The following is a 70,283-nucleotide window of genomic DNA, read 5'->3' on the forward strand; positions in this document are numbered from 1 at the left end:
ATATTACTTCATAGTAATGTCTGTCCTATTTTGGCACTCTTTAAAATTATATGTATCAAGGGGCCAAAGGATTGCATTTTCAGCATAGAGTCGAGTCTTCCCTGCCCCAATATTGCTTCACCTCTGCTTGTAATCATCCACCTGATATCCCACACAAAGTCAGGATTCGGGGAGATAACGTACAGACCATACCCGAACCCCACCATCACACGTTATATACAAAACAAGATAATGATAGGGAAAGTCGCAAATGAAACCAAACAATAAAGGAAAGGACAAAAGATAAATGTATAATAGCAAAGAAAACAACACTACCCAGTAACCAAATTCCAAGCTTTTTATTCAAATACTTCAATTTTCTGTTATCAAACAAAACAAATATGTCTGTCATTTTACCCAAGAAAATCGGTGAACTTAAATCACTAGCAAAGAATAGTTGGAAGCTTTCATTCATGTTTCAAAAATCAATTGAAAATAAAAATCTATTCCTATTGTTTATTACACCCAAAAAGATATAAAAATAGAAATTGAAGTTACTAATTATGAAAACAACGCTACCCAGGAATTAAGTTCGTAGATTTTAACTCGAATGCTTCAAATTATAACAGAATAATTCAACCAAAAGAGAGAATACCTGATGATGGGAGATGATCTGAGAGCAGAGGAGTGATTTTTGTTATTTGCGATTCCATAATTTTACTCTTTTGCCGTTTTCTCATCAATAAACCTAGAATTTGAATGGAGTAGTTACTAAAGATTTTCAATAAAGACCTTTATTTACCTTTTTCTACTTTTTGATACCTAATCAAAAATTAGATTTTTTATACTTATCATTTATCATTCACTTTAATTTATATTTTTATTTTAATTTATACGTTAAAACATAATCAAGCTATAAATTAATATTTTATAATTTTTAAGTAAACACAATTTGAGATATTTTCGATTAAATATGTTTATTGACAAATGTGTATAAACTAAAAGAAACAATAACAATGGATAGGAAGTAGTATTATTATAGAAAATCAGTGAAAACTTTATATTATTTTTTCAATTATTATTCATCAATTAATATTATTTTGTTTATTATTCTTTATATGTAAAAAATATAGTAATTTTTTTTTGTTTTGATGCCTATTTTTATCTATCTATATCTTAATCTTAATATCAACTCATAATTTTTTAAAATATACTTAATTAAATACGAGGTATATTAAAGATTAAAACAATGTATTGTATAGCGTAAAAACAAAAAGCGTAGTAATATAATTATTTTGTAATATAATTATTTTGGAGGTAGTATATGTAAATAACGGTTATTTGTAATATTAACAAACAAATCAACCTTATGTGGAAGAATTTGAACGGGTGAGACTTTTAAGATTTCAATTTATCTTTTTTTATTCTCTTTATGTTATTAGTATTTATTTTGTCTTTTTATGGTGATTTATAAATCACAGTGATTGGTTATAAATTTTTGATTATTTTGAACAACACAAGAGTAATATTAATTTGTTTATTTTTTCTTAATGAAGTAGTAGTATTTGACTAAAATTATGATTCAATCAATCTAATACATTTAAGGAACCAATTCCATCAAAATATTATGTCGATAAGGCTAAATGTTCCATTGAAATTTGAAATAGTGAAACTTTTGGTTGTGTTGGCTTTGAAATCATGTATAAAAATCAACTCAACTAAAAATTTAAGCTGATGATTATAACTCATGATAAAATTGTAGTTATATAATAGTATACAAGGAGAGAGCTAAGAGCCTCTTAAAAAGAAGAATTCGATCAATAAGAAAAGATTATTTAGGACTTCCAATGAAAACAACAACAAATAATAATAATACAAATAGCATAATTCAACAATCTTTATAATTGATGATTACAAATGTATTATCATAACTCTCACACTAACTGCATCTTAGTAGCAAAACGAAGGAGCAATAAAATTGAGACCTCAATGGATAATTAGCTAGCAAACTAATATTGATTTGTCGCAGTATGATTTTTATATTTGATTCTAAAAACTCTCCTATTAAAAGGTGAAATATAGAAAATGTTATGTGAATTAAGGTTTTTTTCAGCTACAATTGAACAGATGATATAGATGGTGGTGATCAAGGAGTGTTGTAGACTGACAATACAAACCAACATAAATCTTTTTCAAAATATTTTTTCCTTACTCATGTACACACCTTAGGAACCGATATGGTTATCTTTTCTAACATAGTGAGTATGTGCAAGTATTAAAATTGTAAGAATATAAAAAATGAGAGAAAAATTTATATATGGGTAAAAAGTTAAAGAAACTGATATAAATATTACAAAAATATAAAAATGTTGTAAAGTAAAAGAAATATAACTCTAACTAAATAATTCTGCTCACATATTTAAGAGAGTTTATAACCAAACACTAAATTGTAAATTGCTTACAAGTAAAATTGTAACAACAATATTATTATTTAATAAAATCCACAATAACAGTGACAAACAATAATAGAAATAGCTTAAATTTCAAGCCATCTAACTTGTGCATGCCTAATTTTACAACCTTTATAATAGTGAATAGATGATTACACTTGAAAAAGAGCACCCAAAAACTAGAAAACAAGAAGGAAATTAAAGGCCCATATGTATCATCATCATCATTAATTCATGATCATAATAAATTAGGTATTAGAATCAATGGCCAAGATTGTGCTAAGGTTCATGGGGCTCATATGATCAATAGAACCAACCATCATTTGTTGCACAATGTATCTGTTAGCCCTCTCAGTTGGGTGGTATGGATCCCAAAAGGAATAAACATTCCTATCTGGACATAGATTTGATGCCAATGTGCAAAAACCAAGCCCATTGTAGGGCCCTTGCCCACAACATGCTATCCTTGACACTTCAAATCCTGCCATTTTAACATCACCATTTCATTTAATGCATTTTTTGGTTTCACCTACTCTTTGGAGGCTATTCATTATCAAACAAATTAAACACTTTCTGCCATACTTATAAGGTGTAAACTTGTACTAGATTAGATAGAAATTAATATATAGCTGCCTTTATTAGAAAATATATACCTTTTTCATAAAAATAATTGGTTTTGTACGAGATCGTCTAATCATGAGGCAAGCCCATATAATCAACTGTTTTCCTAATTGATCACTTTTTGATTGTAATTTAGAAGTGATCACTTTAAAGATATAAGTGATTACAAATTCTTACTTGAGACCGTTTTTATAAAAGACGCTTCTCAAATGGGCTGACCCATTATTAATAAAAAAATAACTACCGGAAAAGCGCGCTGTGTAATCCTATTTGAAGTTGGTGTTATAACCTATTGAAGTTGATATTATAATCTATTAGAGTCGGTATTATAACCTATTAAAGTTGGTATCTCCAAATAGGCTATAATACCAACTTTAATAGGTTATAACACCAACTTCAAATACCAATTTTAATAGGTTATAATACCAACTTTAATAGGTTATAACATCAACTCCAACTAGGATCAAACGCACGCGTCAGTTTTTAGATTTTTCTATTTTTTTTTTACTTGTTGAGCCTAGGCTTGGAGAGCCGTCTTTAATAAAAACAGTCTCTCAGGAGAGGCGTTGATGAGTGATAGTTTTAACTTCTAGGTCTATAAATCGTGATTAATATTTAAGATTATAAGTGATCACTTTAAGGTTGTAAACGATCACTTTAATGTTTTAAATGATTAATTTAAGACCAAAAGTGTATATTGGTTCAATGATCTTATCATATGAGACTATCTCATTTAAAAATTTGTTTTTGACATAGGAATACCACTTTAGGATTTGAACAATTTGATAATTATTTTAAATAATAAACCGTAAACATAATTCATTGTTACCAATAACTTTTGAAACATTTTTTTGGTCATTAAAATGATAATTATAAGAATCACTTTATATATATGTTTGACTACTCTTTTATATATATATATATATATATATATATATATATATATATATATATATATATATATATATATATATATATATATATATATATATATATATATATATATATATATATATATATATATATATATATATATATATATATATATATATATAAAGGACAATATTCAAGTAAATATGATAAGTGAGAGTTAAAAAAGTCAATCAAAATAAGAAAATTAAATTTTATTTTATTTTATACACTCAATGAAATAATTCTTAACTAACATTAGTTCAAAATTTAATAGATATGCCCTCTTTCTATCTAACTATTAGATTGTCCACAACTAACCCGTTTCGCTTTTAATTGTTTAGCCCTACATAGTAAAACATTATTAACAACTTTTATCATAGCAAGAAATTGATGTCGAGTTGATTAGTTGTTCAAGACTTTTCCCAAATTAGAAAATTGGCAACCTAATAAAATGAAAACATGTACGGATTGAGCAAATGAAACACTTGTAGATGATGAGAATCAACTTAAAGGAAAAGCCCTTAATTATTAAATTAATCCGTAATTCTCAATTTAGTTGTATTCGTATATGTATATAGACTTTTTAATGGTGAAATAAGGAATTTTCAAGTCATTAACATTATTAAAAGTAATCCCTTAACATTATAAAATTATAGAAAAATTGACATTAATAATTCAACCTTTCACCCAGCCGTTATGAATAATTCTATTTTTGGATTATTTTCGAATAATCTAAACTTTGTCATACATTTGCCCATAATATATCATATTATTAAATAGGTAATGATAGGGTATACTATCAGCAAATTGAAACAAAATTTGGATTATTCATAATGAAGTTAAGGCAAATCTTAGAATATTAGAAAATAATTTAAAGTCAAATTATTCACAGTGAATGAGTAAAATGTTGGATTATTAATATTAATTTTTGCTAAAATTATTTCTTTCAAAACTTTCAAATAAAAGAGAAAAATAAGGGAAATTTAATAAATTATAATATTATTTTAATTTCCATATTATTTAAATAAATATATAAACTTTGAAAAAAAAAAAACTATAATTATAACAACGTACCATATCTTTGAGGGTATTCAAGGAACTCGTTCAACATCCCTTGAGTATTAGAGGCAATAAAAACATCGGCGCCAATTCTAGAGTTAAGATCTTGTAACATTGCATTCAACCTTGGGTTGTAAATGGCACCGGCTTGTTGCGGCTCCGGCGCACATTCGCCGTTTGCACTTCCCTGTGTTGCCAACACTCCGGGAACGCAACCAATAGGTCCAGTTCCGGTTACCAATACTCTTCTAGCTCCGAGCTCATATAATCTCTGTGTGTTTGTCACAATATATAATTGTGTTGATTGTGAGTCGTGACATTTAAAACATTAAGAAAAATTGAACTTTAATAATTAAGATATTATATTGCTCATTTGTTGAAAATAAATGCATCTTTATTTTGATTATTTTTATATAATCGCGACTATTATATGGGTTAACTCAAAATATATATACCTTAATTAATTAAATAAATCAACCTTCATTTAATGTCTATTCAGCTTTTAAAAGTATCTTAAAGCTTCATCCTTTTTTAAAAAAATCGTCCTTTTCAAATAAAGTTTCTCAATCATTAAAACATTAGTTTTCATTTAGATTGGATATATTCTTTTCAGCATATAGAGCTTAATTAATTAGAGTCTTATTGATCACATTCTTTTTATCTTTTTTGATACGGGGTATCATCTGTCGTGATTCAAACATCCCAAATCCTAATCATAGTTTATATAAACAAAATAACTGGGTATATGATAGTGATGCCAATGATGAGATTTTCAGCAAAGTGAGATAAATAGTTTTTAAAATACAATATATTTAAAGATGAATTTATTAATACTAAGTTTTGATTAACATATTAATTTTTGCTCAACCATTAATTTACCTTTGTATTTTGACAAAAAAATTACCTTAAACAAAACTTGATATTATTCTAACTACTCGTGATTAATCAAAAATTAATATTATTATAGAAAAATCAGCGGATACGATAATTTTTTTTTTCATTTACTTTTTGCAAATGAGCAATATATTATTCATTATTAGATTATTAAACATTGGAAAAAAAAAACTTACATATAGAATACTCTCGTATTCAGAGATGACAAAATTAACGTAGTCAGATAGATTTGGGAATTGGATACGTCTAGCGGTAACTGGGAGGACGAAGTAATTGTTGATAAAGTCATTGCCACCAAGTGTGATTAAAAATAATGCTCCATTAATTCGGTTTATTGCTTCTTCTTCTCCAATTAATTCTGCTAATTTTTGTTGGTATTGCTCAAAATACTGATACTGCTGCGCCATCCTTATTATGTTTACCTACATCATAATTAATTATTTTTAATGCAGTTGTATAAATATATTTCACAAAGATAAAGAAATTTTATGACCATTTGTAGGGGCTTATCTAGACTCGGGCTGGCATGGGCCATGGTCCGGATCATGAAAAATAAAGTAGTGAGTTAAATTGATGTAGGGGCAATGCAAAAGCTGGAAAATTCTACGTAGACCCTGTGCAATTTCAAAAATTATAATATTTTTTCTAACAATTTTCTATTTTTAAATATTTAACATGTACTACATAATTTAATATTAAGGCCTCCAATTTTCAGAAGTGTTGTGCGGTTGAACATGCTCAAAATCTCCTTGCTGATATTTAGTGTTTGAACACAGAACCTTCTACATGTTTTGACATAGGTTTTTCAAGCAAGCTGATTACACTACATTTATTTTCTTTGATACTTATTGTACAATACTTTTCTTAATTAGTTACATGATGATTAATGGGTTATATAATATTAGTCCAGGTAATAAAGTTTTTTTGGATTCACCTTTGAGTTCCATTTGAACCATATGGAGAATATTAAAGAATAGTTAAACTATGTGGATCGGATTTTAATAAAAAAAAGTGGTGCATTTTTATAAAAGGATATTATTGGTAAAGTAAAAGGGACAGGGTAAAGTAAAAGGGAAAGTATATCAATATTTAAAGAACAGAGAGAATAATTTATCATTTCATATTGGCATAATCGGAGTATATAATTTATCTTTATAATTTCAAACATTAAAATGAAATGTTTCGATCTCAATAAAATGAGACAATATTTATATTCCTATATATGAATATGAAGCGAAAAAATTTAAGTTTTGAACTTGAAATTAAAAATATATATTTGTATCAATTTATAATTAAGATTAAAATGTTAGCCGTGTAACATCATCATTTAAGGATTTCATGGAAGAAAGAAACTTAAGAAAATATGGGGAAAAATTGTCTATCACGGTAATTAACTAAGAATACACTACTAATTAAACATAATAATAATAATAATAATAATAATAATAATAATAATAATTAATAATACTCCTAATGAATTTGGGAGTTATGGTAGTCTCCTTTATGTTAGGATGTACAGTAAATTGCCATAACTAATACATTTAATGGCTTGGCAATAAAGAACCAGCAAATAAAGTAATGCATGATAGTTACATTTACTAATCTTACGTACCCCTCACATGCATATAAACTTGGTCCATTCATTGATATTGAGGCATGGAATTTGTGAATCATTTCAAGATATGTACTACTAGTTATCCTATTTAAAGAAAGTATAAATATTATATATATATATATATATATATATATATATATATATATATATATATATATATATATATATAATATAAAATTACGTGAAAATCATTTAAATTGGTGAAAACTGAAAATAAGGGTAAATATTTAGATTTAGGAATACATACTTTTATGGCATATTTGGTAAATATCTGCAACTTTGAAATCAGATGTACATACACATATTTTCAATGGTGCTTTTGTAAATATTTTAAAAATCAAGAACCCGTAGAATATGTGTACATCTTATATCTAATATGTATCCCATTTAATGAGATATATATGCACCTTTTTGTCTGTTTTCACCCTATCATGCCCTTATATATACTGCATGAAATGGGAAAATGAGAGATTTACTATACTTAATATAATGATTATGGGTATAAAAAATACGATAATAAATACTTTAATAGACCGAGTGATAAAGAATAATGCTAATTTTAATGGAAAATCTGGATAAAAAATGAGTTTTTCAACAAGCATTAGTTATGATGTCGGAACCAAAAAGATCACTACTACATGAAAATTCAAAAACAAAATATATACAAAATTATCATAAAAACTTTTACTTATTTTTATTCAATGCTCTCATATGCGAACGTAGGAGGACATTAGGACATTTTGGTCCGCTTATGGCATCAACGGTTCATTAGAAATAATAATAATAAACATAATAATAATAATAATAATAATAATAATAATAATAATAATAATAATAAAAGGAGGGAGAAAAATATTAGTACTTACAAACTGAACACCAGTGTCATTAAGAATCCCAATACCAGCAGAAGCAAAGTTTGCGCCAACCAGAAGATTTTCTCCTTGCAGCTCGGGACTTAAGTTGGGCAATAGGGGCTCTATTCCAAGTTGATCACCTTTTAATTTATTTAACATAAGTCAACCCCAAAAAACTATAATCAGAATTCGGCATAAATCAGAATTCGCGATAAACAAGATACATTCCAGACTTTCAGTTCATTAACTGTTTGATTTACTTCTATATGTTAAATAATGCTATATAGTACAATAAAAGTACTTTTTTCACTATATAATAGTATAGCGTAATGGAAAAATTATTAGGAATAATACAATTTTTTGCTTATTTTCCTATAACAATGCTAATTTTTAATTAGCCATGAATAATATCAGTTTAGAGGGGATGTTTTCCTAAAATACCCCTAACATGTCAAAAAGCAAACTATAGAAAATTATATGACAATAAAAATTAATAAATTAGTCAATAAACTAAAGGATATATTATTCCTAATGTAAATTGCATTTGTCCTAAGCTATAAGAGTACTACTAATACTTAACATTCTTCATTATTTATTTTTAATAAATAACAATAGGGTGAAAGAAGAGAACGATCAGAAAATAAGACAGTTAGAATCAAATTCAGATTTCACCCCAACAATAAACTAAGTAGATAATGCTATAAATAAGATAAGATATGATTTTCTTTTAATTTCATGTGTAATAATATGTTTTTAAATTATCCACCAATAAGATTGAAAAATGTAGTTTTATTATGCTTGATGATTAGTATGATGGTGACCATTTAACAAAAATATGTTTGAAAAAGATTTAATCTTTCCTACCCTAGTTTTTATTATACGTTTGTTTCAAATCATCATACTTCTTTTTTCTTAGATTATATTACTAATTAAGGCATTATATTATGTCTTTTCAATTAGTTCCAATTGAGGGACTTTTTAGTGGAATTAAGACTTATAATGACATCTTCTCAATAAAGTCTTTAAAATTTTGAGGACTCATTTAGATTTAAGTGTCCCATATGTCACTTTTAACGAATTTTCTATTTATAAATATAAATTAAGTTATATAAATGTGACTTACAAATAAGATCTACGAGGTTCTTGCCATTGGAGAAGCGACCAGTGGGGCCATTGGGTGAGTCAATACCATACGGTGGTCTATCAGCCCTCGCGGTGGTGGCTAAGTAGTTGTTGTTGCCATTATCGACTAGCGAATCTCCAAATACAAAGAAGGCTCTTTGAGCTTCAACCTTGATAGAAACCAAGGCTAACAACAATGCTACAATATACAAAACAATATTCATGGAAGTCATCTTAGAGAATGAAGCACAATGCATTATAATGTATATTTTATAATATATAATATAAAATAATATATAATATAATAGTATATATTGTATAAAAGCAAAAGAAATGTAGGGAGATTATATATTTATTATTTTTGTATTTTCTCCCACTTGAAAAATGCTTTAATGGAATAAATGAGTGAGGGATGGATATCACATTGAGCTAGGTGAGATTTATAGATGACAAAAGAGAAGTATATATAAAGAAAAAAAGTAGAAAATAAACGAAGGATGGAGGCCTAATTAATAGCCTTCTTCAGTGCCACGCACCAACAAGTATATTGTGTAGTAACGCTTCCAACAACTTCCTAGCGTGGAGGAATTGAAATTTAAAACGAAATTTTATTGATCAATTTTTGTATGAGATTATTTAATGGCATGGCGAGACATGTCTATTTAAGGAGTCTGAAAAAAGCTAGTAAATATGTTAGTTACGAAATGGATGTTAGGATTAATTTAGCTGGAGAATTTAGAGGTAACTCGCTTACAAGTTTGAACTAAAGAAGGTTCAGTGTTAAAATCAGTTGATAGTATGTTATACGAATTGTTTCTCAAGTTATAAGGTGGTATGTGGGACAGCTCACATATGAATAACAATAAACACTTCATCGATATATTATTGATATAGGAGGCCAACTAGCTAGTGAGCTAGAAATATAATTATAAAAAAAATAGGCAGCTAGAAAATTTTGGACATTTTTTTGTGGCAATTTTAAGTGATCTAATCCTATCAATTTGGTGTTTGTGGCGTAATTTTGGGTGAAATTTTTTAACAAATTAAAGGTTTAAATTTTTGGTATTTAATTAGTTAAAAATATATTAAATTTACTACTAAGTCAATCAATATAATTTTATGAATTTTAAAAGTGTAATAATTTATATATATATATATATATATATATATATATATATATATATATATATATATATATATATATGTTATTATTAAGAAAAAAAATTGAGAAGGGGACGCCTCTTAAATTTTGGTGCTTTTGCACTTTTTTCTTGTCATTTATTTCTGGATTTTATTAAAAATTTAAAGCAATTGGCCCATTTAATTATATATGTGGGAATTATATATATATATAAATATGATTATTATTATGTATACATGTTAAGATTAGCCAACTAGCTTAATGAAAATATAATTTTAACGAGATTATATAATACTCTTTTTATTTTAACGAGATTATATTATTATTATGTATACATGTTAAAATTTCCATCAAAGTGTAACCAATAAATTATAACAGAAGGAGAATTAATAATGTAAAGTGAGAAATTATTTGCATTAGTATTCAAAAAGTGACAAACATACTTGAAAGTTGGAAGAAATAGTGACATTAAAAAGGGTAAGATATTAATGAAGGGAGTAACTACAATGTAAACTTGATGAGTTGTTAATTGCTATATTAAGCTAAGTCGTTTTTTTTTTTTAAATGATATTAAGCTAAGTCTACTTACTATTTATTTTAGGAAACTTGGTTAAATTTAATTTATAACCTAGTGAGTCATTTCCCTTATTCTATTTCTCCATGGAGGTGGTCCATATATAATACTCCCTCCTATTCACCTTAGGAGTCCCATTTGACTTTTCACGGATTTTAAGGAGAGTCAAAAGTGGGACCCTAAGGGTAGGAAAGAGAGTGGTATTATGGGTTTTTAATGTAAGGGAGGTAAATTAGTATGGGTAATGGAGAGTATAATTGAAAATAGGATAAAGTTACTAAGGGCATAAAGTCAAAAACCCATATCAAAAATAGAAAATGGGACAATTAAGGTGACTTGACCATAAAAAAAAATAAGACACATAAGCTGAATAGGAGGGAGTATACATTAACTCTTGAGTTTTTACATCCACACAATTTAAATAAGTTTATTAATTTTTAATTTTTATATAATATACAATTGTGATAATTTTATAATAAGAAAGTGATTAACTCATAAGCAACGAAGTATTGTGTAACATATGCAGTTTACATACCTAGAAATTAATTTGTATCTAATTCTTGTGGCTATTTAAAATTGTACTCATTTTTGGTGATTTGGCCTATGAACAACCCATTACACATGGGGACCTAGCTAGCTACACACATTATTGACATCATGAATGACCAAGAGTAGTTAACAAATGTCTTCCTAGCCATCACTATATACACCTCTTTTAAGACAAAATGAAATTAACTTTAAGGGTATATTTGCAATCAATATATAATTTATTTGAAAATTAAAATTATAATTGGTTGAATATATACTTACTAAATAAGGGGGTCATGTGAAGAATTTTAGATAATTTTCTGTTGGGTTTTATGCTATTTAATTATTAAAGATATCTTAAATAAAGAAAGTGATTGAGATATATATATATAAGTTCATGAAAGTTTAGTCAATTTTCAATTTAGCATAATTCATATGACAATTATTTTCCTTAAATGGATCTATAAGAAAACTTTTTGTTTGAAATTCTATCTTTGATCACATTTGTTTTTATTTATACAAAGACATGTGCTAACGAACATGACGAGGAGAAAATTGATCATTTTTGAGGATGGTGAGAATCAAAATTTTGATACAAGTTATCATCATCATTCCGACGAGTCCCGCCCAAAAGCAGAGTCTATAGAAGGTGGGAAAGAAGGAAGATGGCCTCATCACGAAGAGGTTGCAAACTTGCAATCGAAAGGAGCCCCTCGTCTCAAGTATCCTTGTCATATGAGTTTCCTGCAAGGAAAAGCTTAAAAAAAAAAAGACACAAAACACATAAATATATTCATAGATTATATTCTTTGACACAAGTATTCAATTATTAGATTAACTCAATATTCTCTATATATTCCGATTAAATTAAAGTATTATAAGGCAAAATGCCTACCTCTCATCTTTGGAGTAGTACATCAGTACATCATGTTTTTTATTGCAAAAAAGAGTATTGAATTAAATACTTTCCCTATGTAGTTTACAAATATATATTTACTGCTTTGATAATCAAAAATAATAAAAGTTGCACTATTAAACTTTTTATATTCTAAAGCCTATTATTAACAATCATTATCTTCAGTTACCATTACAAAAATATATCAAATAATTGATAAAAAATCAAATAGTTTACAACTACATTTCACTAATTTTCTATTAATTATTTTCTTCTTTGTAATTATTTATTAAACCTTTTTATAATTTTATCGTACTAATTTTGACTTAAATAAACTAAATTTTTGCATTTCCTAAAAATTCATGTGTTGAAATGAAGCACCTTGATATTAGTAGTTAAAAGAAAAGTTTTAGCATTGATATAGGCCTTGTTCTCTCAAGTCTCATCATATAATTTTTTTACTAACTTAATTTTTACCAATGTGAATTTGTTGTTACTCAAGTAAATATGTTATTTTTTTTTTTACGAACTTAATTGTTTAAACTAATAATAATTTAGCAAAAAATTATTTTATTGTCAAAATTTTTAAAAATTTCAATTAAAAAAACAAGTTTAATTCATAAAAAATAAGTTCAATTTAACATAGTAGAAAATCAGTAAAAATGAACTATACTCTAAAATTTAGTTGAATAAGCAAAAAATAAAGTGGTCAAAAGAGGAGAATCATTGATTAGCCTAATTGTTAAGAGTTTTGACCTTTTACTAGTTTATGATATGAATTTAATTCTCGCCACTCATTACTTATAGAAAAATTAATTTTATCTCTACTTTTACCCGTAAAAAACTAGAAATCACCTAACCTAACCAGTACAAATTTATTAATTTAACAAATTTGCATGGTGAGTCATATATATTAGGAAAGTTTTTTTTTTTTTTTTTTTTATCAATAATGTTTATTGACCTAAAAGTTTACATGCTAAATTTTTATCAATTTTGACCGGTACAAATTTATTAATTTAACAATTTTGCATGGTGAGTCATATATATTAGGAAAGTTTTTTTTTTTATCAATAATGTTTATTGACCTAAAAGTTTACATGCTAATTCTTTACGTTTAACTTTGTACGTGATGGATATGATAATGTGAAACTTGAAATTCATATAGTTAAACTTGACGAAACAGACTTAATAGTTGTGTCTAATTCCGACTTAAAATTGACCTATATCTAAATTGAAATTGATAGGCCAAATCCATTAAACTCATACTTATTTCAAGATTGGCTTATCTGAAGATAACATGATCGACTCGACTAATAATAGCAATTAAACAGTCAACAATTAAAAAAATGAAAAGAAAACTCTTATTTTTTGGTGATCTATTTCTAAAACTTTCACAATTATGTTATATTTTGAACTCATACTTTTAAATAGACATTTGCTTATAAGAAGCCTTTTTGATAATCTAGAGTTACCATTTCTTCTTAAAAAAATAAAAGAAAAATTAAAAAATTAAAACCATTATGTATATTAATAGAAAAATCGGTATCCATAGAAATTTTATTATTATTGATACAACCTCGTATAAGCTAACATCTATAAATAATTTTTAATATAGATTTAACATTTATTATTATCATCATTATATCGGATTAATCCAAGTATATATTCTCCAATATGCACCATTATGAATTTCCAATATGATCTATAATTCTACAATTTGACTGGTTAGGATCATAATTCATGTATTTGTTTCACCATTCACCAAACACCAATAAATAATAATCATCACCATTGATGTAGTTAAAAAGTTAGGCAAAAGGATTGGTATAAATGTCTACATAGTTAGTTAAGGAGCATGTACTAACTACTAGTACTAGACGACTAGAATACCTTCATGTGTCGCACTTCTTTACAATAGTACTCTCTAAAGTCTCAAATTGAGCTTGTTTGATAATAGGTTTTTTTTTAGCTGGTTAGTTGACTTTTTACTTTTAACACAATTTTATTTAATGATTGACTTTAAAATAGTTAAAGTTAGCTTTTATGTTAGACAACAAATTGATTTTAAGTCAAAATAAAAAGAAATTGCTCTAACCATCGACCAATAACTTAGTTGATTAAATATTTCAATTAACAGCTAAAATAACAAATGTTATCAGCTATATAGTAAAGTCAATCGTACTGATTAACATCCAACATTCAACAATTATTGTCATACACCCTAGCAATATTAGTTGATCTAGCTGGTGGTTAGATCTTATCAATAGGGTTTCTCATCTCTAAAACCATTCTCCACATGAAAAGATCTCGTCTTAAGAGAAATCTCAACTCAAGATGAAATACGTGTCTAATGGAGTTTCTTTTATGACAAGTCAAAGAGATTTTCTATGTACACAATTTTATAACAGTGGGTAACGGGCTCTTCTCATAAGATCTAGACTGTTGAGGCAAATGTAACAATATAACACTAATTTATAACTTAGTTCTTTCAATTTTGATTCTAAAAATATAGGAGAGAAAAAGCTCAAATTGTGTAAAAAAAGGAAAGCATTTACATAAAAAGGAAGCGAGAAAAATCAAATAGGAAAAAAAAATTAAATTGCATAAAAACGAAGGTGAGATAAAGTTGGGTTAAATTAGTTAAGGATCAAAGATAATTAGGACAGTTAATAATTATAATTAGACATAATGGGTCATTTAAAAATTCAGTGATCAAAATATGATGGGATACTTACCTTGTACTTTTTAATTTGTCGTGACTATAACTTGTAAATATTAGCTATAAATTACAAATGAACTAAATTTCATGACTAATTTTACATTAATAATACAAGTTATGTATGAGAGTATGTGATTACCTATAATTAGTTTAGTGTTTTAATTGATAACTTTATAATTTTACAATTATAAGTGATTTTTTAAGATTATAAATAATTAATCATTTTAAAATTATATTTACTAATTAATTTGCTATTAAAAGTGATCACTTTAACGCATTAATATATACATCGAGTAAGACTTTGATCGAGATGTCCGGTAAATAATAAGACACTTTACTTCCGTTGAGCAGAAAATACGACGCGTACAGTTCACCACCAAAACCATCACCAGAAAGTTCAAAAAAAATCTCCATTAACAATGGCAGGAAGCAGTCAAGTAACAAAGGGTGTCTATTCTCTTTCATTCTCTTCCCCTCGCACATCTCTTCTCTCTCAATCTCCTGTCTTTTTCCTTAATTTCTTAAACTCCACTCCTCGATTCTACACAAAAAACCTTACGCTTAATCTCAATTACACATCTACTCTTAACTTCAATGGCGATGTCAGAGATAAAGCCCCATTGATTCGTGCTATGTCATCATCATCTTCTTCTTCTTCTTCTTCTTCTTCTTCTTCTTCATCTTCGTCTTCTTTTGGGTCTCGTCTTGAAGACAGTGTGAAGAAAACTGTCACCGAAAACCCAGTTGTTATTTACTCTAAAACTTGGTGCTCGTATGTCCCAAACTTAAAAGCTTTGTTGTTTATTTAATTTTGTGAATTTGGTTGCTTTCGGAATTGCTGATTTTGAGGGATTGAAGTAGATTTCTGTATTTTTAATCGAACTTTTTTTTTGTGTGTGTGTGTGTGTGGGGAAGGTATTCATCTGAGGTCAAATCATTGTTCAAAAAACTTGGGGTGGATCCATATGTTATTGAATTGGATGAGTTAGGTATGTTTTCATGTTTTGATTATGCTTTTTTATGATTCCAATGTTTCATCTACATATTGTTATTGAAATGTTAATAGCGTTGGTTATTTATGCTGATGATAGATAATAGTACCATTTCATTGTTCAAATTGTAATTGGATGAAGGCTTTGTCATTATTGTTGTTGTTGGTTTGAATTGTGGTTCCATCCTCATAATGATGAAATTCTGCTGTAAAAGGACTTGTGTATAGACTTATTTAGAATAGAAATCATTATTATAAGGGTATAGGATGGGTATACATACTCAAGAAACAACCTACTGTAACATACTCCTACGTTTTTGCTGAGCTAAATACTGAACAATACATTCCCTAGTATTGCCTTGATTCACAGCATGTGTACGGTGTACACCCTTAATCAAACCCTTGAACATCAAAGTAAGCTGCTGTAGACTTGAGTGCACCAAAAGTTTTGCCACCAGCTTCAATCCTGCTGCCTACTGTTCTTATGGAGTGTCCTTAGACCTTGCACGCCTAGCTGAATCACTGATACCGTCAATACTCCCCCTCTCCCCTCAAACTAGGAGGAGCAGAAACAGTAACTCCTAGTTTGTAAATAAGTTGTTTAAATTGAGAAGGCAAATTTTTAGTCAGAATATCAGCTAATTACTGAGTAGCAAGTTTAAGTTATCCTTCAACAACTTTTTCTCTTGTATAACGACATGCAATCTCAAGATGTTTTGTACAATGATGAGACCGGTTTTTTTCCATGTACATGGCGGATTGATTGTCACAATACAAGGTGTCAAGGTTTCAAATCATTTACACTAAGACCATAAAACAATCTAGTCAGCCAAACCACTTCAAAAGCAACATTAGGCATAGCTGTATACTATACTTCTGAACTTGACTTTGAAACAATGTTTAGCTTCTTGGATTTCCAACTTATTGGAGATTTATCAAAAAGAAGCACATAGCCTGTTACAACTTATTTTCACCTTTAAGGACAAGCCCTTGTCCACATGTAGAAAAAACATAATTCAAGCTGTGTGTTAATGCTTGCCAATGAGATGTCCTAGGCTTAAGGTTTGAATTGTGTTAGCCTGGTGTTAGTAAGTGAGGTTAAGTTTCCAATGGTACATCTATACTCCTTCCGTCCATTTGATTTTGCCTCACCAGCTATTTATTCCGTCCCATTGAATTTGCCCCATTACAATTTTTAGACATGACTCTACTTATAATATCACACTAATACCTACAATTTACTTCTCTTTCCCACATTAAACCTTATCATCACCCCACTAAAGAACATGGTTCCTCCTATAATACTGCACTAATATACTCATCTATCCACTTTTCTTAATTCGTGTGCCATCCCCCCAAGGAACAATCTGAAGATGATAGAGTATTACAATTTAGAATCTTCAAGAAACTCACCTTCTGATAACCTTAGGTGCATTGGCAAAGGTTTAACCTTTTTGAACTGATTAATGCCACAACCCTTGAGTAAATCTTTGATGAATTTAGATGAATCATACCCCCAGGCTCATGATTGACCTTAATCCCTAAGAAATAATGATGTTTTCCCAAATCCTTTACGGTGAAAGCTTTGTGTAAATGAGCTTTTAGTTTAAGGTTTTCTTTATGATCTCTTCCTTTGACCAACACATCATCCACATTAACTAAGAAGGGTGTGATTATTTTTGAATTGTATATAACTCAAGATTTTAATTCTTCAAGCAACTTGGCATGTTATTGTCTAGATGCTTGTATAAGTCGATTCAAGGAGCTTTTAATTATGAGGATTAGGAATACCTTTAGGCATTAATAAATAAACTTTTACTTTTAAGTCTCCATGCAAGAAAGCACCATTTACATCTAATTAATGTACATGCCAATGATTACTCGCTGCAACAACCAACAAACACCTTTTGGGGAAAAAGTTTCTTTATAGTTAATCCCATACTTTTGATTGTACCCTTTAGCAACTATTCTTGCCTTTAACCTTTCTAGACTTCCATCATCTTTTAATTTCACCTTGTAAACCCCTTACTACCTATGGCCTTTTTTCCTTTTAAGTAAAGGAACATCCTTCCAAGTTTGATTAAGGCTTCATACGCAAGAGTCATTGCTTCTATCTACCTAGGATCTTTGTTTGATTCTTCATAAGAAGATGGTTCAACAAATTGTAAATGTGTTTCTGCTATTATATGTTGTACTGAAGATAAGGTATAATAATGCACAAGATTACACAACTGTGTTTGAGCAGAATAGCATTCATAATCAAGCAAATAAGAAGGTTTCTTAGTTAATCTAGATGTCCTTTTAGACTGATCATTATAATTAAGAACCCTTTTTTCTTCATCTTTTATTTTACTTGTATCAAAACTAGATATTTGACCTGAATTAAGACTTTGATCATAATGTAGCTGATCAATATCTTAACTAAGGTCAGAGTACTGACTAGAAGGAATATCCTCTTCTGCACTCTGATCAACAGAAAACTTTTCTGATGATATAGGAGCAGATTTATCTTTAATACCTTCTGTTCGTTCAAAATTTTGATTCATCTGTTGTGTAGTGAGATCAGATATACTATTAAAAGGCAATAAGAACTGATGTACAGCCTGAGGATCAGTTTGATATGGAAAGGATCTTTCCTGAAAAACGACATCGCTTGAGATAAAGAATCTTAAAAGTAAAAAGTCCTCAATGAAATTCCCTTTCAACAACCAAGTACCCTCCTCTCCAGGTAGCTATAGAGCCTGAACCTCAATCATGAAATGGAAATCCTCTATTTCTGTTTCTCACTGGTGCATTATGCAGAGAAGGCAAATTGAATAATTAAAGTGAAAGGATGTCAAAAAGGTTAGCATCCTCTCCAATCTCCAAGCATCCTTTAAGCCTTGCCGAAATGGAGAGAAAGTTAAAACTTGTGAACAAATATCTCAAATGAGTCATTCTTGTAGAAACAGACATCACAAACAGACTACATTTTCTCTTGATGACCCTGTACCATAAAGCTCTGATTCTAGGGGGAATCACCACATCCAGTTTCTCTTGAGAGCTTTTATATTGAAAAGCACAATGGTTTGTGGGAATTACAACTTTTCAATACTGACTCACACCTAGGTGGGGTTTCATTACCCTTAGTAGTGATAACCTGAAACAACACCCCATTGTTTCTTGGTAACATATATTATTTGCAATTTCACGTAAGAAATACAATCTTTTCTAATGAGTTGTTCTTATATTGTCCATTATAATTTAAAATCAAAGACCTATTAATTTTTGGCCCTGTCAAGAATGGGCGTAAAGGATATTAACGTCATCCTTTCCTAGTTCTGAATATTTCATTCTGTGAATGATAACTTGTTTGTATTTTGAAATTGCAGGTGCTCAAGGGCCTCAACTGCAGAAGGTATTGGAGAGGCTTACTGGTCAACATACTGTTCCAAATGTTTTCATTGGTGAGTGATGTTGAAAGATTATTATGTGTTGTTTATGATTCCCTATCTAGATTTTGAAATCATCAGCTTCTGAATAAGATTCTACCGAGTAAGGTTCTGAGTAAAGCAAAAATCAGTTTTATTTATAAAATATTTGTTATCCCTTCTCAGGAAAAATTAGTTTCAGATTTCAATTAGCGAATAAGTAACAATTAGTAAAAATCAGTAAACGGCATCAACGAAATACACTAGATAATCAACACAAAATCAATTTTGAGTGTCAATGTTTCAATTGGTAACAATAGCTTCAATGGGCAAGACCGATTGTGAAGTGAACAGAGCTAAACCCTATTTTCAGTGATTTGTACATGATGTACAGGAAAGAGTGTATTTTCTTCAATCTTAATTATGGAGCAAAACTAAAAGTTAGCGAAGCTAATGCAACTTGTATAGGAGTTGTTTATTAAAATTTCTAAACATGATTTGCATCCATGCCTTCAATTGTTGAAAATTAGTCATCTAAGATTTCAGAATCTGAAACGGTAGCTTAAGTTAAGAGTTATGTTTGTCTGCTGTCAGGATCGTGCACCATTCTAAGCAGACATCAGGTAGGGAAAATAGTTATGTTTGATGGCTTGTACTTGAGAATTTGGTTTCGATATTGTCTGCGTTTGCCATCTTTTTTGCCTCATCAAACCTCATAATGCTCCATTTCTTGCAATATTCTAATAACCAAATCTTTTTTTCTGTTGTGCTCAAACCAGGTGGTAAGCACATTGGCGGTTGTACAGGTGATCATTTGTTTTCAATTTTAGTTTCTGTACCAATTTGTGCTTCAAACTTTCCTGTTTTGTAATTGCTTGGATCTTTGAGCTTGACAAACCTAATTTATACCTTCCATATGATAGCTGCGTACAGCAGTTCTGCAATGTTTTAGATTTTGTTTTATTCATCTATTACTTTGGCCTACTTTTACCATACTTCAGGTGTTGTTGCTTGTGTTATGTGATAGATTGACATTTAGTTTGCTTCTCAGTTTGAGTTTTTAATTTCTTTTGAAGATAGCAAGCATAATTTTGGAAACAAGTACTTTTACCGCCAGTTCGTAAGATTGTTTTGTTTAGATTAAGTATGACCAAATTGAGTGTATGATACGACTCACATTGAAAGTGATCAAGAAACAAAACAGGTCCATAAATCTGAGTCTGAGTTGCTATTGTTTTGGGATTTGTAAATTTCTTTCATGTAACCTTGTTATGTCAACTCAAAAATCTTTGGGCTGGTTTTTGGGTACGATTAGGTCAGATGGCATTTTTAAGTATCCGCGTGCACAACATCATTGTGAAGTAATTGAAATGACTACGATTAGATGTTGTATTTATTTCTACTCAATGATTTGATGCAGATACTGTGAAGCTTTACCATAAAGGAGAACTTGAACCATTGCTTGCTGAAGCAACTGCCAAGAGTGCATAGGGCTAGGAACTTCAAATTCATTAAATCTATTCTGTTGGTTCTTCTTTGCAAGTTATGCTCATCTTTTCCCTCTCAGAATTGCATTTTATTTTTTATGTTAAAACATACTTACCGGTACTATAGGCTCTTATTAAACTCGCATACTGTATCGCTTCAAATCTTATAATGAAATTAAGTTAACTTGGGTGGTCAATTCTATTCATTTATGCTAGCATAAAAGGTGGAGTGACATTTCAAAGATCCATAAGGGATGAAATTTTGATCATCAATTACGTTGTCGGTTCTCCATCATAAACGAAAACTGGTATCCTTCAGAAGATTGGGTTATATTGGGAAAGATCATTGTTGTTATTTGCTAAATCCTCTTTTGCTTTGTCAAAGCTAACAGCCTTGAGTTTCAAAACCCGGAAGTGGAGGTAAACACGAGACAAAACTCATTACTCGGACTTCCTCCATTTTAATTCTATGAAAGAAAGAAGAATGATCTGAATAATATAAATGGTACTTGGTTTAGATTTTCTAATGATATGACATTCTAAAGATAGTTGAAGTATCTGATGTACAGGGCTACAGGCTTCCTTCTGTAGTTCTTCTGCTGGTAGGGGACACGCCTTTTTCAGTAAAAAGGGACTATTATTGAAGTCGTGTTGATCAGTGCGCCGGAGGTGTAGTGAATCTCTCGCGTAACCCTTTGAAGTAGTTCAACATCTTATCATTGTATTGTAATCTGTCTTTAATCTCCGGAACTTCCTTAAATCTTCTGCTCCAAGCCTGTAACCTGGGAAGATTATTGGATTCCAGTAGTTTGATTTCTGCTGCTTCCTGCATCAATGGCAGCCAGCAAGCAATCCATCCCAAACATATATCAGTGAATCCGATTCGATTCCCACCAAAAAAATCCTTCTCTCCTAATCCTTTCTCTTCTATTATATGCAGCAATTCTTTAGCTTCTTTTGCTAGGTTCTCTTGTTCTTCCCCGACAGCTCGCAAGTAAGCGTAAAAGGTTGGGCTCTGCATATGGAGATGAGTTAGAAGAAAAATCAGAAAGAAAAAGAAGTATTAAAAATCTGGAAGTTACCGTATCTTCTAGAAACTTTGCCCAGAATCGAGCCATCGCTTTTTCATAAGGATCAGTGGGAAGCAAGGGATTTTGAGGCCACATATCATCAATATACTCAAGAATAATAATCGATTCCGCTATCGGTTTTCCATTATGAATGAAAACCGGTATCCGTTGGTAGACTGGGTTATAGTGTATAAGTTCATCGCTCTTATTCGCTAAATCCTCTTCGGTATAATCAAAGTCGATACCTTTGAGGTTCAAAGCCCAGATAACTCTGTGACAGTAAATACTAGACCAGACTCCCAGTACTCTCACCTCTTCCATTTCTTTTCACATTCTGAATTCTGATCGTATAGTATATATTATCAGTAGCATTTTTATTTAAATTATATAAAAAATTATGCATTATTGTTGTTTCTTTTTGACTAATGATGTGGGGTTAGCATGCTTTTGAGGCTATGAAACTGACATTTATGATATTAAACTTTGAATACAGCTAAGATTAGTTATCTTTCTGATGTAATATTGGACCACTTATAAGGTATCAGAGATTGATTTTGAAACTTCCTGTCTCTTGTCCTAATAAACCCGGGTCTGTCGAGTATCAGGAAATTTTCTATGTTCCACTTGACTCGAGTTTATTTTGAACTTCCTATGTCTCTTGTCCTGAACCTCTTGTTGTGTAGAAAGAGGGTAAGCGGAAACTCGATGGGACGAAGGGTACTCATGTTTCTTGAAGTTTATCTCTATTGATCTGTGTTCTGTATGCGCCTGTTCTTCTGTTTCGTTCAAATATTACTGGAAGGTTCCGTAGCTAGTTTGCAGCAAGTTAGTGTCGTTTTTTTCTGTTATAGTTGTAAGTAGATCGAGACTGCTTCACTGAGAATGGACTGTATCTCGAGGCTCTAGCTTCCCAGACATGTTCATGGGTAGCGACTATTGTTCGATTGCAGTCGTGCCAACTGGTGTGTGCTGGAGGTGAAGTGAATGTCTCTCGTAGCCCTATGAAGTACGTCAAATCTCCTGCTCTAAGTTTTTAACCTGCTAAGTTGTTTGCTTTTTGATTCTCGTAGTTTGATTTTAGATGAATAGAGAGAGTAATTCATGTGGACGACCATTGGAATTGTTATATTGGTTCATATAGTCGATTCAAATCTTTTGAGATTATTGCTCTGACATTGCTGTTATTGCTGTTAATAATGTTTATGTTAGATTAAGCATGTAGTTTAGAGTTCCAATTAGATTTGCGTTATATATATACATTTGATTTTTTTTTTATATTGATAGGGTTTTATCATAAAAAATTTGGAAATTATTATTGAAAATTGTAGTTCTCAATAAAAGCTAATTAACCAACCTTAAAATTAATAAGAAAAAACAGTTGAAATAATTAAGGAGATGTTTAATTAACCTCCTCCGCAACAAAGTTATACCAAAACCTAGCTTGAGCTCTTTCATGAGCATCTAACGGGAGGTGATGTTGATGGTGAGGCCAAGTCTCTTCAATGTACTCAAGAATTACATTGGATTCCGAGATCGATTTTCTGGCATGAACTCCTCACTTTTCATTGGAAGATCGTCAATGTATTCATATTCAAAACTCTCGAGTTTGAGAATCAGGTCATATCTTAGTTGGAAAGTAAATATCATACGTTTGATCCTCACCTAATCCTCTTATTCCCTCTACCTACTTCGTAATAAAAAAAACACCGTTGAGTTTCAAAGCTCAAATAACTTCATATGACTTGGCCATGCTACCAATAAGAAAATTTGAATAAAATAAGATTATTTAACAACTTAATTCTAAAAATAAGCTCCGTGAAAACTTATTTCCCAAAATAAGCGTCTGTATATCCAAGCCTAGCCTCGGGTTAAGTCGCTGTTACTAACAGCGAAAGATGAAAAAAAAAATTAAAAGGCCAAAATCGCTGTTGGTAACAACGACTTTAAGGTTAACTGGTAATTCCTTAACCTCGTCGGCTGGAATAAGGAAGTAACTGAGAGCTGAAAACTTAAAACGCATTAAGTTGCTGTTACTAACAGCAACTTAAAAAAAAAAATTTTTTTTTTAGTCGTTGTTAGTAACAGCGAAAGTTCCCGAGGCTAGGCTTGGATGTACGGACGCTTATTTTGGAAAATAAGTTTTCACGGAGCTTATTTTTGAAATTAAGTTGTTAAATAATCTTATTTTATTCAAATTTTCCTACCAATAACAATAAGTACACAATCCTAACCTAGCTAATAGTATCACTAACAAATAGGGGGTCTATGAGGGTATACGAGATGATCGATCGCACAAGGCCCCTTCTTTCTCCTGTATATGAAAAAGTTAATTAAAAAAGATATATGTTAAAGTGTATTAATGAATTAAATATACTTACTATAAATAAGATGTAAAATAAAAATTCTGCACAGAGCCACCAAATTTTTCAAGACAACTTTGCAGTAACAAAGAAGTTGTTTCAGATTAACCATTGATAGCAAACACTATGTGCAACTTAAGTGCACACGATATGTTGAATCAGTTTTATAACATAATCTATTATAATCCAAAACCAAAAACGTATAAATCTTTAGTCCAGCAATATATGGGTGAAAACTGGTAATAAATTATAGAGGTCCTCAATTACAATGTTTGACAAAACTCAAGTATTTTGGTTGTTAGGGGAAACTAGCACTAGTTAGTAGTCACTAGATTCTTGATCGCATACAGATGGTAAATTTTTAAACTTCCTCTATAAAGAATTAATATTCTAACACTTAGTGCTACTACTGTGTTTTGTTGAAAATGTAAACCTTGTTAGAATAATAAGTATACACGTACCAATACCACCACTATCGTATACTTCATCATCTTAGTGCGTATATAGCACTAAAAATGGCGGTTTCTTTTCTAGACATTATAATGGAATGTCATGCACTAAAATTGGAAGTGATTATCAAGCTAGTAACACGTACACATGCATGTTCATACTCGTCTTTGTCTATCGGCCTCTTTCTATAAATAGGTAGCTTATGAGTTGCATTTTTGAGCAACACTAATAAGTTACAACTTGTATCTTGGTGTATAGTCATTTTTATATTGAGTTCAAGGAAAGGAAAAAAACAGGAGGAAAATAATTTTTTGATAAGGGAGATTAAGAGTTTGTAATATAGTAGAGTCTTTTGTGTATCTTTCTCGAGTAGAAACATGGGGAGGTCTTCGTTATGTCTTGCAATGACGTTCCTATTGTTGTTTTTGCATTTATTATTTATAGGAATAGCTCAAGCAAGACATTTTAGTAAAGAGATTGTATTAGAAAATAAACATTTTAAAGATGAAAGTAATAATAAACTATGTGTGGAAAGCGATGCGCATAAAAATGGTTGTGGTTATCAAGGCGAAAGTGGTGGTGGAAGAGTTGGAAGTACTGGAGGACAAGGTAGTGTAGGTGGGGCTAGAGGTGGGGGAGGGGGTGTTAGTTTTGGAGGTGGTGGAGGTGTTGGTGCTGGTGCTGGAGGTGGTGGTGGTGTTGGTGTAAGAGGTGGAGGCAGTGGAGGAGGTATTGGTGGTGGAGGTGGAGCTAGTGGGGGAGTTGGAGTAGGTGGGGGTGGGGGTGTTAGTGGTGGAATTGGAGGTGGAGGTGGTGTTGGAGGCGATGCTGGTGGTGGCATTGGAGTTGGGGTTGGTGGAAAAGGTGGTGGAGGGGGAGGTTTTAGTGGTGGTGGTGGTGGAGGGGGAGGTATTGGTAGTGGTGGCAGAGTAGGGGGAGGAGTTGGAGTTGGTGGGGGTGGGGGGTGGCAGTGTTGGTGGAGGAATTGGAGGAGGAGGAGGTGGTGGTGTTGGGGGCGGAGTTGGTAGTGGCGTTGGAGTTGGTGGAAGAGGTGGTGGAGGCGGAGGTATTGGTAGTGGTGGTGGATCTAGTGGAGGAGCTGGAGTAGGTGGGGGTGGAATTGGAGGCGGAGGAGGTATTGGAGCTGGTGGTGGTGTTGGAGCTGGAGCTGGTGGAGGAGGAGGTATTGGTGGCAGTGGTGGAGCTAGTGGAGGAGTTGGAGTAGGTGGAGGAATTGGAGGTGGAGGAGGTATTGGAGCTGGTGGTGGTGGTGGTAGTGGTGTTGGAGGTGGAGCTAGTGGTGGTGTTGGAGGTGGAGCTGGTGGTGGAGGAGGTATTGGCGGTGGAGGTGGCGGTGGAGCTAGTGGAGGAGTCGGAGTAGGTGGCGGTGGAGCTAGTGGAGGAGTCGGAGTAGGTGGAGGTGGAGGTGTTGGTGGGGTAATTGGAGGTGGAGGAGGTATTGGAGCTGGTGGTGGTGTTGGAGGTGGAGCTGGTGGAAGAGGTGGTGGTGGTGGCGGTGGCGGTGGAGCTAGTGGAGGAGTTGGAGTAGGTAGAGGTGGAGGTGTTGGTGGGGGAATTGGAGGTGGAGGAGGTATTGGAGCTGGTGGTGGTGTTGGAGTTGGAGCTGGTGGAAGAGGTGGTGGAGGAGGAGGAGGTACTGGTGTTGGTGGTGGTGGTGGAGCTAGTGGGGGTGGAGGTGGAGCTGGTGTTGGAGCTGGTGGTGGCATTGGAGGTGGAGTTGGTGGAAGAGGTGGTGGAGGAGGAGGTATTGGTGGTGGTGGTGGAGCTAGTGGGGGTGTAGGTGGAGGTGTTGGTGGTGGAGATAGTGGAGGTGCTCGTGGTGGGTTCGGAGCTGGAGGAGGTATTGGCGCAGGAGGGGGTGGAGTAGGTGGTGGTGTTGGAGGTGGAGGAGGAGGGGGTGTTGGTGCTAGCGGAGGAGTTGGTGGTGGTGTTGGAGGTGGAACTGTTGGAAGAGGTGGATTTGGAGGGGGGGCTAGTGGAGGTGGTGGTGGTAGAGGTGGAGGAGGTATTGGTGCTGGAAGTGGTTTTGGAGGTGGAGCTAGTGGAAGTGGTGGTGTAGGAAGAGGCATTGGTGCCGGTGGTGGCATAGGAGCAGGTGGCGGTGGTGGCGGACAAGGAAGTAGTAGAAGTAGAGGTGGAGGTGGGGGAGGCATTGGTGCGGGGGGTGGAGCTGGTGGTAGCATCAGAGGGGCAGCTGGTGGAGGTAGTAGTGGTGGTGGAGTAGGTGGAGGTATTGGAGGTGGAAGAGGCATTGGAGGAGGGATTGGAGGTGGTGCTAGTAGTGGAGGTAGTGTTGGGGCTGGCGGTGGTGTAGGTGCTGGAGGTGGTGTAGGTACCAGTAGTGGTATTGGTGGGGGTGGTATAGGTGGAGGAGGTAGTGTTGGTGTTGGAGTTGGTGGTGGAGGTTCTATTGGTGTAGGAGGTGGTGGAGGTGGAGGTGGAGGTAGAGGTCGAGGTGCTTTTGGTGGAGGTGGAGGCGGCGTCGGTGGAGGAAATAGAGGTCAAGGTAAAGGTTAACATCAAAATCTGAAGAGAGTTGAATCATAAGCAATCTTATCGCGCATATTAAAATCCGTTAGTATGGTGTTTGTATTAGATGCATTATTACATGTCTCGATGTACCTATATAAATAAGCCATATTTGGCATAGTATTGTTTTATCAATGAATCTAGGCTTAAAGTTATCATGTATATTTTTTTTACCGTTTGAAACTTGAGTTGTATATATGTCAGTTGCTTCATAATTATCAATTAATTTGAAATAACTGCAAATTAAAATCCTAATAAATGTATCAATCTTATGTGTTTTTTTTTTTTGAAATGTATCAATCTTATGTGTTAGTATATCATATTATCAAATTTTCCAAATCAAATGTGAGCATCATGTGTTTAACTTTCAAAGTGTACATCAATATAGGCACAAATTCACAAGTATCTAAAATTATAAATTGAATTGAATATTTAAATTATAAATTTATAATACATTTGATAAAACTACATAAATTTATAGTATAGATAAATTATAATTATTTCAGGTTTTTAAAACATTTTTTTTATGAATGTAAACAAAATGGAATGCAATAAAACTGTTATAATTTGTTAAAAATAATCTTGAAGTTTGAGGCTTTTATATCCCCGGATTTTTTTTGAGTTATAATCACCATAATAAAAAAAAGCAAGTTGACCTTTGTAATTTTTAGATTTTTTTAAAAATTGTTTATTTTAAATTTTTACGGAGTACATACTTGTAATTTCTTATGTAAACTTCATAGTAAATTTGTCAACTATAATTTATACAACAAACCTATTATCCACCTACTCCGTGAAAATATTATTTATCTGAGTAATCTCAAAACTTTAAAACTTATTTACAAGACTTTTCAATTATTCTTGCATATTGTTTTGCAAAAACATTTCCATTTGAATCACATTTCATTAAATGAATAGAAATTTTCGTAAAGGTTTTGAACTTGAGATATATAAATTAATATTTTAAATATAAGTAAAAACTTTCATAGAAGAATGTCAAGGAATCAACCCAACCAAAAAGTTAAGCTGATGGTTGAGGCCCCAGGATATTTTATATACGCTAACAAAGAATATTTTTAAAACTTAATACCTAAGATTTTGAAGAAAAACATTAAACTACTTTCCATGAAGATACATTTGTTATAGCTTTTAGAAAACTTCACTAAAAGATTTATTTTAATTAGAAGGGATCAACGACACTAGTTTTTGTTTTTTTTTTAAATTGAAGTAAACTATTTTATTAATAATATTTATGTAAATCTGAAACAAAATTTTTATTTTTATTTTACCCATCACTAATAAGTAATATGAGACTCAAGTCTTTTCGAGTTAGAGAGCAATTACTCAAAAAATAAAAAATATAAGTAATGAATACATTTCAAACAACAAATATAACTGATGGATATATATTTTTTTTAAGTACGTATGTACTAACTTTTTAAGACTTTTGAATTCCAAGAAGTTAATTTGATTGAATTTGTATTTTTTTCTACAATAAAATGGTTAGATAATATTTTAAAAGTAGAAATCAAAATGAAAGTTAAAATAAACATTTTTTTCCACTTAATTTCAAAAGAATACGTACAATTTGAAACCTATAACTTTTGTTTTTTAAAACTTAATTTCATTGAAATTGATATTTGTATTTATAATATAATGGTTAGATGATATTTGTTACTTTACATAGGATTATAGGAGATAATATTTCTATGTTTTTATCGAGAATTGATAAATTCAGACTGTAAAATGTATAATGTATTCTTTTACATATAATTAGAATATATATAAATTTGAAATTTACGTGATAGAAGACAAATATGTCGCAGATTTTTCAATGTCCATTTTTATGATCCCAACTTCAAAAATAATAATCATAGAATTTGAAACAACTTTTGTTTTTTAAAATTAGAAAGTATAACTTTACCATTATCTATACATATACCTAGAGTAAAACACACTAGACATAAATTTCTCTAGTATTTCAAAAAAATTAGGAGTATCATCTTCGTGTATTTCAAAGGTACTAACCTAATTGAATTACAAATATATTTAAGTAGCAGAATGAACACATAAAGGAAAGAATACAATTTATATCCCTCTTATTCTATCCATTAGTTTCATTTATTTTTTTTTACTATTCACTTATCACTTTTAATTTGTATTTTATTTTTAGTCTATAAGTTAAAATATAGTCACGTAACATCTTGTTTAATTCGTCTCAATACAAAGATTATTAATATCAATTTTTTATAATTTTTAATTAAGAATAATTAGAGATATTAAATGCTAAAATATTGCCGCAGCAAGTGTGAAAAACTAAATGGGACTAATAAATTAAATAGGAGATAATATATTTTTTAAAATATTTAATAGATAATTTACTTATATAGTCGAAATTCCACAAGAGTAGGACACCCGTGGCACGATAGTAGTCATCAAAAAGTAGCAAAATTAGAGCCTCAATCATTCCATGTGCCATACAAATCCCTTCAAAAAATTACTCGAGAAATCCAACCAAAAATGGTTAAAACTTCAATCCCCGCCATGACTGTTCTTTCTTACTGATTTGTTCATTAGCTCAGGCTCCACTCCACACATTCATGGCTTCTGTAACCCAAACTGCTTACATCCTAAGATGGGCACCCCTCAATTTCTCTTCTCAAAATTGTACGAGTATTAAATTCTCCCCATTTTCTCACCAATTACTGGGTCATGGGAAGGTTTCTTTTTCCATATATGGTCATGTTTGTGGAACAAGAAATTCTTTTTCCCCTACTTTTACTTGCTCTGCTGCTAATAAACCCTCAGATTCTTCCAGTGATATCAGGTTTTATTGGTTCATTTCCTTTTTTTTTTTGTTCATTTTGTTATCTCTTTTGTGATTTATGATGATTGTACTATTGCGACTTTGTGAGCTTCTTGCTATTTCAATTGTTTTTGTGTGTGTTGGGGGGAGGGGGTTGGGAGAATCACTGCGTATAGGTTCAATGATTCAATCAGTTGAGAACTTTATTCATTTATTTATTATTATTTTTTTTGATTCAGAGTAGGCTAGAGAATCTCCGGGCAAGGGGAGGGAATAAATCCATTTTGCAGGTGGTGATCACAAGGGTGAAAGAAAAAACGCTCAACAAGTAGACTAACCCATGCTCTCACAAATTTCAATTTATTAGGTGAACGAAGTTGGAGCAGTTCATTAGGTTTTAATAAGTTGTTCTAAATAGTTGAGATTCATGGTTATATGAAATTGGGTGAGTTTAGTATGTTCCTACATGTTGAAAGGATTGAGAGTTTCAATACTTTTATCTATAATAACCAAAATTCAGGTGAAAGGAGCAAGCTTTGATCCTATGGAAAAACTTCTTGTTGGGATAAGGCCATTTTTTGTTGTTTGGGGTTTAAAAAATTGAAATGGGAGTTAGTTTTAGTTGGTTGATTGTAGTACCATTTGAGATGATCAAGATTGAGAAAATTATTGTAGTCTATAGAACCAAAGTGGAAACCCTAGATGAAAGTGTTGTTTTTTCTTGAGCCTTGAGGTCGTTGTTCTCGATACATGAGAATCTTGAAATGATTGAAAATGTATTACTCGAATTAAAATTCATCAAATGATGCTAGTTATGAAAGTGTGTGGAATTCCGTCCAAGTTTGATTTTTTTTTTGGGAAAATTGTAAAAAATAAACTAACCGTTGCTCGATCCGTTGAAAATAAATCGAACTATTGTTTATTTTTAAATAACCCACCTATTTGGTATAATTGCTACTCGACTATTGTTTATTCATATTCTTGACTTACAAGAAGCTTTGAAAATTGTTATAAATAATAAGTCGGTTTAATCTTAGCAAATATACCTAATAGGTGAGTTTATTTAAAAATAAATGATAGGTGGGTTTATTTTCAGCAGATCAAACAAAGGTTGGTTTATTATTAACAATTTACCCTTTTTTTTTGTGGGGATTAGTATTTAAATGCTTGCAAGCTTCAGCTAATTATGATGAGGCTGATTCTACTGGGTTTAGTCCATGAATGAAGGGCTTTTATAATGCTCATTTGCTCTTTCTGTATATCATCCGTCAATCCGTCATCTATGAACTTCTTCAATTCACTTTTTTTTGTCTTTTTTCTCCCTCTTCTTTCAAGCCAATCTTAGTAAGAATTCAAATTACTTAGGGACAAAAACACAAGGAAATAGGAGTATCTCCTACTTTATAACTTTAATAGATAGATATGTTATTTGGACTCTTCATATCGCCTCAAGCACACGTATCTTACCCTAAACACGTTGACAAGTGTATGGTAACTTGAGACTCATCTAACGTAAAAAAGCGTGAACATTTCTCTTAGATTAGGTGAATCAGACACTTGGGCCAATACCTATTTTACCCAAATCCAGGTTACATAATTTGTGATTCCTTCTATCTTTCATGGATCTCCCATGAATGATATAGAGTTGTACATCATGCACTAGTACTCCTTGTATTGTGCTACATTCATGACATAGTGATTTGTTTGCTATTTTTGTCTTTGATACCCTTTTTGATATTCCTTATCTTCTGAATATGTTTAGTCTTTCCTATAAGCCATGTCGATAATATTGTGTTTTTAAAATGTGAAAATTTGTGTAAAATGGTCATGTCTTTATCTTTCCAATAGAGTAGCTGAGTTGGCTACTTGCCATTTTGTCTAACCTGCTTAATGCTTTTCTTATCAGGTTCTGATTTCCAAGTATGGCTTCCCTGTATTCATGATTTTGTTTGTTCTTCAGTTCTACAGCCAAGATAAGGAGTGAAGTTCTTTCTCCTTTTCGCTCTGTCCGAATGTTCTTTTACCTTGCTTTCATTGCAAGTGGTAGTTTGGGTGGATTAATAGCTCTAACACAGCTGATTGGTGCTCTAGCAAATCCAGTGAGAGCAGCCGAAGTTCCAGAGATTGCCAAAGGTCTTGGCATAGATGTTGCAGCAGTATCCGTCTTTGCCTTCCTATATAGTAGAGATAATAAGGCAAAAAATGCACAGATAGCTAGACTTGCAAGAGAAGAGACCCTCTCTAATCTTAAGATCCGTGTTGACGATAGGAGGACCATTCCTATAAACTCATTAAGAGGGATTGCTCGTCTTGTTGTTGTTGCTGGTCCTGGATCTTTTATCGCAGAGTCGTTTAAGCTTAGTGAAGCTTTTACCGAGGGGCTTGTGGAACGGGGAGTGCTTGTAGTCCCTTTTGCAACCGATGGGGATTTTCCTACTTTCGAGTTTGATGAGAGTGAAGATATGGAACAGTTGACTAGTAAAAGGAGACGGCTTTGGCAGTTGCGTCCTTTTAATGTTTCCGAGTGGTCCAAGTAAGGGCCTATTTTACGGAATCCTTCCGTTGATATTTGTACAACTTGTTTTTTTCTTTTTGATTTCTCATCGTTAATTCATAAATGTATTTCTTATACGCAGGTGGTTAGATGAACAGAAGAAGTTAGCAAATGTCTCTTCCGAGTCTCCAGTGTAAGTATTTGCTATATTTCTGTGGTATTATTCAATTTCCTATTTGCTTAGGCTTTGCTCAGGGATAAGAACAATAAAGAAAAGGAGAAAAGATAGTAAAGAAGCCCAAAATTATATATGTGGCTTCAGACAACAAAAGCTTATATATCCATAATTATCATGTACAGTTATATGTCCCTACGTATGGATGGTCGTGTTCGAGGAAGTGGAGTTGGTTATCCACCATGGAATGCTTTTGTAGCACAGCTACCACCAGTAAAGGGTATCTGGTCGGGCCTTCTTGATGGCATGGACGGAAGAGTTTGAATTTGTTTGCAAGGTTAGAGTTAACTTTGAATTTGTAGTTGTAATTGGAAATAGCCTTTATATGTCTTATCTCAAGATTTCAAAACATGGAAGGAGACAGTTGTGTTTATGAACCTGTTATACTTCAATGATGTACCCCTGAAAGAATTTTTTGTTATTCTATTCATGTGATAGGGTCATAAATTTTGACCTCCTTTCAGTGATTGTTCATCTGTTTTTTAAAATTTTTTTTTTATTTTACTCTGTTATTGTCTGATGCAACACAACAATGATTCTTCTGTGGATGTCACAATGTGAGTTGCTAACTTAAAATAATTATTTTATCATAGTAGTTCCCGTTTTTCTAAAACATATATTGAAATTAAAGCTTTTGATAGACCTTTTAGAACCTAATACATTTAATGCCTAATGTGGTAGATTAATAAGTTATAATGGTTGTTACTCTGATATTAAATCACATATTAAGTAATAGGATTTTTTGTAACAATAAGCTTTAAATTTGTTGTAAAGCGATCATTATGTAACGGAACAACCGACTTTTTATTCCGTGGTAGGAATTAGTAAAAAATGGATAGATTACAAGCAATGATTTGCAACTTAGGGAGTCAATATTAATGCCCCTCAAAAGTAAAAACAAAAACAACCTTAGTTCTCTTTCTATCTCTACCTACATTTCATTGGTGGCGACCTAAGAAAGAACATTTGAATCAAGCTTGTTTCTTGTGGAGTTTGCTCTTCGTTTAAGAGCAGAAATCTCAAATACAAAATAATAATTAGAAGTCAAAGGAACTGAGGGAGTATTAACACTAAAGCGTGAGTTGTATTACTTGTTCAATTTACTTTGTGATCCAGTGCAGTTTATACAACAAGCCTTAGACATTATTACGCCGAACACAATTTGTTTCAGTACATGGGACTAGAATGGGAACGTGGAACACAACAAAGAGTGACTCAGAAATGACTAGATACAAAATAAATGTTAATATCAAAATTTTTTTTATCTTTAAGGCTTTATCTCACTTAAATTTATAAATGAAGGCCCAAAAGTCTTGTACAATATTGGTTGAAGGTCTAGGACGACACCTTAAACGATTGGGTCGCATTTCACTAGTGATTTAGCCATTTAGGATTGGTATATTGGGGTCGCGAAACGTGGTTATGTTCCACGTCACAGGTTTCTATGGCATTAATCCTAAGAGATTGGGGTCAGCTATTGATTACAGGATGTGAGTAGGTTTTTTTGAGCTGGTAGGCACACCGCACACCCTCCTCCTTTTTGTATGTGCTTGGCACCGGGAATGAGCGACGAGCACTCACATGCAGAGTTATCACAATGGTTTATAACTGTCTGAATTTCCTTTGTACCCTCTTCAATAGCATCCCTTACATCTAGATTCTCAGAATCTTTTCATTGCATAGGTCCCTCCTTCACGCAGTACTCTTTTTTCAATATATTCAGAACTCTTTCCATGCTTCAAATCATAGGTACTATACTACAATTGACCATCATATATTGAACAAAATGTGACGCTTAGTATATTTAAGTGTGGTTGTTGAGAAGATGTTAAACTTTTGGTAGAGGTTGTTGTCTAAGTCAAGCACTCGTCGTAGTATTGTTTACACAACACAAACTCTGTTATATGTTTATTGTGGACTTGTGATTCTCAGACTTAGATTTGGTATATGTTTGTCTGATCATATAAATCAAGCTATGGAAGTTTTAATAAGAGTAATGTAATAGTGCGCCATCGTTCATGGAATAGAGATCCCAAAAGAATAATAAGGTTAATATTTAGGATGATGAGCAGATCAGTATTCATGGCAGGAACTTGATACTCAAAAGAAATTCATGTACATTGGATAAAGATAGTAGTAGAAAAGCTCCTACTTTATCTGTCATCATAAACTAATAAATTATAGAATTGGTTCAAACAACTTCTTGAATCTCATCCAATGCATAGTTGTTGGTCGATACATTCGCATAATTCACCTTGTTGAATCTCACCACCACTGGGTATCTTGTTTTTGGGTCCTGCAGATTTACCCCATTTCCAGCAAAGAATGTTATTGACTGAAACCGAAAGGTCAAGGAAAAGGCAAAGGTAAAAACGAGATTAAAGATCAGACCTGGTCAACAGCAACAACCGAGCCAACACCCTTGTACCAGTAGGATTCCTTCCTCAGGATTCTCACCTGTAAGGTACCCATTTTAGTTTGTACTTCTTAATTAATGTCTTGGTTCATACAGTCATACAATTATGTAAAACAAATCAACGGAGATATGAATATGATCGGTAGCTTTCTAATTCTTAGTGATATGTTAAGGTATGTTATGATGTAAGGGATGTTATACAATTGGGTTATTGGTTGTCGGGCGGTTTAGTTGGCTTGTTCAACCAGCTGACAACATCGGCTTTTTATTAGCTCTTAAGCTAGTTTTTTTGCTGTTTAACCAATCAACAACCAAAAAAAATCAAAACCTAACTAACAACCTAGCCAAAAAGCCAATCACCAAACAAAGCCTTAGCCTTTGAGATCAAATATATACCTCCTTTGATCAATATACATTCAAGAAACTTAACCACCAATATACGTTCTCCGTGTTCATAATAGTGATTACATTTTCTGTTTTCATGTTATTTAATGTATTTTTAAATACAAAGTTGATTTTGCAAAATATGTATCAAAACGAATTAAACAAGATCTCATATGACTATATTTTTTCTTATACATAAAAAATTGCATAATGAATTCTTGCACGAAACGTAATCACTATCACGAACATGAAAGGAATAGTTACAAGCATGATGCACCGCGAAACTGAAAAGAAATTCTAACCTTAGAACCTCTCTTGGGACCAATCGGAGGAGGCTTAGCAGGAGCAGCGGCAGCAGGAGCAGCTGCAGGTGCTTCGCCTTCTGCAGGTGTCGCTGCAGCAGGCTCATCCGATGCTCGGACAACGAGCCTGCTGCTCTTAGGTGATGACCAGTTTCTGTTAGGAACAACTGGTGTGAACCCAATCCTGGCAGCTACAGATGATGCCAAACTAGCCATTAATCTGTATTTTTTGGTCCTCTCTTTTTTATTGTTCCAACAAGTAATTTGCAAGTTTGAGAATGAAGAACTACAAGGGAGTATAACTTAGATTTTGTTGGGTTGGGACCTGATTTTCTGTTCTGGATTTGGTTTCAAGGATGGAGGGAAATATTATTAGAGCCAATAGAAGTTTGCCACATGTGATTCTTATATCTCTTATTTGTGGTTTATCTTATTCTATTATCTTTTTCGTTGTTTTCAGGATGGCTAAGGAGGTCAATGTTTATCTTTTATTTTTTAATAAATGTTTAGGACTTTTATTGATTGTTGAGATAGTTAGACCGTCTCTCGGTGACATGAATTCAAATCAAGAGGTTATATTCTCATAATATGTATTGGATGAATTATTTGACCTTATATATGAGACACGTCTTACAGCAAGATCGTTTTATATAAGAATTGGTGTTGATTATTAGCTTTTAATGTGATCCAATTTCTAGGATATTTTGACCCTATTTGATTATTCCAACTCTTAAAATTTACTTCTTTCAATTCAACACTAATCTCTCATTTCTATAGGTCAGTTTACTACTAATGTCCTATTTCTTATTTTAGTAATGATTTTTCCTGTTTAGTCCATACCAAAGTCTCTTCTTTTGTTTACTTTTGGTTTATTTTTGCCTAATTATATTTAGTCACTATTCATATGAACACTACTAGTAAATTAGAGGGAGAAGTATATTTGTTATATATAATAAAGGTTCGAAATTGAAAGTAATATATCAATTTTTTAGAGTATAAGTGTGTAGTTATAATTTTGTTATAATAAAGGTTCGAAATTGAAAGTATTCTCATTTGAACAATAACTTATATTTTTATGCTTTACATATTCACCCTATGCAAATTGAAGGTAAATTGAAAAATTAAATAGTATACATCACTAATTGGAAACTTTTTGGTTAAATACATCAACTTTGTTTTTGACTTTATTAACTCTAAAATTTTTTAATTTAGTTAATGTAATATATACATTTATAACTAATTAATTGCCCATTAAAACAAGTGAAACTATGAAAATAATGTAACACCCCGGCCCCTCGGACCGCTGGTGACTACTTTTGGAGACTGTAGACTAGCCCCATAAACCAACACAAGTCTTTCCAGCGCACTTTGGCCTCACTCGTGCGCACCCGGGAAAACTTCCCAGGAGGTCACCCATTCTAAGATCTCCACCAAGCACGCTTAACTGTGGAGTTCTTAGCAAATGGGCTCCCTAGAAAAAAAGATGCCCCTTGTTGATATGAGTAGTCTATCAATTATTTTTCAAGCTAAATATGGGGTATTACACTCACCCCCATTTAAGAATACAACGTCCTCGTTGGACCGTAATTTCAGGATCTTTTCCTCCGCTAGGTGCACTGAACACTATCAGCCACGGTCGCAGGGTTGCTCTGATACCATTTGTAACACCCCGGCCCCTCGGATCGCTGGTGACTACTTTTGGAGACTGTAGACTAGCCCCACAAACCAACACAAGTCTTTCCAGCGCACTTTTGCCTCACTCGGGAAAACTTCCCAGGAGGTCACCCATCCTAAATTTGCTCTCCACCAAGCACGCTTAACTGTGGAGTTTTTAGCAAATGAGCTCCCTAGAAAAGAAGATGCACCTTGTGGGTATTACAAATAGAATAGCAAAGATAATTGTCATCATCATCAATCTCATACAGCTTGAAAATTGGTGTGTGTGAGGAAAAGTTATTGGACAATTCAAATATGTAATGTACCCCTTCAAACAAAGAATCTGCTCAATTTTATCCCAAAAAGAGAAAATAATAATGATTGTCTCATTTGATTTTGACATATTTGCTAATGTATTATTTTAATCTTAAATATCTTTAATTAAATTTGAGTAAAAAATTATAAAAAGTTAATATTAAAAAAATTTACATTAAGACGAATCAACCAAGATCGGACTTGAATAGGACTTATAGATTAAGAACAAAGCCATATTAAGAGTGAATGATAAATAATATTCAAATAATAATATTCTTTTTTATTCACCTCAGGTGTTCCATTTACTTTTGGGATACTATTCTTCTATTTATCTTAAATTTTTATTTTATTATTAATCTATAAGTTAAAATATAATCACCTGAATTTTATTTGATTATTTTATTGTAAAGTTTATTAATATTAATTTTTTATAATTTTTAATCTTAGATATACTATTAAGGAAATAGATGTATTAGATAGAATTAGTAGAGTAAATGAACACTTAACATGAAAAGAAGTGATAGCAAATAGGAGGGAGTATTTAATAAAAAAAAAAACCTTGAAAAATTTAAGTGTACTGCACATGAGTAAATCATCCACGAGTTGCCGTTGCCGCCGAATTGATCAAGCTTTTACCGCCATTATCCTTCAGCTCCCGCCGCATGTAGTCACGCAGTTGCCATTGCCGCTTACGCCGAATCTCTTTACAATTTGAGGTGCAATTTTGAATTTTTTTAGTTGAATTCAAACAGATTGAAGTGGGCAGAAATTATCACAAAGACATTCGATATGATTTGATTCTAGATTACTGTTCATTTAAATCTTTAGGTTTTCTGTAAATTTAATATAATTATTAACGATATCTAATTCCCCTTCTTCGTGTAAAACAAATTAAAATTGTGGGTTTTCTTCTTTTTTTTTTGATTTTGTAATGCATGCTTGGTTCATCGACAAATTTGTTTAGCTTTAAAATTTGTGAATTATATAAAGTTGAATAGTGATTAAAAATGGAAATTTTATTTGTTGCTTGGAAGTATTACGGTACAGTTTCTTTTTTTTTTTTTTTTTTCAATTTCTGGATATGTTGACTGTTGAACAAGTTTTTCTTCTCTTTTCCTCAATTATTTGTTGACAAAATGTGATTACGTTAGTTTACTGCTGATGATTAGTCCATTTTTATCTGAATTACATTAACCTAGAATTTCTTATTGGAGTCAGCGCGATGTTCTATTTGATCCTTTTCTGCAAAATCACGTTATTTTGGATTTTGTTATTGTAGTAATCAAATAATTACAATCAGTAGGATCTTATTTTGATCACTTTTGCCAAAATTGCACTTAACTTAGAATTTCTAATCCAATTGTAATCTACTGGAGTTATTAGAAGGATCTTGTTATATCATTTCTACAAAATTATGTTGAACTAGAAATTCTTAGTTGTAGCTGATTGAAAAATTATATTCATAATTGTGCTTGGGGATGGGCAAAGAATATATATAGATGATCATTGGAATTTATTTTGTTAGTTGTAGATTAGTATTAGATATTATTATTAGTATTAAACAGGGTGGAATGATCTTTCTTAGTGATGATTTTTGATACTGATTAGTTTTGGTTCATGTAGTTGACTTCATATTGTGGCTCGTGGGGCTTAGGGCTTTGACATTGTTGGTGTTAAATGGATTCTTGAATAATCCTTGGCACTCGGCCTTAGTATGCAAAGTGATGGTGATAATGATGATTTTATCACGACATAAGCATAACTCTTCTAAATTTTCTCTTTATAATAATGCCATGGAATATGAGACATTTTGAATGCTTAATTCATTTAGCAATACAAATATGCATCATATTATGAAAACTTAAGCTGAAGACAAAGCAGGCCAACAAAAAGGCTCTTTTTCCTGTACCCTTTTTTGTATTATAGCTTCTTAGGATCATAACTTTACAAAAACGTTTTCATGTAATTTTTCTCCATTATGCATTAGTTGTGGGCTTGTTCCAACCCCAATTTCGAAATCCTAGATTCCCTCTTCCCATAATTAATGAAATTCAGGTGCCCAAGCTCTCCTATGAAATATGTTTCTGAAATTTATATTATGTATTAAACAGTATGATATTCCCTCCAAAATAATGGGGGTTAAGCGTCTGACCTGGCTATTGTGTGAAAAAATCCCAATATTTTAAACCTAATCAAAGGTTTTAATTGTCCTACCCATGTCCGTATGTCAAAGGTTCAAAAAGATACTTGAGATAAGGTGAAAATTTCAAGTAACAGTAACGTATACAAGATGACTACTTGGGGGTAAACTATGGGTCAGAAAATTTGCTTCAGTCCACTAAACTAGAGAACTATGAATCTTTGGTGCCATCGTAGATGGACATATCTAATTTGAAAAAAAGTGAAAACATTAGCCTAAAAAGTAAGTGTTATGAGTAAAAGAAACCAAGAAAATATGTATACATTCTACATATTGAGATAAGATGAGTGTTGGAAATAGAAGTACATTTTCTGGTTGTCTTTGTTAGACACTGACATAATTCAAGCGTGACTATGGTTGCTTTTTTTTTTTGGATAGAATGAACGAAAAAAGAGTGAGGTTCAAGGACTCTGAGCCTGAGCCAGATCACCCAGAAAGCTTTAGATTTGATGTTGGTTCTGCACCTTGTCAAACAAGAGAAGATCTGCCAGCGTAATCTCTGCAAAAAACTATAGCTTTACATTGTTTTTTAGTTCTAGTTTGTGAAATGTTGTATCAAACAATTCGATTTTTTACCTTGATTTATTGATGTTGCGAGGTATTGGCTTGCACCTGTAACATGCTATTCATCTAATGATTAGGTCACCTGCAACTACAAATAAGCCAAAAACCTCTGAGTTTGCTTTCTTTAAAAGATTGAAGCAAGATGTTGGCCAGAATGCCTGTCAGAATCCATCAAACAGAGAAAATGTACCTGTGAGAAATTTTAGACGAAGCAACTCTGCTAAAGGTACCTCACTAATATCTTTTAAACAAATATGCTAGAACATGAGAAGAATGGACTTGAAGTGAGTCTGTATTAGCCTTTTTGGTTTTGTTGGGAGATTGTTTGGTGCAACAAACCTTGTATAAGACCATCTCACCATGAGACGGACCCACACGATCAATCCAGTACTCTAATTGATCACTTTAAGATTATAAGTGAGCACTTTAAAACTATAAAAAATGATCACTTTAGATTGTAAGTGTTGTCAGTGATCACTTTAAGATTGTAATTGATCACTTCAAGGTTATAAGTGAATAAGTGATCACTTTAAGATTATAAAATGTGATCACTTTAAAATTGTATGTGATCACTCTTAACGTTATAATTGGTCACTATTGGTCACTTTAAGATTGTAAATGATCACGTTAAGGTTATAAGTGATCACTTTTAGACTGTAAGTGTACATTGGGCCAACCCAATAGAGGAGATCATCTTATTTGAGAATTTGTGTTAAAAATGAGAGTTCATATGCTTGTGCAGTTTTGGGTAATTCCAAACGTAATGATGGAAAGTCTTCACAGTATGTTAGAAAGTCTACAACTAATGAAATTGGCTCTTTTCTCTCTCGAAGAGAGGCTGCTTTGGGAGATTCAGGTGTGTAACATCAAATTGATTTTTGTTACTGCCACATATGACTTAGCTACTTCATAGTATGTATGATTGTGACAGCTATGCCCAGTAGTGAACATGATAATGGAATATTCAATTGCCCATCTGTTATCCAGACACCAATTAGTATCAATCTGGATTCGTTCCATCCCACAACGGCAAATGTCTCTGTAAGCCAAGGTAAGACATTGGCATTCATTCTATCAAATTGTTATTTTTTGAGAGAACATATATTTATATTTTTTAGTGATAGTACAGTGTCAAACATGTTGCTTTATAATATTGCGGAGTTCATTCATGTGGGAAATATGAATGTTGAGGTTCCTTAAATGGATCTTAATCATACTACTGGCATTGAGTGCTACTTTCTTGTGGTCCAGCAAGCCTACAAGAAGATGGAGACGTATTTTCATCTAAGAGACAGAAGTTATTACAATTGACTGCCAAAACTCTGTTTCCAGAAGCTGATGAAGTCCCAAGGAAGTTAAGTGCATGACCCTTTTTTTAATATTTTATTTTGTTTGTCTTTTTGTTTTATAAACATTCACATAAACTTTGTCAGGTGTAATTTGATCGGTTTGCTCCTAAGTCGGTTGCTCCCTGAGAGTCCTCAAGAACATGTACCCTCCTTCACAAGACTCATATAATCAATATCCTTACGTCTATTCTAATATCATGAAGTCTTTTCTTGTTTGTTGCTAAGACTAGTCTTTGTTTCAGTTGTTGCAAACTCCACTATCAAGGCAGCCAGAAACTGAACTAAAGTGTCTGTTAAATTTTGATTCAAATGTTCAACTCAAGGAGACTTTTGAAACTTCTAGGAAGCTTCTGAAGGGAAACAAGGACAGCTTAGATAATCATGTATCTTTTCCCCAGTTTCACAAATTATGGGGGAACAATGACACTTTTACGGCTAGATGCTCGAACAGGATGCTTCTCACACTCGAATCAGAGACTGAGCAAGGGAGATATTTTGATGACATTGCTTCTGGATGGTTGAACAGATCTGGAGATGTAAACCTGTTGACTTGGGATAATGAAGATAATTACTCAGCTCCAGGAAGCACTAACCCCGACATTGTACGGAGTGAAGCATATGACATTAGTCAATCACACAAATATAGAGACCAGAGTTGTTCATATGAGTTATTTAACCGAATTTGTGATTCCTCCACAGCTGCTAAGAATAGCAATATATTATACAAAGATGAGATACATGACTTCAACGATTCTGATAATCTTAATAGCTGCTATGATTGTTGCTCTCGCGTCCCTTTTGAAGGATGTGGACCTTCTGCATTGCGCACTCCTAGGAATTACAGTGAACCTGATTATTTGAGTGACTCTGAGATTCAAAGCGAACCCAGTCCTCTTCGACTTGGTTGGAAGACTAATGAATTGGACATGCATGACTCCATGCATAGAAGCCATATGGAGCTTGAATTATACTGTCCTCCCCCTACAAGCATAGTGGATCATCAGATTAGCTTGGAGCTTAAATTACATGGTCATTCATCTACACAGAGTGAAGATCCTTGGAAAAGAATGCAAAGCAGTACTTTGTCGCTTTTGTCCCCCTACTCTTATCAAGAGCATGATATTCAAGGATATTTTTTGCTAGAAAAGAATCTTGTTCCGAGATCAGCAAGTGTTCCGTATATGCTATCATATGGTTCAGAACATTTGAATCCAGATGAGTCTGGTCTTTTTAAGGATAGAGATAGTAGCTTGTTCCTTCTCCCTCAGAAGGAATATAGGTCTTTGGAAAATATGCTGTGTGAAAGAAACTGTTCTTCTGTAGAATCATTACTTATCTCCCAAGACTTTGAATCTGATGATAACATGAAATGCAAGCAGCTAACTGGATATCTAGAGGATCATTCTGAAATGTGTGCTGATAATGTTCTTGATCTTTTCAGACAGGGAAATTCAAGCTCTCAGTTTTTCACTGCTAATGCGAACGATCTGGCTATATCGCCGTCAGCATACCAGTCCTTGTTGAGTGGAGATATACCTGTTGGCAAGGGAGATTCATTTTCATTGCTACTTCAGACGGAAAGTTGGAGGGATACAGAAGCCCAGACTTATGATGAAGAGAATAGACATTGGAGCAACTACTTATGACAATATATCTGGTGAATTCTCAACTCATTTTTTTTACTGCTGGAATGTACATCTCTTTATTCTTGGTGATTTTGTAAGCTTTGAATATGCAATACCACTGCTAAAATGCTAGTGATCCATTTCATCCAACATATTCTGCTCTCTTATTTTTTATTTTGATGCATATATTGAAAATCGAAACATAGGTTGTTAGCATTAGTTGATACTACTTGTGGGTTTAATAATGTAATAAATCCCACATAGTTTAATAAATCCTACCTGTGGCTCTGTTTGGTTGGCTGGAATTTTTTTTTTCAATACAAATAGTATTCCCACTTTCTTTTGTCTGGTTTTGGAAGGAAAGTGTTTTTTTCTTTTTTTTTCAACATAATTTCCAAGCCTAGAAAATACTTTTCTAAATTGGGATCAAATTGATATGTCATTGTGTCAATATATCATAGCTTTTGCCTTTTGTATTCTCTTTCTCTTCTTTTTTTCCCCTCCTCACACTTTTTAAATTTACGAGGAATCCACATAGTTTGTAAGTGGTAAACTTCGAGATGCATGAAAAAATCCACACCTCTTGCAACCTAGTGAGTCTAGAGGGAAAGGATGGAACAATTACCGGTTATTTGCAATTTCTTTGTTGTGAGGTCTCAAACTCAACACTTTTTGCGACGCAAGTAGTGCATAAAACCACTTGCTCTAGCTCAATAAGAAAACCTCCTGTTGTTACAATTTACACTTCTCTTTTTTCAATTTTGATCGGTGTTTAAGGGCATTTTGCATGGTAATCAATATAGTTTAGAATGTCTTTTTCTTAACCAAACACAACCTAATTTCTCAAAAGGCTAGATAATAGTTGCTTTGTAACTTTCTAGCTTAATTGTGAACTCATTTTAATGAAGGGCTATTCTAGACTGGTACTTGATGGTACTGGTGACAACTAGTATAAGAGGCACAACATAAAGTCCATCTATATTAGAAGGAAAAAGGTTACACTAGGAAGGATTAGCTCACCTTCATCATAAAGTCTATATATGTTCATTGGTTTGGTAAGTGGCAATTAATAACATTCCATCTTCATCTTCTTTACCAGATTTTGACCTTTTAAGCGTAGGAATACATACTCGTATATTACACATTGGACTTATACTTCTTCCATCCATTCATTTTGCAGTATTTTACTTTCCAATGTGAGGACTTTTGGGAAAATCTTGCAAAATAATAGGACGGAATGATATATGTTAGCAAACCTGTCTAAATCTTTTCTTATGTGTTAAAAATCACAAAATTACGTTGCGCTCTTTTTCCTATTTCCAATGAAATAGAAATGTTCCAGTACATTAAGAAACTGTTTGCATTGTATTCTATCAACAATGCTCTTTGTCATTAATTGTGAAAGCTCCTCTATTAATTAGATGGGTCATGCTTTTATCTTAAGAGTGTCCTCCATTGTTGCCATGATACTTTCCTGCAAACATTGTACCAGTTTTCACTTTTCTAGATATTCTTGCTCATTCTTTTTACTCACTACTCTTATGTAATTATTGTACAACTATATGTATATGTGGGCAGGGATATTAAAGATGCTTTATAGAGTGCTGACTAACCTTTCATTTTCACTGAAATTATGTCATTTCATCAGCAAGACAATAAGACACATTATATGTTCATAGTAAATATGCTTGTCTGTCCATTTTTATTTTATTTATTTATTTGAATTATAGATTATTTAATACAATATCTTCAAAGTTATATATTTATTTATTTATTTATTTATTTGTAGTGCTTTGAATAGGTGCATTAATGGTGGTCATGCAAAACAGTGGCAGTAGACCCTGGAGCTGGAGTATATGATAGTCACACACAAGAGGGTGTGTTGGTTTTTCTTTGTAGTATTTTTGTGAAGCATCAAGTAGTGGTGTCATGACATGTTGGGTGTAAGAGAATTGGAATGTTGTGTTGTGCCTTTCAGATTTCAAAGGGCATTCCTAATTGTAATGTCTTAGATTGCTAATTACAATTACCCCTATCAAAGGCAATGTTGACCCAAATGCAATGGCCAATGTGCAATTCTAAAAGCTAAACAAAGCAAGTAATTGGACAAAGGCTCGACTCGTGCTTCTCCATGTTTGAGCCAAGAACCGAGAGAAAGGGCAAGTTTGGAAAACTAAGTACTTCCTCCGTTTCAAAATACTTACACCTTTTGACTTTTCATGAAGCCTAACGTTCTAATTCAATTCTTGATATCTTTAATTATGTATAATAAAAAATTATAAAAATTTAATATTAATAATCTTTGCATTGAGATGAATCAAACAAGTTTCAATTTCACTATGTTTAATTTATAGATTAAAAATTAATCACAAATTAAGGGTGATGAATGAATAATGCATCATGAGGTTATAATGTAACTAAAATGTAACTAATATGAAACAGTATAAGTTTAGGCCTCCATTTGCCGACTTGACTAAATAACACTTCCATATTTGGGTTGTTGGGCCTTATCTGATGAGTTGATCCCTCCAGAGATACTAAATACATATTTTCTTCGGTTATAAATTCAACTTAAGTTGCAAATCTTATTAAAAAACAATTTTCTTATCTGCTTTGGTTTTCTTCGATTTGGGTTTTTTATTGGAAAAATTATCAAGAATAATACAATCTTTTGCTTATTTTTCTATAATAATATCAACTTTTGATTAACAATGAATAATACCAACTTAAAGTGGTGTTTTTCTAGAAAATCTCAGCATGTTAAAAATCAAATTATAGGTGATTATAAGACAAAAAAAAAATTAGTAAATTAATTAATAAACTAAAGTTGGTATTATTCTAGGAAAAACACCCCCTAAGTTAGTATTATTCATGATTAATCAATAGTTGGTATTATTATAGAAAAATTAACAAAATGTTATATTATTCATGGTAAATTTTTTTCTATTTGAATAACTTTTAGCTTTCGTCCAAAAAGAGTAAATGAGATTATTACCATAATTATCTGCGAGTTAGTTTTTGAATATGGTGCTTTATTTTTAAGGTTGGTTTGTGTGTGCGAACATGCAAAGTCATGATTCATGCTTTTAACTACGTAAACAAACAATTAGTTTTGGCATTTATGGTCTCTTTGCATGGATGTAAGAACATAAATGGTGTGGACTGGTGTGGAGCCTTGAAGATTTGTAAACGTTGGAAAGAATCGGGCTGAGTGTCCCATGAAAAGATATTGGTGAATGGTTGGTGATACTTAGATCGTATTGTTGTATTTGAATAGACTAAGACTACTTCTACATGCTAATCCACTCGATCGTTGGATCCAAGAGCCCACCTTTTTCCTATGTCATGTCCCACATTTTTTCCATTTTCCATACTACTATCTTATAGCAGACTCTCACTATGTAATCCATGACTTAAACCGTTGTAGATACTCTGACGAATATTAAGACATGTATAGGAGTAGTACAGGATTTTTTCAATTACCAAAGCTTGCCCCCTAAGCCTGTTTCCTTTTGTAACAATTCTAGATGAGTTACTCGATCGATAAAAGGAGACGTACTCGGGTGCATGTTGTTTGATGATGATATTGTTTTGGTAGATGAGCCCAATTAGGGGTAAATGCTAAGTTAGAACGATTAAAACAAAAATTGGAGTCATAAAATTCCAAATTAAGTCGAAGCATATAAATTACATGGAGTGTAATTTTAGCAAAAATGCGATATAAAACTAGAACTAGATGAAAAAAGAAATCACTCTGAGTGGATACTTTAAATACTTTGGGTCCATATCTCATAATAGTAGGGACATCCAACAAAACGTAACCCATAAAATTAAGTGTGAATGACAAAATAGAAAGCGGATATTAAAATGTTATATAATCAAAGTGTGCCCAAAGTTAAAGAGCAAATTTTATCAAATGACCATTAAACAGACGTATATGTTAAATCAAAATGGACCTTAGAAATGATCATAATAACAAACACTTTCCTTTTTATTAAGGCATATATACTCGATTCATATCATTTAAGTTTAACTTAGAAGTACTTAACATATACAACCTTGGAATTATAAAATACTTCACTTCTATTTCTACAAGAAAACTTTAGAATATCTAAGTAATCACACTCCAAACAATATATATTATTTTCATTGTATTAGGTTTGACAATTTAGAATATTTCTAATTAATTATTTATTAGCAAACTTCAAATAGTCTAAATAACGTTTATTTTTCCCCATTTTCCGTAAATTCTCATTTAAGAAATCCAAATAACCCCACAAGGCCACAGCTCCCGTTTGTCTCAAAGTGAGTGAGGAAGAAAAACATCAACCCTTTATTTTTTTTAATAATTTCATAAAAAGAAGAAAGTATTATATTTATTTATTGGTTAGAGAAACACCTCTCCACCCCTTTATTAGTTGTTAATATGTAAAATTTTTGTCTAATTATCTCGCGTCTTGTTTGGTAAACGATATTCGACTTTTTTGTTGATCAAACAACAAAAAATTTAGTAATTAATAACTTTTATAGCTAATTGATAATTTGGCTTTTAAGATGCAAAAATTATTATGGTAGCTTTTTTATGGACTTCTTATTTGTTAATTAATTTTTCATTAATAAACAACTAACAACTAATAATTAAAGATGTTTAATAAAATAGCTTAATTTAGCATAAATAGATGGTTAGGTGGTCAAATTATTTAATGTTTTAAAACAACTTATTATTATAAATAAGCTATTTTTAATCAAAGTATTTATAGCAGCGTGATTAAAATTAGTTGGTCAAAACAAGTAGATAAAATCATCTGGTCAAATCACTCACTCCAACTAGCTATCGGCCGTTTATTAAACATCTCACAAAATTTTCTAATATTTTATTAATGACCGACTTATATAATTAATTTAACAACTAAAAAACAATGTTACCACCAAGTTAAACAAGCCAACTTAATCATACAACAACCAACAATAATAAGCGACCACCAATTGTCAAACATGCTAATATGAATTGATTGTCATACACAATTTTTCTTTAATAAAACCAATCAACAATCAATAACTAAGTTTATCAAATATTTTCAATAACATGTAATTTAATTCTACCTTCGTTTCATTATATTTGCTATATTTTACTGATTCACCGTTTATGCAATTAATATACACTATTTTAATCATTTATATTTCGAATTAAATATTAACCATAATATATAAAATAAATTTCAAAGATAAAGAATACTAATAACCATTGAATGTTACTCATAAGTCAAATAAGCTAATTGAACAAGTATCTATAATAAACAATAAGACAAATTAGTAGATTTTTATAAAATTTGATTTTCTAAAAGGAAATTACCATTTCTAAAATTTTATTGTAATTTATTCTTTTTAGAGAAATTCCCACTCCTCTCCTATTTGGCTCTTTCTCCCCAAAAAATTACAAAAAATTAGGAGAAAGAAAGCGATAAGACTTGGAAGAAGAGGTAGAGAGAGAAACCCCAAATACTCTCACTTAACCACTCCATTAACCAAACATTTTCCCACTTTCCTTGTTTTTTCTTCAACACCACACCACCGTCTCCACCGCCGCACTTTCCGCCTTTCTCTCTCCTCACCTTCACCTACTCTCTCTTCCATTTTTCCCATTCCTCTTCATCCTTTTTTCTCTCTCTAAACCTCCATTTTTTGTGGGTTTTTGAGCTTTTTTTATATATTTTTTTTTCAATTTTTATTTGGTACACTTTTAAGGAATTTGTCTGTACTCTACACTTCCGATCTCACTCCTCTATTTTCTAAGGTACTTGTAGAATCTATCCCCCTTTTCTGCATTTTTTTGCTTTATGGATTCTATATCTATCTTGCTTTTTTCTAAAAAGCTTTTTTCTTGGACTTAAGCTTTCTTTTTTCACCTTTTTTTTTTTACTTAATTGTATTGTAATAATCATGCAATTGGTTAATCTTTGATCTTTTGTTACTTACATGAAATGTGAGTGAAATCTAACTAGATTTTTAATGTGGGTTCTGTTATGAGGTGATTAATAGGTCTTATTTAGGGGTTGAGATTTACTCTTTTTACCGGGATTTTTCAGAAATTTGATGTGAGTTTCATCTGGGTATGTGCTAATTTAGTGTTCACATCACTGAAATGGTCCCTATCATCCCTTTATTCTTTGATCAATATTTTTTCCTGAATATTTTATTTTTACATATTGATGTATATGTTGAATATAATTCTTTTTTCTTAGTATATGATTTTTTAATTATTTGGTTGCTGATTTGGGTTTTCAAAAGTGCCCAAATCAAGCCAATTATTTGTATAATAATTATGTACTGTGTTACTAATTACTCTGGTAGTTGGCTTGGAATGTGAGTTGATCAATCATGGCGATGTTGGTAATTATTTATTGTATCCAACTTTTTATTTTTATTTTTTTTTTGTGATGTGGATTGATTGATTTCCTTGAGATTTACGCTGGCTGGTTGTTGGAATTCTGTTAGCTATGATGTGAACTTTCATATGGGTATAAACTGTAGAAAATCAGTAGACTAAGAGTAGTCCTACTCCTTGTATATAGGTGCTGTAAATATTGGTCCATAGAATGTTCTTTTTGCTCTTTCCTGGATTGGATTTTCCTACTGGTTTTAATCTTTCTGATTTCTGATAACACTGCAAGTTTCTCTTTTCATTATTCTCTGCTTTTCCTCCTATTTGTTTCATTGCTTTTTTCTGGATTTTGGAAGGTGTTTTCAGCTCTTACATTGAGAAGTCTTTGTTTGAGGTTCTTTATATGGGGTTTTTCCCTGGAAAGAAAACTGGTTACTGCATTGATCTTTATGAAAATTCAGCTGCTTTTGGTTCTAACTTAGCTCTATTTCCTTTTCTTTCTCCTTGGAGCAACTGTTTTTCCTTCTATGTACTCGCGATTACTGTGTATGTGCGATTATGGTGGTGAAGGTTTTTCTTTTATTGTTCTTTCAATAGTTAGAATAGTTTTATATGATTATCGAATGTCGGTATGTGTGTTTTTTCTGTTTGTTTTAGTTCCATGGAGTGTTGTCTGAAAGAATCCATATTGACGACCATTAAAACTGATATATTGGGTCATATAACCGATTTAAATCTTTGCGGATTGTTGTTGTTGTGAGTATTGTATGAAAGAAATCATTGCTTTTGTCAATTGTTGTGGCCTGTGAGATTGGTTTTGATGCTTTGTTTGTTTCCTGTCACTGATTTTGTTTGTGCTTTGGCAAATATTACTTGATGAGGGGGCGTTAACTTGTGGAACGTTTTGCAGGTGCGCAAATGAATGGAAAACATCTGAATGGTAAAACTCGCAGTTCTGAGAAGCCTGTGCCAGGATGTTTGGGAAGAATGGTCAACCTCTTCGATTTAACATCCAACATGTCTGGAAATCAGCTTCTCACATACAAGCCTCATAATGATGGTGATTTTTAATAAGTTTTTCTTGTCATTTCCGTTTATAGTTTCATAGGGAACACTTTTACGTAAACGTCGACTAACAAGTGTGCATGTGCAAAATTTCTATTTGTAGAAGTGATCTCTTGCCTTAATTATATTTAGAAGAAATACGATGTGTTTTTAGAATCTTCTGTTGTTTTTGTGCATCTTCTGCTATAGATATTAGAGTACTTCAATTGATCAAAGGCTGTTTGTAGCATGCTAACATTTGTTAGGTTATCTTGAGTCTATTGTGTATATGTCTTAATCTATACAATTATGAATAAAAAATCGTCTTTTTGGAATATTATTTGGTTTCTGAAATACGTGTGATGAGGTAAATCTTAATAATGGGACTTGACACAAAGATTAGGAATGGTGGGGACGTTTGAATTGTGTTGACGTATGAAGATTAAAAGAGAGAAAATAAATGTGTGGATGAGAAATAAAGTAAATGCTAGGGACATTTCTATAAAGGGAAATGTGTCAAAGTTAAAGGGACGGACTAAAAACTAAAAAGGAATGTGTGGCAATTACAAGGAACATAGGGAGTTTCGTCTTCATTGATTGCTTTTTAGAGAACTTGTAAATTTCCGTTTGAGTAGGGAATTTGGAGTACTCCAATTGACAATAGGATAATTAATTTCCAGGTTCTTCTTTGTCAAGAAGTCAATCCGATGTTTCCAGGATGTCAAGCGTTGCTAATGATGAGATGGAAAATAAAGTGGTAAATTTCTATTATGTCAATCGGTTTGCTGGTTTCGTCTATACTCCTCATTTATGCATATTACGTCTTGTCTGGCTTTGTATTTTGATCTAGGTTTTATGGTTTGTGTGGTTACAGACAGTCTCTGATTTGAGGAGGTCTTCATCGAACCGTAAACCTAATGGAACTCCTGTAAAGATGTTAATAGCTCAAGAAATGTCGAAAGATTTGGAATCAAAACAAAAGTCGCCTAATTTGGTGGCTAAGTTGATGGGACTCGATGTGATTCCTCAGCCGCAGTCTGATTTTCCTGCCCAGAAGATTCAATCGAAAATTTATCCCCGAAATAGTCATTCAGAGATACCTACCGGATATTGGCAGGATGAACACGGTTTTTGCCACCGAGATCAGAATGGGTACAAGGACATACATGAGATCTGGCATGAATCTCAACGAACAAACTCTAGAAGAGATAAATCACCTCAAAACGGAAGGTTTATCGAAAACGTGAATGAAAAAAAACTGGCTCTTATTCGTCAAAAGTTTATGGAAGCGAAACGCCTTTCCACTGACGAGAAGTCACGGCAGACCAAGGAGTTTCAGGAGGCTTTGGATGTGTTGAGTTCCAACGGGGACTTGTTTCTCAAGGTTCTGCAAGAACCGAATTCTTTGTTTTCTCCGAATCTGTATGTGGGCGAATCCGTTGGTCCATCTCCGGAGACCAAGCGCATTACCGTCCTTAGACCTTCGAAATTGGTAAGCGACAATAAGTTTTCTGCACCACCGGCTAAGAGGAATGAAAAGCAAGTAAAGAAGCAAATTTCCCTTAACCAATTTAATGTATGGGATAACCAGCATCTTGGATTTCCACCGACTATATCGTCCTGGAAAGCTAGTGATAGTCCTATCCAGCCTACTCGGATAGTGGTTTTGAGACCTAGCCCTGCTATGGCTAATGAACCTAAGGCGGTTGTCTCTTCTACCCCATCCTCACCTCGGGTTCTACCTAGTGAAAATTTGTTTGAAGAACCGGAAGATGAGGAGGCCCGAGAAGCAAGGGAAGTGGCAAGGGACATCACGCAACAGATGCGTGAAAACCTGGCAGGTCACCGAAGAGACGAAACCTTACTTTCTTCTGTGCTTTCTAATGGTTATACGGGAGATGAAAGTTCTTTTGAAAAATCGGATAATAATTTTGCAGCAGAAAATCTTAGTGATTCTGAAGTTATGTCCCCAACTTCAAGGCATTCTTGGGACTATGTAAATAGATTTGGTAGTCCATTTTCTTCATCGTCTTTCAGCCGTGCATCCTACTCCCCCGAGTCATCCGTCTGTAGAGAAGCAAAGAAAAGACTTTCCGAGAGATGGGCCATGATGGCATCAAATGGGGATAGTAATCATGAACAACGGCCTTTTCGAAGAAGTTCAAGCACTTTAGGTGAAATGCTTGCACTTTCCGAGGTGAAGAAATCTGAAATATGTGAGGAAGAGGATGCCATTAATGATCATGATCCTAAGAGCTCGACTTCCGGCCTTAATAGCAATATGGGTGCCGGACAAAGTGGAGATATTTCTCCCCGGAACTTGTTGAGATCAAAATCGGTTCCGGTGTCATCTACAGCTTATGGAGATAGGCTAAATGTTGAAGTCAAGAGTCCAGCACTATGTAAGGAGGAAGTTTCAAAGGATATAATAAAGGCAAAAGCATCAAAGACGTCTTTTACCGGAAAAGTTACGAGTTTGTTCTTCTCGAGGAATAAGAAATCTAGGAAAGAGAAGTCCGGAAAATCGCTTTCTAACGAAGTATCTCAACCGCCAACAGCTGAAACTCCGGGATTGCTTGCACCTCCTGCAAGGACAAGCGATGACCATTTAGAATCGATTCTCTCCCCAACATCACAGTCTCGTACTGGTGCTGTTATGACAGATCTGAATGATACGAGACTTGGGCAAGGTGTATGCTCTCAGCAGGTACCTTACTGCTTTGCATTTCTCAAAATGGTCTAAAAGAACCCAAAACCGACCATAATTTGCTTTTTGTGATTCCCGATTCTTGAGAACATATTCCTGATATTGCAAGCATTTTATGTATCCCAGCCAGGAGCACCTGTATTGCAAGGGGAGAATCACGAACAACCCAGCCCAATATCGGTTCTGGAACCTCCGTTTGAAGAGGACGACAGTGCCTTTCTCGGTTGCTCTCGTAGCATAGAGCCAAGTACACGTGGTAATTACTTTTTTTTTACTGGTTAGTTTAAAGCCATTATTACTCGTCTAACTTCTCGTTTTGTCAAAAAACAGGAGATCATTTGCCTCTTTGCCTTGGCAAGTCGAATCTGATCGATAAATCTCCACCCATCGGGTCAATTGCAAGGACCTTATCATGGGAAGAGTCCTATGCGGAAACTGTCACCAACTATCCTCTGCATTCCCCGTTTGTGTCGCCAGGAGTAGAGGATGATGAAGTTGAATATCAATACTTAATTCAATCCCTACTAACGGTGGCAGGCCTCGACGTAGACGGACAAGTCGATTCAAATCTTGCCCGATGGTACTCCCCCGATAGCCCATTAGATCCCCTCTTGAGGGATAAATACACCGACATGAGCGATAAGGAGCCATTACACGAAGCTAAAAGAAGACAGCTGAGATCGACAAGAAAGCTCGTTTTCGACTGTGTCAACGCAGCACTAGTTGATATAACAGGGTTTCGAACCGTCACAGGCGGCAAGAGTAGATACCTGGAAAGTGGGCCCGGGATGGCATTGGCAGATAAGGTGTGGGCCTGGATGAAGGAAGTGTTGCCTAGTGAGGTGAAGTACCTTTCAGATGATTGTGGGGACACCCACAGCTTGGTGGAAATGCAGGTAAGGATGGAAGTAATAGGAAAAGGTTGGAATGAACAAATAAAATTAGATGTTGACAATATAGGCAAGGAAATTGAAGGGAAACTTCTTGAAGAACTTGTTGAGGAGTCCTTGATTGAATGGACATGGTAGAGAGTTATTATTATAATAATACAATCTTAATCTTGTTTATTGCTATTAATATAACTCCCTAATTAATTATTATCATAATTTAAATGTATTAATTTTGTGTATGAACGGCTTCTAACTCAACATTACTAATCTTTTCCTCAATTACTGTTACTGATCCAAGTATTTTGCAAAAATGTGTATTTAAATAATTTAATTGTATTCACTCCATAATTTAGTCTGTTTTACTTATTTTGTATTGTTTTTATTTTTGGACAATGATCTATTATTTTCTTTTAATTTTATTCACATAATTTATTTTTTCTCTTTATTTATTTATTACTAATATCACTTTTAAAAAAAAAATTGAAAATTTAGTCTGTCATCTTGTTCTTGTCACGAGTCTCCATCATATAATCTCCCAGCATATGTCATGTTTGGTGTTTATTAAATAAGTGGGCTTAGATTTTTCTTGCTCTCTTCCCCTACTTTGAAGCAACTACCACAAACCTTTTCTTGCTTTCAGGACTTGCTCGATTGTATAGCACCGGATAATTTAAGTTCTGATTTAAAATCCTATTAATATTAAATTGTATAATATATATATATATAGGGTCGTTCCTGAGGTTAGTTTTGAGGTGCAACCGTTTAAGTTTAGCTTATAAAGGGGCTCAAATTGAATGAATGCTTCTAATTAAACTAGTATTTGCATAACTAACTTCTAACATGGATCGAATTTGCAGTATTAAGTTTCTCAGTTAAACACATGACGACTGAAGTAGAGAAGAATTAACCGAAATGTTGCTTATATATAGGCTTTAATTTATTTTTCGCCTAAGACCTAAAAATTGTCAGAAACCGAACTATATCTATAGAAATTAGTTGGTTCATTGACTTGTAAACAGAACTACATCACCGGTAGGTGAACCAGAGGTGTCCATAGATGAAACATTTGTTAAGAGTAAAACCAAATACAAGTATTTGGGATCGATCATTCATAGGGATGGGAAGATTGACGGGGATGTAAATCATCGTATACAAGCGGGTTGGTTCAAGTGGCAAGCAGCCACCGCAGTGCTATGTGATAGGAAATTCCCAAGCAAGTTAAAAGGAAAATTCTACCGGGCGGCAATTAAACCTGCTCTGCTATATGAGACCGAATGTTGACCTGTAAAGAAGATTTTCGAACATAAGATGGAAGTTACAGAAATGCGTATGCTGAGGTGGATGTGTGGGCACACATTGATGGATCGAATTAGGAACCAAGAGTTTAGGGACAAACTAGGGGTGGCCCCTATATCTGAAAAAACGCGCGAAAATAGATTGAGGTGGTTTGGACATGTGCAGAGAAAGACTTTCGACGCCCCTGTAAGGAGGGTAGAAAGCATTGTAGTGCAGGGTAAGAGGAGTCGAGGAAAACCCAAGAGAACTTGGGTTGAGCAAATAAGAGTTGACTTGCATGAGTTAAACCTCTCTGCGGACCTGACTAGGGATAAGAGCAGTTGGAGACGCTATATCCATGTTTTAGATTACTGATGTCTTCTTAGTTTACCTTTTAGTGTCTTTAACCTCTTGCTTTGATCGTTTCCTTTCTATTAGTTCTTTGTTTTCTTTTTGTAGTGGTTTCACTTTTATTGGCGTTTAAGTTATCTTCACATGTAATCAAGTCTTTTTATCTTCTTCAAGCCGGGAGACTCCTTTGGCCGCGCTTTTCTTTATGAATATGAGTTGCCGTCGTCCTTCTCTCTCTAGATCTTGACCTTAGTTTCCTATAAATGGGATATACTGAGTAGAATGATGATGATGATTGACTTGTTAAATAAGAGTACTTGTTAAATAAGAGTATTTAGCTTACCTATACTAATATTTCGAATGTGGTCTTTTAAGTTTGCCAGTTGCCACCAGAAAGATAAAATAATGAGTATAGTAGTAATAAACAGACAAAAGTCAAAGTGGACAAATGAAATGGCAATGCAAGTACAACTTTGGTTATGTGAGCCACGGCATAAGGCCTACCCAATCACTACATTATTATTATTATTATTATTATTATTATTATTATTTTGGTAAACTGAGAAAAACAAAGACAGGTAAATATCGAAGCTGAAATTTTATATGAAAAAGTAATATTTACTCTTCAAATAAAATATTATAAATCAATAGATAGTGAATTATTAAGTTGATCAAATACTTAAAAGTTTTACATTCAGAAAAATAGACGCACAAAAAAAATAAAAAGGAATGCACATGAAAATAATGAACAAATTATTAGTTAGGTGTTATATTGTCTGTGGTTGTATTTTTCCCACCAACTAATTTATTTTAAGTAGTATCTCAATCAATTATGCTTTAAATTATGCTTTAATATGAAACCAAACAAAATTCTTCCAAGTTTTTTTTTTATCTAAAATCAAAAAGTAATGAGATGAAAACCATATAAAGCTATGAGAATAAAAGATTGGTTGGTGTGTATATATTATTTATGTCATATAATATAATACTTCATCCAGATAAACTTGTACATGTTTTTTTTATGGATATTTAAAGACAAAAATACATTCATATGAGATCTTATTAGATTTATTTCGACGTTTATGATATTATTATATGTTTTTTTATAATTTTTTTATGAATTGCATTTATAAATATCAAGCCTTAAAACATACATATGTTGAATACAACATATCTACATTTTATATATTAAGAGTTTAATTCAAATTAACATGTGACATTTACTACTTAGTGATCAGAGTCATGTTGATAATAAAATAATTGATATTAATAATTCAAATAAAAAAATATATTTGAAAAATTAAGATAATTATGCACGTTGAATTTTCATATCATGATATAATGCTATTAATGAACAATAATAATATAATTCTATTAATAAACAAAAATTAACCTTAAAGATTATATAATGAAATTTTAATCATCAAAGTCTAAAGAATTAGAGTTTAAATATTCAATGTTAAAATATGCCGAGGAAAAAAAATTTCATATATTTTTGTAGTGAGCGAATTGAGTTTTGATTTGAAAGAAGCGTAAAAGTAATTTCGAATGATGGAAAATGCTTTTATTTTTAAAAGAAAATAATAGTAATGAGAATGAATTTAAGTATTATGATAACAATTAAGAGTTACTTTTGTGGGAAACTGTCTCTCGATGAGACGATCTTAAAACAATAAAGTGGAAATGCTGGTAACTCGATGAACACCATCTCCATATGCATTTGTATTATTGGGCTATTTAACCCTTGTATGAGACGCATCTCATGATAAGACCTTCTCATACAAGAATTTATAAACAATTAATGAGAAAAGCAAATAATAGCCAACAATTCAACTGAACAAGTCAATAGCCAATGACTAACTAACAACTAATTGCCAAACAATCCTAATAAGCTAATACTACAACTGGGATTGGCTATTCCTTCAAGAGCATTCAAACTAGAATTTCTAGAGATACAACACTAGACTAGAGAACAACGTTACTTGAACGATATATACAATTCATAAGAATGTTGATATTAAATAATGGTAATAAAAATAAATTTTAGTGTTAATTTTACGGTGATAAACCTTTTTTCTTCAAACACATGTATTTGTTTGTAACTTTTTTATACCACTTAATACTATCTTCTCAAGTAGTAATAAAGGCGAATGAATTTATAAATGAAAAATTAATTAGAATGGGTCATACAAGACCATAAACTCGGTAAATTAGGGCCCGTTTGTTTTGATTATATAGGATATAAGTTTCTATCCTAAGTGCAATTTCTATAAGGCCTTACAAGCCCACGATATCTAAATACAAATATAGCGTAGCCCATGTTCATACCTAGGTTTCTTATTGATATGGACATAGACTATGTGGCATATATAGCTACGTTAACCATTAACTTAAATTTTTAATTGAGTTAATTTTTTAACATGATATTAAAAGTCAATATAAGTTAGAATATCATTTACCCCTCATTTCAAGCAGAATATTTAACTCGATGTATGAGAAAGAAATGTATTGCATTAATAAATTCAGTCTAAAATACTCTCATATGAGAGGATGTAATATAATAGAGTATATAATTAACATATATTATAGGGCATCAACCATCAATATGATGATCTTGATTGAGTTCTCAAAAATAATGAGACATACATTCATTTTTAAGAATTATAAATTAGTTTTTGCTCGGAGCTTCTAAGTTATTTGAAAACTTATTTTCATGTTAATAGTATTTATTCTTTCGTTTTAATGAATTTGCCTTTCATTTAAATTTTAATCCGTCTTAATAAATCTGTCTAAATAATAACTTGCACTATTTTTAATTTTTATACTCTCTTGTTTTTATCATCTTGCCATTTAAAATTTTTTTCAGTGTCAAAAGCAAATAAGACTAATTTATTATAACGTAGAAGTAATAAAGATGGAAGAAAATGTTGGTACATCAAATCAAATCAATGAGTGATGAACAATTATTAATAAGTGAAAGTGTAGAACCTTTCACGCCATGCTAGAATAACTTTAAGGAGTATCTCAATTCTCAATTAATAATTGTCTAAATTTGTGTTGTTATCAAATTAAATCAATCATATTTATAAGACGAAACATCAACTCATTGGCCAAGTAGTACACAAGCAAGTCCCAATCCTAAGGAGTGTACAGTTTGCTACAATTTTTCTTAATTTAAGCAAGCAAAATAACCAAATGCACCTACCTATATATTGTTAAATACATAATTAGACGGATATTAAGAAAATGACTAAAATATTAAATTGGGGTAGAAAATTGTGAAAAAAAGAATTTTTTTTATGATCAGAATTTCATAATCACTATGAAAATAACATGATACATTTTATGAAAATTTACAGTACCAGTTATTAGTAGTACCAACATTTAGAACGAACAACCAAAAAAATTGTGAGTATTTAAGATTTAGTGTGGATTATCAACATATTGTTTTCAATGTGATGACTTTCTTTGATTGATGGTAAACAACTTAATTAGTCTTAGTCTTAGTCTTAGTATTCCTATGAAAAGTTAAGATCAAGAGAAAGATAAAAGACATATTATATTTATATCCCTTCAAAATGTTTACAGTTAATTAAGTAAAGAACTTAATTAGTGTAATATTAATTTAAAATAATATCCTCAATAAATACATGATCATGCAAATTAATGAAATGCGATACATAGTTAACATCAAATACATATTTATCACAGCAAAAAGTTCGTAATAAAGAACTGGCAGTCCTTTAAAATTAATTTTGAGGTTTTCGTATATATTATATTAAGAACAACTTTTAACTTTCTATGATTTTATCAAAGATGTAAAATTACAGATATCAAAAAAGAAAGAGTTTCATTAATTCAAGAAAGTTAATCATACATGTGGACTAGAGTTCCTGTATATATAGAACAATACATGGCAAAGTACAACTCATGTTGTTACTCACCTATCCTTAATGAAGTCCCAATAGATATTGCATATCCCTTATTTTATTGAATAATAAATTTGATGGAGGAAAAATATATACTATAAATATCATAAAAATATTAAAAGAAAGTTAGTGAACAAACACTACAAATAAATATTGAAATAGTGATGGAAAAAAGGCGAGGGGAAGAGTTGCTCGCCAGTGGCGACGACAAGGCGAGGACCAGATTAGTCGCCAAATGGAAAAGAACATTGGCGACGGGTACCGTGGTCGCCAATTAATTGCCAAAGGCAGTAAATTTTTTTTATTATTTTTTATTTTAATAGTTGGCGACGGGTTTGCTGGTCGCCATTTAGTCGCCAAAACGACAGTATCTTTTTTTATTTATTTTAATAGTTGGCGACAAGCATCATAATCGCCATCTCGTCGCTAATTTTTTTGTTTTATATTTTAATTTTTTAAAATATAGGCGACGGATAGGCTGGAAGCCCTTTGGTCACCACGTGTTATTTAGTAATCGCCGTCTTGTCGCCGTTGTTTTTCCGTATTTTTTGAATTGGATTTTGAAAAATGGCGATGAATTTGTAATCGCCGTGTTGTCACCATATTTTGTATAAATAAGACACAGAATTGTTGTGCATTGTATATTTCGGAAACCAAAGAATTAAGAGAGGTTAGTGATTTACTTATTCTATTATGTAGCTTGTTTTTTATGTTTACATGAGTTGTTTTATTTATTTTTATTATTTATATTTAATTCTTATTGTCATTAATTTGATTTAATTTTATTATTTAATTAGTACATATTTTATTTACTTTGTTATTTACATGAGTTTTTTTATATTTTTTTATTATTTTATTTTTATTGTCATTAATTTGCTTTAATAATTGCTATTAGAATAATTATATTATTATCATATATTGTTATTTTCATTAATTGTTTTATATATTTTTATTGTCATTAAATTACTTTACTAATCAGTTGAATAATTATATTATTATATTATATATAGGTGTTAAAAATGAATTTTAGGCAAGAATGAAGTTGGGATGTACAACTGACGAAAAAATGGAAAGTTTAATTTAAGATTTATGAGAGGGTTGGAAGAGTTTTTAGATTTTGCTCATACAAATAGCATGAGTTCTGAGATTAGATGTCCTTGTAAAAAGTGTAAAAATTGTTGTTATATGAAACCAGATGAAATAAGAGAACATTTAATGAGAAGGGAGTTTGTTGAAAATTACTATGAGTGGAATATCATCAAAGCACAGAAGTAGAAACAACATCTGATGTTGTAGCGATAGTAGGAGAGCAATCGTCAAACAATCCAAATCCATACTCACAGATGGTGCATGATGCAGTAGCTAGTGTATTTCCAGACACTTACCATCAGTTTCTTCCCTCCCAGTATTATGTAGTATCAGTAGATAATAAAACACCGGTACACGTTGACGAATATCCAAACCCTCAGTGTTGACAGTTCTTTGAAATGTTAAATTCTGTAAATACTCCTTTATTTGAAGGTTGTAAAAATCACACCAAGATGTCTTATTGGTCGACTTACAAAATTGAAGACAGACCATCGTCTCACTGAGAGGTGTTACGACGATATTTGTGCTATTGTGAACGAAGTGTTACCAGAAGAGAATACGATGGTAAACAACTTCTATGAAATGAAAAAACAAATAGCTGCCCTGGGATTACCCGTTGAGAAGATAGATAGTTGTCCTAACGGATGTATGATATATTGGGGGAATAATGCGAATGCAACTTGCTGTTATATTTGTAAAACTTCTAGATGGAGAAGAAACAGTAAAGGTGATAAGGTTTTGCGGAAACCATTTCATTATTTTCCCAGGGCCTCAGATTACAAAGATTGTATGCTTCAGAGGCAACAGCTAGGCATATGAGGTGGCATGCAGAGCACCGCACTAAAGATGGAGAGATGATACATCCGTCCGATGCTGAAGCGTGGTTGACATTGACTTGAAACGTGCGGCTTGGTCTGTGTACAGATGGTTTTAACCCCTTTGGAAGTTCGGGTCAATAGTATTCATCGTGGCCTGTCATTGTCACACCATACAATCTTCCAACATGGATGTGCATAAAGAAGCCGTATATGTTCTTGACCGTGATTGTCCCTGGGCCGAGTAATCCAAAGCACAACATTGACTTATATCTTTAACCACTAATACAAGAGCTGAATATGTTGTTGGAGGAGGGGATTTGTACATTTAATGTGTCAAGAAAGGAGTATTTTCAACTACGAGCAGCTTTAATGTGGACGATCAATGACTTTCCAGCTTATTCGATGTTGTCTGGGTGGAGTACTGCGGGCCGATATGCTTGCCCTTACTGCATGGATGATTCACAAGCCTTCTACCTTACGCATAGCAAGAAGATGTGTTGGTTTGACTGTCATAGAAGGTTTTTAGATAGAAGTCATCCCTGTAGGAGAAATAGAACAAATTTCAGATCAGGCCTTGTTGAGAAAAGAGATCCACCTATTATTCAGACTGGACATGAATTGCTAATGAATTAGACCAGTTTGGTTTTTTGAGAGTCAATGAAGAAGATGCATCGGAACATAATAAAGAGGTTAGTAAGTAATCTGCTGGATGGAAGAAGAGGAGCATATTTTGGGATTTTCCATATTGGAAAACTAACATGATTCGACATAATTTAGATGTTATGAACATAGAGAAGAATGTTTTTGATAACGTTTTCAACACTTTGTTGTAGGTGCCAAGTAAAACAAAGGATCACATCAAGGGTAGACATGATCTGCGTGAACTTGGTATACGTTCAAAATTGCATTCTATAGGTCCGTGTACTCTCAGACCTTTATAGAATTAATAATTAATAGTAATTCATGTAACATGTTATTATGATTATATACAGGTACGTGTATTCCTAAAGCTTCCTATACATTAAATGAACAACAGATATGTGCTTTGCTTCAATGGTTGAAAAGTATTAGATTTCCCGATGGTTATGTGTCCAATATGGCAAGGAATATTGACATGGCCAAGCATCAATTGTTCGGCATGAAAAATCACGACTGTCATGTTTTCATGCAACGCTTAATTCCAATTGCATTCAGAGAATTGCTACCGGTGAAGGTTTGGGAAGCTCTTACCGAGTTGAGCTTATATTTTAGAAGTTTGACAACCACAAAGCTACGTGTGGAGGATTTGAGGAAGATGGAAGCAGATGTTCCGGTTATCATCTGCAAACTAGAGACTATATTTCCGCCCACATTCTTTGATAGCATGGAACACCTTCCTATCCATTTGGCATATGAGGCAAGGATTGCAGGACCGGTCAAATGCAGATGGATGTATCCATTTAAGAGGTATATAAATTATATGTAATTAATTTTTTCATTATTCTACCGGTGAACTAATTTTTCCATTAGGTACCTCAGACATTTGAAACTCAATGTGAAAAATAAAGCTCATGTCGAAGCGTCGATATGCAAGGCATATTTAACCGAGGAAGCATCGCATTTTCTTTCCCATTATTTTGAGCCACATGTGCGATGCAAGGTCAGAGACCTTCCCAGGAATGATGATGAAAGTTACAACAATGTTGTAACTGGTGTATTCACAATCTTCAGTCATCCAATAAGATTTCATGGAAAAGGAAAAGCATATATTTTGGATGAAAGAGATTACGAGATTGCCCATAGATACGTGCTAATGAACTGTCCAGATGTGGATGTATTTGTATCTGAGTTTAAAAGTTCAATTCAAAGACATCAACCGAATTGGTCAAGTCAGAGGATTGAAGCGTTTGTGCAAGAGAATTTTACAAATGCGTTCAGAACATCAGTATGTTGTTCATCTTTTACGTTAATTATGTATGTCAAGATTACGTTAATTAAATTCATAAAGTTATTTTCATTTATTTGACAGGCAAGACAAGGATCGAGTGAACAGTGACATTTTGAAGCAGATGGCTGAAAGACCACTTAAACATGCTCGGAGTTACAATGTCTGTTACACAAACGAATATAGATTCCATACAGTACTTCATGCATCAAATAAATCTGCAGACAATAGTGGAGTGTGCGTCAAAGCTGCTGACAGCAGTCGTGACGAAGATGATGTTTACGGGCATTTGCTTGAAATTGTAGAGGTTGAATACCCGGGGATACCTATCAAAAGAGTAATGTTGTTCAAATGTCATTGGTATGACCCAACTACTACTGGAAATAGCCACGGAACAAGAAGAAAATAGGGACCGTATTGAAATTGAGGAAGATGTTTCCAAACATCGCTTCTTGATCCATTTGGCGAAATTGTTCAACAGGTGCATGGTAATGATGAAGATACTGAATAAGATGTGGATCTTGTACTGTCAGAAAACGAAGAATCCAAAGATGAAGATGTTGAGAACAACGAGTATTTTAGTGATGAAGAGTAGTTTAATTATTTATATGTAATTATTTAATATTTTGTAATATTTAATACAATTTTTTTATATTCCTCCGAATTAATAATATTTTGTAGTAATAATAATAATAATAACAACAACAATAATAATATATAATAACAATAATTATAATAACAATACTAATAATACATAAAAACAGTAATAATAATAATAATAATAATAATAATAATAATAATAATAATAATAATAATAATAATAATAATAATAATAATAATAATAATAATAATAATAATAATAATAATAATGATAATGATAGTAATGATGAAATATGCCAGCCGATTTTTTCCCTACTGCTGCGCGCAAAGGTTTTTCATTACCGAAGAGATGGCGACGAATCAGCGACCGGCCTTCTGGTCGCCATTTTGAAAAAAGTCAAACCCCTGTCCTATCAGTACAGGTGGCGACTCCAGCGACGGGGTTTCTGGTCGCCAGTTCCCGATGACAAAATACGTAATATTTTGTCCTAATTTCTCATTTCCTACAATCATAACATTATACTTCTTCATTTTCCTTCTATCTTCTCTACGCCTCTTCAACTCTAAATTTTCTTTTCCTCCATTAATCTCATTTTCTATTAATTTTCTTTTCTCTCTTAATTTCAACCTCATCATCTTGTGGTTACTACTCATTTTCAATTCTAAAATTCTTATCTTCTTACTAAAAGGTTAGTATTTATTGTTTATTTTTTTGAATTTTTTTTTATTTCTTGATGATTATGATGATAAATTATGTTTGAATGAATTTTTTTTATGTTTGATTTCGAATTATGGAGTACATTGTCATCTTCAACATGTTTTTTCATGTTATTTCATGATGTTTATGTTGAATTATGTATGTTTTTTTTTATATTGTCGAATTATGGTATAATTTGAGCATGCTTAATGTTATATTATTCCAAGTTTTTTTTATGTTATTTTCGACATATTTTTATGTTTTTTTATATCTGGAATTATGGTATATTTTGACCATGTTTAGCGTGATTTTTTTTCATTTTTTTGTATTATAAATGATATTTTCGAATTATGGTATATTTGGAGCATGTTTAATGTAATAATTTTCAGATTTTTTTTATTTTAAATGTAATTTTCGAATTATGGAGTAATTTATTTTTGATCTAATGTTATTATTTTGTTTCGTCATTTTTATATGTTTTTTTTTATATTTTCGAATTATGGTATAATTTGAGCATGTTTAATGTTATTTTTTTGCCAAATTTTTTTCTTGTTAATTTTAAATGTAATTTTCGAATCATGGTTGTTTTTATTTTATGTTATTTTCGACATATTTTTATGTTTTTTTTATATTTTCGAATAATGGCATTTTTTTAAACATGTTTAGTGCTAATTTTTTCCAATTTTTTCTTTTTTCATATTGTAAATGATATTTTCGAATAATATTATATTTTTCCAGATTTTTTTTATTTAAAATGTAATTTTGAAATTATGGAGTAATTTATTTTTAATATGATGTCATTATTTTGTTTCGAAATTTTTTTATGTTTTTTTTTATATTTTCGAATTATGGTATAACTTGAGCATGTTTAATGTTATTTTTTCCAAGTTTTTTTTTTTTGTTATTTTTAAATGTAATTTTCGAATTACTTTAATACTATACGTAGAAATGTTTAGTTTGGGATGATAATATTCATTACGTAGGTAGAAATGTTCGTTTACTTGAATATTAGTTGTAGAATATGTCAATTGGGACATTTTATGGTATGGATGAGATTGATTTTAGTTGAAAATAATATTAGGGTTTGAAATAAATATTATAAGCAAAATGAGCAGCGACTCTAATGATTGTGCTAGTGACATCTTGTTGAATAATTTTTCGACTAGCAACGACGACAATAGCAATGAAGAAAACAATAACCAAGTTCATGAGAGTAGTGAAAATACTCCAAGTGATTCCATAGATAATATGAAAGAGGACGATGGAGACGATCCTCGTCCGAATCTTCCATGGCTACCAACTACAAACAAGTAAATTTTTTTATAATCTTATTATCATTAGTATTTTTTTCATTATTAAAATTTCATTGTAAACTAATTTTGTTAATTATTGTAAGATTTAATTCGATATCCAGGAATATCATTGCTTCAAAAATAAGGGCAACCTTTAACTATAAACAAGATGTTGAAGGTAGTAATTGGAAGGGTGTCACCAAACCCACGAAAGATTTTTATTTTAATAAATTTAAGGTTAATTCTTATCTAGTTGTTTATTTTCAGACCTATTATATAGACATTATTTTAAGTATTTTATTTGATGAAACATATATGTATTTAGAAACAATACAAATGGGACCCTCGCTTCGAACATTTCGTTCGGAGGTCATGGGAGGAAAAAGCCGCAAAGCGCTATCCGGATATGCTTTTCAAATGGCGCAGGACGTTGAAAAGCAAGCCTGATTTTAAACCCCCTTGCATCAATGATGAGACTTGGGCGGGATGGAAGGCTGATTGGGAACGCCCAGATAATAAAGCTATTTCGGCTAGGAATTCCTCCAATCGACGTGGAGGAAGAGACAAAGCTGAAGCCACCCATATAGGTGGTTCAGTCCCGCACGCCAGAACAATGCAGGATTTGGTGAGTATTTAGTTAATTAAGTAGTATTATATTGAATTTTTTTATTATCTTTTGTTTAATTTTAAATCGTTTTTTTAATATTTCAGGAACAATCGAAGCACGGCAAATGGAGTTCAACAACTTCAGTTCTATATATAATTTTTCCAAATCTTTATTTTTATTTATTTTTATCTTAATATTACAATTAATATAAAATATATATAAATATTGTATATATGGCGACGAAGTAGCTATGAGATGGTGGTTCGCCCACCAGGCGACGGGCGTCTGGTCATCAGTTGGTCGCGACATCTGGCGAGAGATTTGGCAAGGAGACTTTTCGTCGCCATGTCAGAATGCTATTGGCGACAGAGAGGTCGTCGCCAATGGGTCGCCCCATGGTATTTAAAAATTTGGCGAGGACATGACATCCATTTTTAATTTAGCGACGAACGAAAAGGCAACTGTCATGGGTCTCGTCGCCAACTCGTCGCCCGGCCCACTTTTTGACCATTTAGCTATCAAAGGGCGCGAAATGTGTTGTCGCAATTTCTTTATTCTTTTGTAGTGAAATATAGAGACCACAATTAATAGATAAATATTTTTATAAAATTAGTGTGAAACATGTGAAATCATATGGAATAGAAAAAAGTTAAATAAGGTTATTTTTGTCCAAAATTTGTAATATAAATAGAAAGATTTTTTGTGGAAATAACAAATGGAACAATCTAAAATGATTTTTAAGAAACGGGAAGATCAGTTACAAGTGTAACTAACTTTAATGTCCTCCTAACAGCCTTACACAAACTTGATCAAATAAGAAACACCTAAGGAAAACACTACTGACACGCGCTCCTTGTTTGGCAAAGACATGCTGCACCCATGTGTCCTAATATGCTGATGATGAAGTGTAGGCTTGGACTAGGACACCAGCTTGAGGAACCCTCCCAAGTAAGAACGGGCATTTTAGGTTCTGGACCGTAATTTTAGGGTTGGGTTTAGATCCAAACGTTAATCTTAAGAGTCTGGAAAATCAGATTTGAACCTTTAGCTAGACTTCATGTTGAGTTGAGTCTCAAAACCCAAACTTTCATAGTCTGTTTGGTTAGTGGTATTAAATGGTAGTAATGAGAATGATTTATAGTGTAAAATTTCATTAAAAGTTCCATATCATTTCCATGATAATAAAACTTTGATAATAAAACTTTGATCACAAAAAAGTTTTTTTGTTTATAAATTTCTATTACCACCTAATACCACCTCTCCCTATGATAATGCATTAGAATGAATTTTGTGAAGAAAATGAGATGATTGAAGTTGGACAAGCATGTCTATCAAGGTAGCCAAAAGTTTTTTAACTAAAATTGCACATATTTTTCATTCTCATTATTACCGTTTATTACTACCTACCAAACGGACCGTCATGGTCTTCACAATATTTTTATAAATAGATCTTTAGGGTCTAAAACCCATATATATCAGACTCGCACTCAAACCAAAACTAAACTCTTACACTATCTATTGAGATCGAGACTTGGATTCGGACCCTAGAGGGACTAATTAAGTTTTAAGTTAATTAATTAGTTTATTTTGGCCTTCAATTACTTACATAGGTACAGTGATTGTCAAGTATAAGTTGCTCTTTGTTGATAAGGATTACGCTTAATAATAGATTGGATAATGCAATTAAATTAAATTGAAATTTCAGTCTCAACTAATTTATGCACGTATCTTATAATTACACATCCTTTCACATTAAAAATAACATTATTTGTTCAGTATTATTTTAAAATAATTATTTATTAAATCAATGTCTTTCTTATCTTGTCTTGGCTTATATTTCAATAAAAAGGTATTGAACTTGATGAAAGTATTTAAGTATGTATATATTGGCTAATAAACTGGGCCACTTTGAATTAATGAGATGCAAAGTCAGAAATATAAATTTTAATTTTATTTTATTTACAAACCTCTTAGGCTCTTAATTGGCTTGTTGAATTTAATTAAAATGATGATAAGAATGCTACCTGTTAACACTGTAAGTCTTTTTAATTAAGACCATAGGATATAGAATAATAAATTAAGTGATCTACTAATTTTCTATAAAATTTATCTATATATTTAAATTTTGGATTTAACTTTTTAAGAAATGAAATGATCTTTATAATTCTTTTTATATGTCTTTGGTCATATTAGTAGTCTTAATTCTTATCTTACATTCTTTTAACGTGTTTTTTGTCTTATTTCGTTTTGCTTTTCTTTACATATCTTTTTCCAGATGAGTGATTCTTTAACCGCATTATTTTTTATAAGTATGGTTTATCGTCTTCTGTTGCTCTATAAACTATAATTATAATTTTATAAATAAAATACACTGAATATAACGATGATACTCTTTATTTTTAACTTCCACTTTAGTCATATTGGCCAAAACTTCTTGAACACCCAACAAGCGTCGATTTGAGCCATGTCATAATTTGATGACTTGTCATAAAGTGCAATTAAAAATAAAAGTTAACGTAGATGGCATTCTAGAATCCCTAATCTAGCTAGTTTTGCTTTCTTACTTCACGTGGAATACCATTTCCATAAACATTAACAATCTCTTAGACATATTTCTACCCACAAAAATACAAAAATCCCCACCCTCTATA

General features: G+C 32.2%; 8 protein-coding genes and 1 pseudogene across 13 annotated transcripts; 5 read left to right on the top strand and 4 right to left on the bottom strand.

Annotated features, from left to right (window-relative positions):
• Nucleotides 1-2,397: 2,397 nt before the first annotated feature.
• On the bottom strand, nucleotides 2,398-10,118 carry LOC130813365 (GDSL esterase/lipase At4g28780-like). The gene is made up of 5 exons (XM_057679198.1): nucleotides 9,508-10,118; nucleotides 8,397-8,524; nucleotides 6,092-6,337; nucleotides 5,037-5,292; nucleotides 2,398-2,910 (listed from the first exon to the last, which is right to left on the bottom strand). Exons 1-5 carry the CDS (start codon nucleotides 9,761-9,763, stop codon nucleotides 2,678-2,680), a joined length of 1,119 nt encoding a protein of 372 aa, XP_057535181.1. The 5' UTR covers nucleotides 9,764-10,118; the 3' UTR covers nucleotides 2,398-2,677.
• A 5,544-nt stretch (nucleotides 10,119-15,662) lies between these two features.
• On the top strand, nucleotides 15,663-21,448 carry LOC130812823 (monothiol glutaredoxin-S10-like). The gene is made up of 5 exons (XM_057678436.1): nucleotides 15,663-16,135; nucleotides 16,279-16,352; nucleotides 19,726-19,800; nucleotides 20,544-20,570; nucleotides 21,185-21,448. The coding sequence occupies exons 1-5, from the start codon at nucleotides 15,783-15,785 to the stop codon at nucleotides 21,253-21,255; spliced, it is 600 nt and encodes a 199-aa protein (XP_057534419.1). The 5' UTR covers nucleotides 15,663-15,782; the 3' UTR covers nucleotides 21,256-21,448.
• Nucleotides 21,449-21,583: 135 nt separating this feature from the next.
• Nucleotides 21,584-22,675, bottom strand: LOC130812822 (glutathione transferase GST 23-like). Its single transcript, XM_057678435.1, has 2 exons — nucleotides 22,334-22,675; nucleotides 21,584-22,266 (listed from the first exon to the last, which is right to left on the bottom strand). Exons 1-2 carry the CDS (start codon nucleotides 22,640-22,642, stop codon nucleotides 21,907-21,909), a joined length of 669 nt encoding a protein of 222 aa, XP_057534418.1. The 5' UTR covers nucleotides 22,643-22,675; the 3' UTR covers nucleotides 21,584-21,906.
• A 3,018-nt stretch (nucleotides 22,676-25,693) lies between these two features.
• On the bottom strand, nucleotides 25,694-27,791 carry LOC130813617 (uncharacterized). Its single transcript, XM_057679454.1, has 3 exons — nucleotides 27,761-27,791; nucleotides 26,107-27,610; nucleotides 25,694-26,042 (listed from the first exon to the last, which is right to left on the bottom strand). Exons 1-3 carry the CDS (start codon nucleotides 27,789-27,791, stop codon nucleotides 25,694-25,696), a joined length of 1,884 nt encoding a protein of 627 aa, XP_057535437.1.
• Nucleotides 27,792-30,107: 2,316 nt separating this feature from the next.
• On the top strand, nucleotides 30,108-33,683 carry LOC130812841 (protein LOW PSII ACCUMULATION 1, chloroplastic). The gene is made up of 4 exons (XM_057678456.1): nucleotides 30,108-30,508; nucleotides 32,448-33,020; nucleotides 33,124-33,174; nucleotides 33,342-33,683. Exons 1-4 carry the CDS (start codon nucleotides 30,282-30,284, stop codon nucleotides 33,478-33,480), a joined length of 990 nt encoding a protein of 329 aa, XP_057534439.1. The 5' UTR covers nucleotides 30,108-30,281; the 3' UTR covers nucleotides 33,481-33,683.
• Nucleotides 33,684-35,246: 1,563 nt separating this feature from the next.
• LOC130812842 (photosystem I reaction center subunit IV, chloroplastic) lies at nucleotides 35,247-36,953 on the bottom strand. The gene is made up of 3 exons (XM_057678457.1): nucleotides 36,319-36,953; nucleotides 35,608-35,673; nucleotides 35,247-35,512 (listed from the first exon to the last, which is right to left on the bottom strand). Exons 1-3 carry the CDS (start codon nucleotides 36,532-36,534, stop codon nucleotides 35,408-35,410), a joined length of 387 nt encoding a protein of 128 aa, XP_057534440.1. The 5' UTR covers nucleotides 36,535-36,953; the 3' UTR covers nucleotides 35,247-35,407.
• A 1,830-nt stretch (nucleotides 36,954-38,783) lies between these two features.
• LOC130813226 (uncharacterized) lies at nucleotides 38,784-46,084 on the top strand. Of its 4 annotated transcripts, none has more exons than XM_057679007.1 (9): nucleotides 38,784-39,005; nucleotides 40,868-40,981; nucleotides 41,131-41,279; nucleotides 41,796-41,909; nucleotides 41,967-42,104; nucleotides 42,305-42,407; nucleotides 42,487-42,544; nucleotides 42,645-44,059; nucleotides 45,817-46,084. In XM_057679007.1, the coding sequence occupies exons 2-8, from the start codon at nucleotides 40,869-40,871 to the stop codon at nucleotides 44,046-44,048; spliced, it is 2,079 nt and encodes a 692-aa protein (XP_057534990.1). In that variant the 5' UTR covers nucleotides 38,784-39,005; nucleotide 40,868; the 3' UTR covers nucleotides 44,049-44,059; nucleotides 45,817-46,084. The 4 variants fall into 4 exon arrangements, with proteins under 4 accessions (XP_057534990.1, XP_057534991.1, XP_057534992.1 ...); XM_057679008.1 differs by having other exon boundaries at nucleotides 45,829-46,084; XM_057679009.1 differs by having other exon boundaries at nucleotides 41,985-42,104.
• A 3,350-nt stretch (nucleotides 46,085-49,434) lies between these two features.
• On the top strand, nucleotides 49,435-55,414 carry LOC130812885 (uncharacterized). Of its 3 annotated transcripts, none has more exons than XM_057678517.1 (6): nucleotides 49,435-49,821; nucleotides 51,320-51,469; nucleotides 52,134-52,210; nucleotides 52,328-54,160; nucleotides 54,287-54,416; nucleotides 54,491-55,414. In XM_057678517.1, the coding sequence occupies exons 2-6, from the start codon at nucleotides 51,328-51,330 to the stop codon at nucleotides 55,186-55,188; spliced, it is 2,880 nt and encodes a 959-aa protein (XP_057534500.1). In that variant the 5' UTR covers nucleotides 49,435-49,821; nucleotides 51,320-51,327; the 3' UTR covers nucleotides 55,189-55,414. The 3 variants fall into 3 exon arrangements, with proteins under 3 accessions (XP_057534500.1, XP_057534503.1, XP_057534501.1); XM_057678520.1 differs by lacking the exon at nucleotides 49,435-49,821 and adding an exon at nucleotides 49,878-50,137; XM_057678518.1 differs by lacking the exon at nucleotides 49,435-49,821 and adding an exon at nucleotides 50,189-50,417.
• Nucleotides 55,415-55,890: 476 nt separating this feature from the next.
• LOC130813618 (uncharacterized) lies at nucleotides 55,891-56,658 on the top strand (annotated as a pseudogene).
• The last annotated feature ends 13,625 nt before the right edge of the window (nucleotides 56,659-70,283 follow it).

Source organism: Amaranthus tricolor, chromosome 5, assembly GCF_026212465.1.
Source record: "Amaranthus tricolor cultivar Red isolate AtriRed21 chromosome 5, ASM2621246v1, whole genome shotgun sequence".
Lineage (NCBI taxonomy): Eukaryota > Viridiplantae > Streptophyta > Magnoliopsida > Caryophyllales > Amaranthaceae > Amaranthus > Amaranthus tricolor.

Bases quoted from the DNA above. Each gene is read 5' to 3' on its own strand.
- LOC130813617 (XM_057679454.1), bottom strand. From the start codon at position 27,791: ATGGCTTATTTATATAGGTACATCGAGACAT. The intron at 27,611-27,760 runs GTAATAATGCAT...CTCCACCAAAAG, and splicing joins ATATAGGTACATCGAGACAT to CACCTCGACCTCTACCTCCA. The intron at 26,043-26,106 runs AACACTGCCACC...ACCACTACCAAT, and splicing joins CCTCCTCCAATTCCTCCACC to ACCTCCCCCTCCACCACCAC.
- LOC130812885 (XM_057678517.1), top strand. From the start codon at position 51,328: ATGAATGGAAAACATCTGAATGGTAAAACTCGCAGTTCTGAGAAGCCT. The intron at 51,470-52,133 runs GTGATTTTTAAT...ATTAATTTCCAG, and splicing joins ATACAAGCCTCATAATGATG to GTTCTTCTTTGTCAAGAAGT. The intron at 54,161-54,286 runs GTACCTTACTGC...TATGTATCCCAG, and splicing joins AAGGTGTATGCTCTCAGCAG to CCAGGAGCACCTGTATTGCA.
- LOC130812841 (XM_057678456.1), top strand. From the start codon at position 30,282: ATGGCTTCTGTAACCCAAACTGCTTACATCCTAAGATGGGCACCCCTC. The intron at 33,021-33,123 runs GTAAGGGCCTAT...TCTTATACGCAG, and splicing joins AATGTTTCCGAGTGGTCCAA to GTGGTTAGATGAACAGAAGA. The intron at 33,175-33,341 runs GTAAGTATTTGC...TATCATGTACAG, and splicing joins GTCTCTTCCGAGTCTCCAGT to TTATATGTCCCTACGTATGG.
- LOC130813365 (XM_057679198.1), bottom strand. From the start codon at position 9,763: ATGCATTGTGCTTCATTCTCTAAGATGACTTCCATGAATATTGTTTTG. The intron at 8,525-9,507 runs GTAAGTCACATT...ATAAATTAAAAG, and splicing joins GAACCTCGTAGATCTTATTT to GTGATCAACTTGGAATAGAG. The intron at 2,911-5,036 runs GTACGTTGTTAT...TTAAAATGGCAG, and splicing joins TGAATACCCTCAAAGATATG to GATTTGAAGTGTCAAGGATA.
- LOC130812822 (XM_057678435.1), bottom strand. From the start codon at position 22,642: ATGGAAGAGGTGAGAGTACTGGGAGTCTGGTCTAGTATTTACTGTCAC. The intron at 22,267-22,333 runs GTAACTTCCAGA...CTCCATATGCAG, and splicing joins CAAAGTTTCTAGAAGATACG to AGCCCAACCTTTTACGCTTA.
- LOC130812842 (XM_057678457.1), bottom strand. From the start codon at position 36,534: ATGGCTAGTTTGGCATCATCTGTAGCTGCCAGGATTGGGTTCACACCA. The intron at 35,674-36,318 runs GTTAGAATTTCT...GGTACCTTACAG, and splicing joins GTCCCAAGAGAGGTTCTAAG to GTGAGAATCCTGAGGAAGGA. The intron at 35,513-35,607 runs GTCTGATCTTTA...GTAAATCTGCAG, and splicing joins CGGTTGTTGCTGTTGACCAG to GACCCAAAAACAAGATACCC.
- LOC130812823 (XM_057678436.1), top strand. From the start codon at position 15,783: ATGGCAGGAAGCAGTCAAGTAACAAAGGGTGTCTATTCTCTTTCATTC. The intron at 16,136-16,278 runs GTATGTCCCAAA...TGTGTGGGGAAG, and splicing joins TACTCTAAAACTTGGTGCTC to GTATTCATCTGAGGTCAAAT. The intron at 16,353-19,725 runs GTATGTTTTCAT...TTGAAATTGCAG, and splicing joins TATTGAATTGGATGAGTTAG to GTGCTCAAGGGCCTCAACTG.
- LOC130813226 (XM_057679007.1), top strand. From the start codon at position 40,869: ATGAACGAAAAAAGAGTGAGGTTCAAGGACTCTGAGCCTGAGCCAGAT. The intron at 40,982-41,130 runs GTAATCTCTGCA...TCTAATGATTAG, and splicing joins ACAAGAGAAGATCTGCCAGC to GTCACCTGCAACTACAAATA. The intron at 41,910-41,966 runs GTGTGTAACATC...GCTACTTCATAG, and splicing joins GGCTGCTTTGGGAGATTCAG to TATGTATGATTGTGACAGCT.